A 72,089-nucleotide genomic window follows, 5' to 3' on the forward strand; every position below is an offset into this window, starting at 1 on the left:
GTGACAGTGTGATTGTGAAAGCCTTGTGGACCAGTCCTTTTATACAGTATATGGATGGATCAGTAGAAAAATTGTGACAAAAAACTAAATGAAAAATAGGGTGGGAGGGGTGTAGGATTTGGGTATTCTTTTTTACCTTTATTTTTTATTCTTTTTTTTCACTTTTCTGGTATAAGGAAAATACTCAAAAATAGATTTTGGTGATGAATGCACAACCATATGATAGTACTGTGAACAATTGATTATACATTTTGAATGATTGTATGGGATATGAATACATCTCAATAAAAATATTTTTTTAAAGAAGGAAGAAATAGGTAAAACCAAAGGCTTAAATTAGCAACTGAAGATGTTACAAAATGATCAGCAAACTAACCCAAAACAACTAGAATAAAAGAAATAAAAAAGATTAAAATATAAAGAAATGATCTAGGGAAAAAGCACAAGAAAATAAATAATACCAAAAGTTGGATCTTTGAGAAGAACAAGAAGACTGACAATCAAAGAGAGAGAAGACCTATGTAAACAAAATCAGAAATGAGAGTGGAGTCACTATTATGGATCCAAGGAAAGTTTTAAAAAGTCATAAGAGGATACTTTGAGCAGCTGTGTATCACCAAACTAGATAATCTAGAGGAAATGGACAATTTCCTGTTAAAACAGAGATAACATAGACTGACCAATGAAGAAAGTGAAGACCTCAAAAAACCATTCAATAGCAAAGAGATCCAATCAGTCAACAAAAATCTACCTACAAGGAATAGGCACACTTATTCACTAGTTGGCGGGAATGTAAAATGATAAAAGTCAGTGTGATGATTCCTTGGGATTCTAAGCATAGCATTGCCTTCCTTATGATCCAGCATCCCATTACTAGGTTCCTGTTCAGAGGAAATAGTCAAGGACCTGAACAGACATTTGCATGCAATGTTTGCAGCAGAATTATTCACAATTGCCAAGAGATGGAAACAGCCTAAATGTCCATCAATGGGTGAGTGGATAAACAAAATGTGGTATATATGTATAATGGAATATTATGCAGTTGTAAGACAGAGTAAAGTCATGAAGCCTTTTACAATGTGGATGAAGATTTAGGATAGTATGCTGAGGAAAATTAGCCAGAAACAAAAGGTTTATTTGGTGGAAAATCTTTATTTTCTCTATCACTTGTATGGTCAATTTTTTCGAACTCCATATTTACATGGAACCTTGAATAGGGAGTGAGAACTGGTTTGTTTGTACAGGTTAGTGTGAAGCCCAGATAGAGCCCAGAGTAACTGGCACATTTGATAAAAATGTGTTTAAAAAAACCCCTTGGGGTCTGGGTGAAAATGTGGATATATTAAATATACACACATGGGTAATTTCTTATATTCTTGCAAACATTGGGGAATACCAATTTAGTAGGCCAATCCCTTGATCTTGGGGCTTGCCCTTAGGAAGACTGTTACTGAAAATAAGCAGCTAAGCCTACTTATAATTAGGCCTAAATTTCATCCCCAGAGAACCACTTTTTTGCTTGGATGTGGCATCTCTCTCTAAGACAACTTGGCTGGCAGGCTAGCTGCCCTTGCCAATATGTGGGACACATCCCCAAGGGGTGTGTATCTCCTTGGAATATGGGACATGACTGCTGGGTATGATTTTATTGAGGTATATTCACATAACTTACAATCATCCACAGTGTACAATCAACTATTCATAGTACCATCATATAGTTGTGCATGTATCACCAGAATCAATTTTTGAACATTTTTCTTATTCCAAAAAAACTAAAAATAATAATAAAAGTAAAAAAAGAACAACCAAAACATTCCATCCCTCTACCCCACCCTATTTTTCTTTTAGTTCTTGTCCCCATGTTTCTACTCATCTGTCTATACACTAGACAAAGAGAGAGTGAGCCATGAGGTTTTCACAAGTGCATAGACACACCATGTAAACTATGTAGTTATGTAATCTTCTTCAGGAATCAAGGCTACTTGGTAGCAGAATGACAGTTTCAAGTATTTCCTTCTAGCTATTCCAGTACACTAAAAACTAAAAATGGATATCTTTATAGTGCATAAGAATGCCCTCCAGAGTGACCTCTTGATTCCATTTGAAATCTCACAACCACCTGAAACTTTGTTTTGTTTCTTTTCACTTCCACTTTCAGTAAAGAAACATTTCTCTATCCCATGATGCCATATCCAGGCTCATCCCCAAAAGTCATGTCCCATGTTGCCAGGGAGATTTATGCCCCTGGGAGTCAAGTCTCAAGTAGGGATGAGGGCAGTAAGTTCACCTGTCATGTGGGCTTAGAGAGAGAGAGAGGGTCATACCTGATCAACAAAGAGGTTCTCTGCAGAGTTACATAAGGAAATTATAAGTAGGCTTAGCTTCTCCTTTGTGGCAACAAGCTTCACAAGGGCATGTCCCAAGATTGAGGACTCATCCTACCAAACTGTCAATCCTCAACATTTTTACAAACACCAGTAACAACACAGGTGGGGAGGTCCAATATTTCTGCATTGTTACACAGTTCTCCAGGGTTCCCTGAAAATGTATCCTAATTCTCTGCCCAAATTCCTTTGGGATGTATCGGAATTTCAGACTACACTGTACAAACCTACCAGATCTCACTTCCTATTCAAAGTTTCATGTAATTATGGTGTGTGAATAAACTGAGCATATAAGTTGAACTATTTAGTGTACTACAGAAAATATAGGTCCTGCACCAAATAAACATCTCTTCCTTTGGTCTCATACAGAAGCTGAAATTCTAAAACTCAGTCAAAATTATCCTTTACACTTTGGTCTGATTTGCCTTAGTCTTAACAAGATCCACTTCATTCATATCCCTAATTGAAGACTTGTTCCAGTTTGCTAATGCTGCCATTATGCAAAAATACCAGAAGTGGATTGATTTTTATAAAGGCAGTTTATTTGGTTATGAAGGCCATGTCAAGGTCCAAATTAAGGCATCAACACAAGTATACCTTCATTGAAGGAAGGCCAAAAGCAACCAGATAAACTCTGTTAGCTGGGAAGGCATATGGCTGGCATCTGCTTGCTTCTAGGTTGCATTTCAAAGTGGCTTTTTCATGGACATTTCTCTCTAGGCATCTTGGGGTGTTCTCTTAGTTTCTGGGGCAAATTCTGGACTAGCATAAGTCTACTACCAATGGCAGTTTTGAAATGCCTCTCTTAGCTGCAGCTCTCAAAAATGTCATTCTTAGCTGTTATGAAGTCCTTTTATTTGTGAACTCTTTAATACAACTCCAGTTGTTTAATTAACACCCACCATGAATGGATGGGGTAACACTTCCATGGAAATTATTCAAACAAATATTTCACTCACAAATGATTGAGTCACACCTACATGGAATCATTCAATCAAATGATTCCAACCTACTCAACACTAATAGCTCCTGCCCCACAAGATTGCTTGAAAGAACATACATTTTGGGGGACATAACACATCCAAACCAGTGCAGCTCTGAACTATTTTTCTGCTTTTTGTAACAAATGATGTATGAAGTAATACTGGCATTTGTATCTGCTGAATTCTAGGTCAGTGTTTCAGTCGTCACAAAGATACCCAAAGTTCCAGTAGCCTTGATTCTTGCAGAAGAGTATAGAACCATATAGATTATACATTGTGACCATGTCATTGTGAAAACACTGTGGCTCACATTCCCTTTATCCAGTGTATGAACTGATGAGTAGAAAAATGGTGAAAAAAGTAAATGAATAGTAGAAGGGGTTGTGATGTGTTGGGTGTTCTTTTTTTACTTTAATTTTTATTCTTGTTTTTATTTTTATATTTTTGAAGTAATGAAAATGTTCATAATTGATAGTGGTGATGAATTGACAACTATATGATGAAACTGTGAACAACTGATTTTCCACTTTGGATGATTGTATGGTATGTGACTGTATCTCAGTAAAACTGCAAGATAAAAAAAGAGTCTTATAAGGGGATATTATGGATTCTTAACATTAAAAAATACATAAGAAGTAAACAACTGTGCTGCTATTCTCAATGTACAATGTAAGCAATAAACCCCAATTTATATTTTTATAGTCATCTAAAATTTATGGCAAATATCACTCCCCAAGGATGTACTCATTTCTGATCATTGAAATACATTAAATTTAAAAAAAAATCTACCTAACCATAAAAGCTCCAGGCCAGATGGCCTCACAGGATAATTTTACAAAATTTTCCAAAAATAATTTACATGATTTTTGCTCAAAATCTTTCAAAAATTTAAGAAAAAGGATACTGTCTAACTCATTTCATGAAGACAATATCACTCTAATACCTAAATCAGATAAAGATATTACAAGAAAGGAAACTACAGGCCAATATCCCAAATGAACAGAGAGGCAAAAATACTCAACAAAATATTGCAAATTGAGTCCCAAGGTACATTAAAAGAATTATATACCAGTACCAAGTGGGGTTCATTCCTGTCCTGCAAGCATGGTTCAACATAAGAAAATCAATGTAATATAGCATATGAAAATCTAAAAGGAAAAAAAAACAAAGGTAATCATGATAGTTGCAGAAAAATCATTTTACAAAATTCAGCATCACTTTTTGATAAAAACAGTTCATAATATAGGAATTGAAGGAAACATCCTTAATATGATAAATGGCATATAGGAAAAACACACTTATTTCATAGTACTCAACAGTGAGACACTGAATATCGTCGCTCTATGATCTTGAGTGAAACAACAATTCTCACTGTCAATGGTATAATTCAACATTGGGCTAGAAGATCTAGCCAGAGAAACTCACCAATACAAAGAAATAGAGGTATCCAAATTGGAAAGATGGAGTAAATCTGACATTGTTTGCAGATGATATGTTCTAATATTTGGAAAATCCTGAGAAATACATGACAAAGGAACATAAACTAATAGGAAAGTTCAGCAGACTGGTAGGATACAAGATTAATGCACATAAATCAGTAATGTTCCTATATACAAATAAAGAACTAACTAAAAAGGCAATCAGGAAAAAATTCCACTCACAATAGCAACTAAAAAATCAAGGAAAAATCAAAATTATGGAGGTAAAAATACAGAAAATTACTTAAAGTCTTTTGTGCTTCAATAAAGAGGATGATGTGCTTTTTCCCTTTCAATCTGTTAATGTGGTATATCACATTAATTGATTTTCTTGTATGGAACCACCCTTGCACACCTCAAATAAAACCCACTGGTCATTGTGTATAATTATTTTAATTTGACTCAGTTTGCTAGTATTTTGTTAAGGATTTCTTCATCTATACTCATTAGAGAGTTTGGTCTATAGTTTTTTTTTTTTTTCTTGTAGTATCTTTTTCAGGCTTTGGTATTGGGGTGGTATTGTCATAGAATGAGATAGGTAGTATATACTTTTCTTCAATTTTTGAAGTGATTGAGCAGGACTTCCATTAATTCTTCTTGGAATGCTTGTTAAAATTCACCTGTGAAGCCATATGGTCCTGGGCTTTTCTTTGTTGTGAAGTGTGGTAGTTTGAAGCTGTTGTGTACCCTAGAAAATCAAAGGTATGAGCCCAAGGAAAATTTCTGAACATGATAGAGGACATAATTGAAAAACCTACAGATAACATTGTACTCAATGTGGAGGGACTGAAAGCTTTCTAAGAGCAGGAAAAAGCAGGCTGACTATCACCACTGTTATTCAACATTTTTCTAGAAGTTCTAGCTAAAGCAATTAGGCAAGAAAAAGAAATAATAGAAGTCAGAAAGGAAGTAGTGAAACTGTCACTATTTTCAGATGACCTGGCCTATATACAGGAAGTCTTGAAGAAAACTATGACAAAGATATTGGAGTTAATAAATGAGTTCAGCAAATTGGCAGGATGCAAGACCAACAACAAAAATCAGTGGTGTTTCTATACATGAATAATGAGCTATCCAAGGGGTTAATTGAGAAAAAAATTCATTTACAGTAGCAACAAAAAGAATCAAATATCTAGGAATAAGCTTAGCCAAGGATATAAAGAACCTGTTCACAGAAAACTAGAAAACATTGCTAAAAGAAATCAAAGAAGACCTAAATAAATGGAAAATATACTGTGTTCATTGATTTGAAGGGTTAATGCAATTAAGGTTTCAATTCTACCAAAATTAATCTAAATATTCAATAAATTTCCAATTAAAATTCAAACAGCAGAAGTGGAAAAAATAATTATCAAATGTGTTTTGAAGGGCATGGGGCCTCAAATTGCCAAAAACATCTTGAAAATTGAGAATGAATTGGGAACACCCATGCTTCCTGACCTTAAAACATATTATAAATCTACAGTAGTCAAAACAGCATGATACTGGCATAAAGATAGACCTATTGATCAACGGAATTGAATTGAGAGTTAAAAAGTCTCCCAATTGTATTGAAAATTCTCCCAAGTCCTCTCAACTGGGACAGAAACAGTCTCTTTCATAAATGATGTTGGGAGAATAGGATATACATATACAAAAGGATGCAAAAGGACCCCTATCTCACATCCTGTAAAAATTAACAAGCATTGAAAGAAAAAATAGGTAAAGGAGACCTCCTCAAGACTGGATACTTCTGTGATTCAAAGGACTTTTTCAAAAGGGTGAAAAGGCATCTCATTCAATGAGAGAAAATATTTAGAAAACAAATATCTAATAACTGTTTCATATCCAGAATATGTATAAGAAATCCTACAACTCAACAATGTAGACAATAAACCCAAATAAAAAATGGGCTAATGATATAGATATTTTTTTCCAGTTAGTTAAATGAAACACATGAGAAGATGCTAAGCTTCACTAGATATTAGGGAAAAGCAAATAAAAACATAGTAGGATATCATTTCACTTTGTATTAGGGAAATGCAAATTAAAAACACAATGCCACCCTACTAGAATGGTGACTATTAAATAAACAGGAAACTACAAGAGTTGGAGAGGATGTGGAGAAATAGGAACATTCATTCACTGCTAATGGGAATGTAAGATGGTATAGCCACTGAAATGCTACACGTTTCTGCAAATGTAGAATTGACTTCATAGAGGTACTGCTCTTATAAAATGGATTGCTGTAAGAATTAAATGAGGCAATCCTATCAAAAGCTAAGCAGTACCTTGTTCAATAAAGAGCTATAAATATAACTTTTAAATAATATTTTATAAATGAAGGAATAACTTGTATTATATGCAGGACATTCCTAATTGACTGGAACAGGTGTCATTAAGCTGAGGGATGTACTGGTTATAGTTTCACATCCAAGGAGCCCTGTTATCCACTTTGTTGAAGAGGGAAAAGCAATATTCTGGAGAGAAAATTAGGGACTGTATCTTCACTCCACATTAGTGCATTGGAAATCTAAGGGACTAGTGAGGATGGTCCATCAGTCCTAGACATGGTGAAAACTTCAATTCATAATATGGGAAGGGTGATAGAAGCTGATAACTATACAAGGCAGTAGAATCCATGAGGATGATAAAAGCTGAATTCATCTTATGCAACTTGTTCTCTTGGGAAGAGAGAGAGAGCATGAACCATTCCCATTCTCTTCTGGCCAGTGTCCCAAAGGAAAATGGTGGCTCAGGTGTGTGACAACAAGGAAATGTCCTAATGAGAGACACAGAGAGAAATGCACTAATGAGGGAGAGAGGCAATTATGCTGAAGAGAAGCTAAAGGAAAGCTAGAAATAGCTCCCATTCTGTTGTCCCTCGTCCTGTGCAGTCTTGGGCTAGATGTGACATCACAGTCTCTTTGGAGTCCTAACTCTGGCTGAGGGATTGGCACATGACTCCTTCCTACTGTTTTGTCTGGGGACAGTGCTTCAGTCTCCAGTGCCAACCACACGGGAAGGAATTCTGACTCACACAGACCCTTTCATCTAAGAGTTACCATGAGGTGAGGTATAGAGTAAGGTAGAGGCTACAGGGGAGTGTTGTGGAGTATGGAGACATAATTTTTTCCGAGTCCTTCAGAGTATCAATGTAGCCAAAGCCCAGAGCCAAAGATCACTCTGTTTGCTTGCTTGTTGGACTAATAAATGTATTTTTTAAGTGTACTTAAAATTGTTTCTATGTAAATGTGCAGATATTCAGAAACCCCTGTGAAAACACAGGGAAACAAGGCTAGTGAATTCTCTGCTCCTTTGGATCTTATATCATATTGGAGAAGTCAGAGTACAATGAAATAGGTGCCTGTGATAAAATGTCCTCAGACATATATCATGGCAGAAAGATAAATCCAAGTAATAGATATTCGTGGCCTGTGCAATTTTAAAAAGAATGGTCCGGGAATACTTGTACATGCATGAAGTATGGAACAAAGACTGGGTTATATCCAGTGGATTGTCAAATACCAATAAAACCCAGAACTCCAGAGTTATAAATAAAAGAATGTCATGAAAGAAAAGTGAAAAAAGGGTGTTCTACATCTGCTGTGGGAACACATAAAAATAAATTTGATCACATAAATATGGGACAGGCACACAAATAACAAGTAGATCAGGGTGAGATGCGGCAACCATGAAAAGGTAGGTACTGCAAAACATCTGCTTCATTTGTTGTCCTTGGTTTGGGGAAGACTCAACTCTAATGCTGGCTGCCTATTCACCCAACAACCTTGCTTTTCCTTTTGACTCTCCATTCATTGCACATTTTCCCCATCAGTATATGCTGGCCTTCTTTTTAATCTATTATTGCCTTTAATGAATTGTTTTCCAAAAATTATTGTCCATAAGTAAGATATTAAAAAATTGAGATATAATTCATATACTATAAAATTTGCTATTTTAAAGAGTACAATTTGGTGTGTTTTTTTTTTTAGCATATCCCTAAGATTGTGCAGCCACCACCAGTGTCTAATTCTAGAACATTTTCATCACCCCCAAAAGAAACCCTGAACCCATTAGTAGTTGCTGCCTATTTTCCCCTACTCTCAGCCCCCGACAACTACTAATCTCCTCTCTTTCTCTATAGATTTTTCTATTTTGGCCATTTCATATAAATAGAATCATACCATAAGTGGCCTTTTGTGTCTGGCTTCTTTCACTAAATATACTGTTTCCAAGGTTCACTCATGTTGTAGCATTTATCAGTACTTCATTCCTTTTTATGGCCGAATAATATTTCATTATATGGATATATCACATTTAGTTTATCGATTTGTCAGTTGAAGGACATTTGGGTTGTTTCCACTTTTTGGCTATTATGAATAATGCTGCTATGAATATTAGTGTACAGGTTTTGTTGACATTTTTTCATTTCTCTGGGGCATAAACCCAGGAGTAGAATTGCTGGGTCATATGCTAATTCTATGTTTAACTTTCTGAGGAATTGCCAAACTTTTCCAGAGGCTGCACCATATTACATTCCCAGCAACAGTGTATGAGGGTTCCAATTTCTTCACATCCTCACCAACACTTGTTATTGTACATTAAAAAAAAGTTTAGCTGTCCTAAAGGGGGTAAATCATTGTGGTATTGGTTTACATTTTCCTAATATTCTGCCCCACTGGCACCTTGGCAGGCTGGCTAATATTTGAGTAAGAAATATTTTTATTCATTGAGTTCTGCAATGCATTTTTGTGCACACACAGAGATGCACACCACACATGCACAAAACACACACACTGTCAAAAATAGAATTTCAAGAAATAATTTTGTGTGTACCCATACTATGTGTGTTCCCATCTGAAATATTCTATGAATCTCATTCTATCTTAATTAGGAAAAAATATCATTAATGAGAAGCCTACTCAGACTATGGAATTTTTTCTTCTAGCATGTTCTCCACACCATTTTAACATCTTACTGCCGCTTCTCTTTCACTTACCATTAAAGTTTTCAGTGAATCTATATACTTTTGTTCATTCACAAAATATATTTTTATTCATGTATTTTTAACTCAGGCACAAAGTGAACTAAATATGTACAATATTTCTATACTCCAAAGCTTTTGCAGTGAAGCTAGGTAAAAAGATATGGAGGTTAGTAAAACAAAATCTGTCATAGACCTTTACACCCAAATTAAATACAGGAAAGAAGCTGTGGTCTTCCCATGTGGATGTGAAAAAAGAAGTTTCATCAAACAATTACACCAGACATCTTAATAAGGAGATGGAGTGTTCTTGATGGGAAGGAGTGGCAAATTCCAATTGTAACAGTGGGAGAAAACCTGACAGAGGGAAGCAGGTGTGTGAAGTTGCTGTGCTTGAGTGTATGGCATGCTGGTGAAGGTACCAGTGATGTTCAAGGTCATGAAGGCCATATTCAAGGTCAAGGGAGCCATGGTGTGCTCTGTATGTGTCTATCTCTCTGTGTATACTGTGTATACATGTGCACATGTCTCTGTGTGTGTTTGCATGTGTTTGGCTTGCTCAGAACAGGGTTAGCTTGGCTCACATTTCAAAAAGTATTCTCTATAATACAACTTTACAATGAAATCCTCAACTGGAAATAAGGAGCATATTCATTTCTATGTTTTGGTTATCCTAGAGACAAATTTAATAAAAGAGAAGAGGTTCAGCACTTCAACATGTGGCCAAGGGACTCTGCCCTGAAGTTCCAGCAGCAGCGGAGCTACCTTGTCCTCAAGCCTCCATCTTCCTCTTTCCTGACCATGTCTCAGTCTCTCTCTAGCTCATTCCTGACCACAATGGCTCCTTGTTGAACTCGACATCAGAAAGAAGCCCTCTCAATGGGCCTTTGCCCTGGATATTTTCTGATCTTGTTACACAATACTTCAGGTTTCCACATAAAACCTGACATCTCATCAGAGAAGCCTCTGTTAAAATGTCAGCTTGAAAATGATCATGCTTGAATACTAGAAAAAATGGCACCCATATTTCACTGTCTCATTTTTACCAGCTCCTACTTTAATTTTTCAATGAGTTACATGTTATAGGGTTATTATTTATTAACTGTCTTCTCCATCATCAGATTGTTGCATCCTTTGTGTCTCAACACTGTTTTCCCATTGTGTTGACAGTGTCAGGCATATATTTGACTCTCTTTCTAATTCTCTGAAATCAAGAAGAGACTGCAAATGAGAAAGGAAATCCTGGAAAATTCCACCTATACATTCCGGTATGCTTGGTATAATCACTTTATGAACCATTTGTTTTCACAGACCCAAGGAAGACTATGGCTTCTTTCCTGCACCAGAAGAGATGACACCAGAAATCACCTAATTGATCAGATGCAAGAAAAAATTTATAAAAATTTTCATAAATATAATTGCAATGCCAGTGTGGGATAAAATTAATCATATTCTTTTTCTTTTCCCTCCTAATTTATCAGCCACATGGAATCTGGAAATAATACTCCAACTTCAGAATTTTTCCTTCTGGGATTTTCAGAGGAACCTGAATTGCAGCCCTTCCTCTTTGTTCTGTTCCTGTCCATGTATATGGTCACCTTCATTGGTAACCTGCTCATCATCCTGGCCAGTGTCTATGACTCCCACCTCCACACACCCATGTACTTCTTCCTCTCCAATCTGTCCTTTTCTGACATCTGTTTTATCTCCACCACTGTCCCAAAGATGCTGGTGAATATTCAGACACAGAGCAAAGCCATTTCCTATGGAAGCTGCCTCACCCAGATATCCTTATTTGTACTCTTTGCTGGTTTGGAGGACTTCCTCTTGGCTGTAATGGCCTATGACCGCTACATGGCCATTTGTCACCCCCTGCACTACACAGTCACCATGAACCCCCGGGTCTGTGTACTGCTGGTTCTGGTGTCCTGGTTCATGACTACCTTGAATTCCTTGGTACAAAACTCAATGATATGGCAACTCTCCTTCTGTACACCTTTGGAAATCCCCCACTTTTTCTGTGAACTTAATCAGATGGTCCAACTTGCCTGTTCAGATACCTTCATCAATCACATAGTGATGTACTTTTCAGCTGGGCTGCTGGGTATAGGTCCTCTTGTTGGGGTCCTCTTCTCTTACTATAAGATTGTGTCCTCAATACATGCAATTTCATCAGCTCAGGGAAAGTATAAAGCGTTTTCCACTTGTGTTTCTCATCTCTCAGTGGTCTCCTTATTTTATTGTACAAGCCTAGGGGTGTACTTTAGTTCCATTGATGCACACAACACACACTCAAGTGCACCAGCCTCATTCATGTACACTGTGGTCACACCCATGCTGAATCCATTTATCTACAGTCTGAGGAATAAAGACATAAAAAGGGCTCTAAGAAAATTGTTTGGAAGGAATTCTTAAAAACATGCTTCCTTATAGGGATACAGAATTGCTTTTATTTCAGGACTTATAGACAGATCCAGAAATTGTGATTTTTTGATCAAAACATGTGAGTAGGAAATGTGTCTTTCTACTTATTTCAAAGAGTTTCAATGTGTTTCATATTAGAACATTCTTTTAGTAAGCTTTCTCTGTCTCTTACAACAGTAAAAAATTTCCATATTTCCACTTTTCCATTTTTCTGGAATTTTTCTCAATCATGGATGAGAATGAGTCTGGAAATTCCAACAAATCATGAGAATAATGGATTTATTGGAGAATAGCTTTTTCTCAATTGACATTACAATCATAAGAAAAATTTTCTTTCCTTTTCTTCTTTTTTTTTTTAATGGAAAAAGTCCTGGTGGGTTGCCCTACTAGAATGGTAAAAAGTACCCATGCCATCTGATTCTCTTGTAAAATTTTAATATAAAGGACACTCCAGCTTTTCACTTTTGTGTTTGTCATCCAATTTTATATTTATACCTTGAAATCTTTCTAGTAATGTTGACTTTTATATACTGATGCTTCTTATAGCAGGTTCATCTGGTTTATCCTCTTTATTCAGATCATGTTCTATTCTTGAATTTATTATTCTCTGAACTTATCATGGATGGTCTCTGGCATTTGACAAAAAATTCTCAAATATATGTCTTTCAATGGTATTCAAGAAATCAAATTTGTACAAGTACATGACATGATACAACCACACCATCCCAAAAGGTCCTAAATATGGTGAAGACAAATTTTCAATTATGCATTGCTTTACTAAAGAAAGATTTATTTTTCATTTTATGGGTGTCCTCATTGAAGTATGGAATCTTTGTGCACACATATAGGCATTATGTTCATTGGTGTGCAGGACAGTGTTTTCTGTTCTATGCTATTTTATTGACTCACATTTTGGCTTCTGCTTGACAACTTCCATCAATGCCTACAAACATGATTGTTTCTATTCCTCTAAACAAAATTTCTGTCTGTTTTCCAGATATCATAAATACCAGGAAAGAGGTGAGTGAACAGATTATCTGTGTACTCTATCATCCTTTTATCTCACTTATTGTCAAAATTTTCCTTAATCCTCACATCAAATGATGATTGATAAAATGATTTGTGTTCCTGCCCACAAAATACATCTGGGAATGAAGATATTTGATTCAGTGCCACAAGTTATATCTGCAAAACCATGTAGGTCCCTCCAAACTCTTCTAATTAGCTGGGGGTGGTATATTATTTGTGGTCACTTTTAAGTACAGTGTCTGAAGTAACCTTTAAAAAGTGGTGATCATCAATTATATCTTGAAATATCAGCAGGAATGCAAACAAGGGGAAGCAACAGACTTATCAAAGTATTTTCATATCTGTTAATGTTGACTGCTCTATCCATTAATTATTTCTCCATAAAAAGACATCCCAAAAGTAAATGGCTTAAGTCTATGGTTTGTTTCCCATTCTCTGGAGCTCTTCTGCCTTCTAATGAGTCTCTAGTCAGTTTTGTATTGGTTGGGACTCCTTAAGTCTTCTTGGTTAAACTCTCAACCTCTTGGTGTAACAATATGTTCTAGGTGGGGCTATGGTGGCTTTAACTAGGTAAACTGGCTTCTTGCCGTCCAGCAGTCTAGTGGGACTTGTACACTTGGATGAGGCAGGATTCCATGAGTGAGCATCACAAACACACCAATACTTCCTGAGGTAAACTGTCAATTTTGCCATACTGTATTGCACAAAGAAAATAGAAAATTCTGATTGCCACCTTGACTCAAGGTGGATACAGAGACTCCACATCTTCATGAGGGGAGCTGCATAATCTTACTGCAAAATATTTGGATATAGAAAAAGTTGGAAGACGTGTACAATCTTATCAATCATTCTTTTACAGGTTATACATTTCAACATCATTAAGTTTATTTTGATATTTCAAGTACTGAGACTTAAAGCATGATATTTCCCAATACTTCCATCACTAGTTGAATGAATTTCTTTTTGAAGAAAATGAGAGTTAAAGTATGTGTTTAATGAGAGCCTATGGAAATTCTATTCAAGAGCATCATGGCTCTCCTAGGTATAAAGATTCTCAAACTGCTTCTCACCTACAGCTCCCCATTCTATACTAAGAAGAAATATTATTTTTTTCCCAGATAGCACACAGAGTCCAGTGTTCTCATGTATGGCTTATTGATTACCAAAGCTAAAGAATTCCTCCTTCACTGCTGACCTCTTAATGTCCACACATCTATATTGCCTTTTGTTTGATCAAATTGCAATCTAACATATACATAAAAGTCTCTATTGCTGGTAGCTGGGGTTGTTGGATCCCACTGGGAGATGAGATATTCAAAAAGCAGACAATAGAAAATTAATAATTGGAAAGGATGGCAGTTTTGAGTTGTTAGGTCCATTGGATCAGGACTTGCCTGAACCAAAAATGTGAGGATTAAGCGGAAGTGGGCACCTCAGTACACATACATGGTGTGATGTATTATCTCAGCCAGCATTATAGCAAAGCTTTCATGGTTACTCTTTCTGAAGTTATGCAGGAAATATATTTCTTACTCTTCACAGGTCCCCTATGTAATGTTCTTGATATTTTCCCTATACTGCTAACTCTCCTCTGAAGTCTTATAATTTTAAAGGATTTTCTTCCAGTGTAGCAATCACCAAAGGATGACATTGTGAAACATTTGTCCATTATCATAAAGTAGAATTGGCTATTATCATTTTTAGCACCCCAAGCAAGACTTTTTGAAGAAATACAATTGAAAAACTGATAAAGTATATCAATAATAGTGAATTTAGTTAGGGAAGACAGTTTAAGTAAAAGCAGCCCAAAGAAAAGCATTATCTTACAGAATTAAGGCTTTATTTTTCCACACATTTCAGATTTAGATTAGGCTGTCTATGACTAGTGCAAAAGCTCAGTTATATCACTGAGGACTAGGAATTCATGAACTTTCCTCATTGCTTGGTTTTCATTCTCATGGTTATAGAATGTCAGTTTTAACTCCACAGATGGAATCAATATATCATCCAGGAAGACTGAGATAAAAATAAAGGATATAGTACAAATGGAATGCCAGATGGATCTTTTTGAAAGATTGAAGTATAACATATATCTTTTGACAAATTATATGCTCAGTGAATTTTCAAAAGTTAACAGCTCTATGTACCTGGAATCCAGTCTGTGAAATAGAGCATGAACAGTCCCAGAAGCTCCATGTTTGCTCAAATCTAATCACCAGTCCCTTCCCCAGAGGCACTTCAATCCACATTTCTAACAGAATAGAACCCATTTTGTCTTTTATTTGGTTATGTCTATCTATAAGCTATCTATCTTCCACAAAAATCCACAATTTAATCATTTTAATGCATAGAGTTCAGCATTACTAATTATATTCACAATTTGACTTTGTATAAATGTAACCAAATAATGTATATTCTTTTGTGCCTGGCTGCTTTTGAGCAACATTTTATAATGAGATTTTCTTTTTTTAATTATTAAAGTACAGGTTTATGTAGAAGCACCACCTATCAGCAGTACTACACCACTGAATGCATATTCCAGTGCAACAGCTTCCTTTATATACACCAATGACACACCCATGCTAGAGTCTATAGAATAAAGAAGTAAAGGGAGTTCTGAAAGATACTTCAGTAGGGAAGTCATAAAAGTGTATTTTTTTTCTGGGGAAGAGGATGTGTTTGTGATTGGAAGCCTCAAATTTCAGAGCCAGAAATTGTGATTCTCTGATCTGTTCATGGAATAAGAACCTGACCTGGATTCAGATATGGCATTAAATCTGATGAAACGAACCTTAAATCATACATTGAAAGAAAATAATTGTGTTTGATGATTAACATCTACTCATTGAAGTAAGAAATCTTGCTGTCCCTATGCAATGGGACATATATATTAAGGCGCAAGACTCAGTTGCATGTTTTGCACTCTTTTATTTGATGATATTTGTGACAGGTTCCATTTTTTAAATAAAATTATCTGTGATTTCTATACATTTTTTCTAAACAATAAAGGTTATGTGAGTGAAAAATATCTATGTATTTACTATATCATTCATAGTGTAATCTCATTACCCATAGTTACATTAAAATAACTTTAAAAGCATGCTACTCACACAGAAAAGTATATTATATTCAGCTTGCTGAATTTGTTCAAAACAAATACCTCTGTAATATCAGAACCCTATAAACTTCCATGTCTGCTCTTTTTAACACACCTACTCCATTTTCAGAAAGCTACTCTCCTGATGCTAACTTGTAGCTTAATTTTTTTGATTTTGTATAAATTAAAATAAATTATATATTATATATCATATTACAAAGGCTAATTTTCTGACTTTACCCATATTTTTGGATATTGTTTTAGACCAACCATGGTGACTGGTATCTCATTCTTTGTGTTGATGTTTAAGTTTATATCCCAGTTTATTGTTGATGAGAATTTGGTTAGTTTCCCTTCGTGGGCTAATACCAATAATGTTCCTTTCAACATGATGCTTTATGTCTTCTTGGAATGCTTGTATATGACAGGAGAGAGTGGGGATGCTGGCTCTAAATGGCAAAATAAAGATAGATACTGCTGTAACTGGAGGTCCTAGTTGATGAGAAAGGGAACTCCTATTACTCAAGGTTCTCAAGGGAAACAGAAAGAACATGGTGTCATATTTGGAGCACCCTAAAAGATTTTTGCTCCAGTTGTCCCAAAGAATTAAGCATCAATCCACAGGTGACAGGTCTTGAAATCCAATGAAGACTACCTTGGTGAATTTCTGACGTGTCGGATATGTTGCCCTGTTTTCCTTCCAATCTATCTCTTCTGGACTCACAATGTCTATCTTATCCCTCTACCATCACTAATTTTGTAAGCAAAGATTATGTTTCCTGGGTTCCACAGGTCCACAGATGGAGAGAAATTTTCCCTCAGCATGGACTACACCAATGATTGACTTTGTGAGATTTTGTACTTAGAATTTTCAATGAAAAGAATTAAAAGTATTGAGATATGGTGATGTGGTGGATGTATTTTAAAAAAAAATTTAACAAGCCATTTTACAAAGTCTTGACAAATTTTGATAATAACACATCTAGATCGAACCATGGGGGTGGATACAGGGGTTGTGATGATACTTGAATAACATCCAAGCTGAACTAGAACAAAACAACATTTATGGTATAAATCATTTTTTAAATATAGAGATTTAAGGCAAAAAAGAAGCCCTTTGCTTTCTTTAGATCTCCCAAATATAATGGTATTTTGAAGATATATTTTTAAGGTATATAACTATTATTGTTATGATGTGATGCCTAAGGGAGTAACCTCACTTTAAGTAACCTCTGTTAGAACCCTGACCCTGCCTTTTCACTACCTCTGGAACTTTGAGCTCTTTACCTAATTTAAGTTATTACTTCTTCATCTGTAACAAAGAAAACATATTAATCACATCAAAGAATTACAAAAAATTAAACAAGACACTATGTATAAAAAGCTTACATAAAGTTAACAATAGGTAGTGTTGTCATTTTTATTCAATTAGTTTCAAGTTCTTTTCCAGGGGAAAGGCTTTCTTTAATTCAGTATATTTGTATTTTTCTATTTCAGAATCCACTGTATATTTAACCATTCACCCCATCTATTTGTCACTCCATTCAACAAACATTTTCTGAGAGTTAATTCCATACAAGTTCTGTAATAGATGTTTCAGTTATAAAGACAGATGATATGCAGACAGTCTTGAAATACAAAACTATATGTGAGAATGAGTAGGAAAATTGAATAAAGTAGATGTGGCTGCAAGAAAAGTGACCCAGATGAAGAGTGGGGAAATCTTTGAGTTGATTTCATTCTCATAATATCAGAATGCATCTTTATAAATGAGTTCCTAGGGCTTCATTTCCAAAATTGGCATATATCCCAACAATTCAGAGGATAAACATAAAACACATACTTGAAAATTAATTTTCATATATTTGAATGTTTTTAAAAGGGGAAAGTTTAGATTGTATCCATGTTACAAGAATAAAATTTGTTATAAAATGCATAGAACGGTAAAACACAAGCAGGGATTCAAAATGCTATTGTAATTTGCCAAATCCAGTTGTTAATAATAAGAAAGGCTTATGGGAACTTTTATTTTCTGCATGATTTTTCTGTAAACCTACAACTTCTCCACTTCCAAAAGAGTGAACAGACAACCTTAATAATGTAAGAAATTAGTTGGAAATGATATAACTGATAAGGGCTTAATATCCAGAATACACCAAGAACATTAGCAACTCAACAACAAAATACAATACTAGAAAGAAAAAAAGTGGACAAAGGACTTGAATAGACATTTCCCCATAGAAGACACACAAATTGTCAATAAGCACATGAAAAGATTCTCAATATCATTAGTCATTAGGAATGAAGTACTGATACATTTGACAATGCTGATGAACCTTGTATACATTAGGCTCAGTGAAAGAAGCCAGACCCAAAATGTTAAATATTGTTTGATTTCATTTATATGAATTATCCAGAATAGATAAAGCCATATGGACATGACACAGATTATTATTTGACAGGTTCTTGGGTGAAGGGAGAAAGGAGAGTGACTGGTTAATGTGTTTAGGATTTCCTTTTATGATGATGAAAATGTTTAGAAAATAGATAGAGGTGATGGTTGCACCAGTTTGTGAATATACTAAATTCCACTGAATTGTTCACTTTTAAATGGTTACTTTTATGTTATGTGAATTTTATCTCCATAGAATTTCTTGGTAAAAAATGATGATGTTCTTTTTATTAACACCTAATGATACATGCTTGTATGTGGATAAAACTTGAAGACATCAAGCTGAGAGAAATAATACAGGCAAAAAAGAGAAATGGTGTATGATCATGCTCAAGTGAAATACCTAGAAGATGCAAATCCATAGAGAAAGATAGTAGATTACAGTTCACCATGGAAATTGTGCAAGGGGAATGGAAACTTAATGCTTAAAGATTACAGATTTTCTGTTTGAGATGATGAAAAATTTAGGTGATACATGCTGATTAGAGCACAGTAATGTGAATGTGTTTCTTACCAGGAAATTTTACACTTGGAGGTAATTAGCATGTAAAATTTTGAGCTGTTTTTATGTTTCTACAATAAAACATTTGAAATATATAAATAGTAGGATTGTTTTTGTCCTTACAAATATATATTATAATAGAATATTAACTAATTAAAATGAGCATCATTAAAGGGTGGGGAAATTAAAAGAGAACATTCACTATAAGCCATATGGTACATAAAAATCACTGAATATATTTCTTATAATCAGTAATCATTTTATAAATGAGGGAATAATTTACAGGTGTTAATTTGTGATGCTAGTATAATATCCCTAATTGTTTGTGATAGCATTATCATCTACAAGTGTGTATCACCCATGGTTATATGTCAAAGTAACACAGTTCTTCACTTTTTTGAAAGGAGAATAGCACTGTTCTGATGCACATTAATATGACTGTATCATCAGCTCATGTTAGTGCTTTGGAAAGCCAAGAGATCTAATCAAGACTGATCCTTCAGTGATAAATTTTGGAGTAAATTGTAATTCAATGAATGGGGTATATTGCTAAGAGTTAGAAGTATGAAAGACAGGAGAGTTCATGGAAATGGATTAAAAAGTGTGCATTCCCAAGTCTTTTCAGCTTATGTCTGGGGAACAGAGAATCAGTAGGAAAAATTTTTATTCCAGAAATACCTAGGTCCCTATCTGAGATTCTATAAAGTTTTCAGTCAATAATTTCATTTATCAGAAACTTGAATCCACCAGAGTTTTCCTGTGTTTGTTGGGTCCTAGAACCCAGAGGCAGCGGCCTCCTTAAGAGCAACAAGTAGATGCAGCCCCCTTACCTGTAATGCAAACACCCTTTTTCAATATGAGCAAGTTAGGATGATCACTGCCTAGACACCCCTGAAGATCAAGAAAGTGATAAAATTAAAGAAGGGGTTGAAACAGACAAGATGACAAATACTGAATCTTTATTCAATTTTTTTAGATTCTAGGTTATTAGAATAGCTAGAAGGAAATAACTGAAAGGGTTGAATTGTAACCTATATCATTTTTTGAGATTTGCTCTTTAATTACTCTATAAATTGTACTTTGAGTTATCATCTTTCTGTATATAAGTTACATTTCACAATAAGGAAATTACTGAAATTTTGGAGCTGAAACCCATAATATTCTTTGAAATTTGCTCTCTAGCTATTTGCTAAATCGTACTTTTAAAGTTATTAAGTTTCACAAAGAAAACTTTAAAAAAATGAATGGCCGATGTGAATCAGCAGTGCTGAGCTCATTTGAATAATTAAGAGAGGGGAATGGATGCCCATGTTTTGGAGGTAATGGCAGGGATATAGTAGCTCAAGGAAGAGCAGAATATCTGTATAAGGAGATTTGTAGCTAAATGGGAATAGGTAAATGAGATCTATTTTAGCTTGTGTCTCTGTTGATGGTGGTTTGAAGGAGTTATGCACCCCAGAAAAGATAATATTCTTTTAATCCACTCACATAGGTTAGACCTATTGGGGGTGGGGATTTTAGATTAGGTTATTTTCATTGTGGAGTGTCCCAGTGTGTGTTTTCATCCTCTCACAAGAGAGTTTTATAAGAGAATAAAAGCTCCAGAGAAGCTAAGAGATGAAAACTCAGAGAGGAACACAGAGAAGCCAGAGCTGAGAGGAATGAAACCCAGGAGAGAAAGAACAGCAGATGTCACCATGTGCCTGTCCATGTCAGAGAGGAGTCTGGACTGTCAGCAGCCTTTCTTGAGGAAGAAGGTATCTTTCAGTTGATGACTTAATCTGGACATTTTTAACAGCCTAAGAATGTAAGCTTGTAAGTTAATACATCCCTGTTCTGGTTTGTTAATGCTGCCATTAAGCAAAATAACAGAAATGGATTGGCTTTTATAAAGGGGGTTTATTTGGTGACAAATTTACTGTCCTGAGGCCATACAGTTGTTCAAACTAAGGCACCAACAAGATGATACATTCACTGAAGAATGGCTGATGGCACCCAGAAAATGTCTGTTAGCTGGGAATATTTGCGGCTGGTCTGCTGAACTTTACCCTGGGTTCTGGTCTCAAAATGGCTTTTTCCAAAATGTCTCTGGTTTGTCTCTCTTGTCTTCTCTGGTGCAATCTCTGGGCTAGCATCTCCAAACATCTCTGAGCATCTCCAAGTGTCAGCATCAGTGTCAGCTCTTAGCTTCTCTCCAAAATGTCCCTTTCAGCTGCTCTTGGGCAATATTTCCTCTCTTAGCATCTTTGGAGCAAACTGTGGGCTGGGATCTCAAGGTGTCAGCAAGCATCTCTAAGCATCAGCATCAGCAGTGTCTGGGCCTGGAACTCTCTTAAGTAGTCCAGTGGACAAATCAGAACCTACGTTGAATGCGTGTGGTCAAATATTCATGGAAACATTCAATCAAGAGGTAGCACCTTAATTAACAGACTAATCAGTCTGACTCCACAAGATTGCATTAAAGAATACGGCTTTTTGGAGGACAGAGTATATCCAAACTGGTACAATTCCCATTGTAAAAACCAAGCAATTTTTTGTATATTGCATTTCTTCAGCTTTCCCTACCCAAAGAAATGGGAAATGCCCAATTGAATGGAGGGAGATATTTCCTTGTAACAGAATTTAATGAGACATATACCCTCACATTTAATATTCACATGGAAAAGGTAAATTTTATTTAATGGGTGGAACAGGATATACTACAACTTTTCCCTGGAAATTATTCTTTCATAGTGAAATTGAATATACTGTTTTTTAGCCGTTTGTTTTCCCCACTGGAAATTGTTCTAGTCTGCTTTTGTATACTGGAGTCTGTTCTTCTTCTTCCTTTTATTATTTTTTTAAAATTATTCTTCAAAAAGAGAACTTCAGGAATTTCCCCAACTTTGCTCTTTGGCATTTGGTTTTCCTACACCTATATAGATGTATTTGTAGGAATGTGTGAAAAATCTATCAGTTCTACATATGATGTTGCTCCCACTAATTTTCACTTTGAAAGTTATGTTTCCTTTGAGATAGTAGATCATTTTGTATATTTATTGCCACCTTTTTTCAAATCTCTGTTTTCCTAATGGTGCCTATTGTGGTTAGATGCTGCTGACACTTTGGAGATGTTAGCCCAGATTGTGCCCCATGGGAGCCAAGCACAGAGACATTTTGGAGGAAGCCATTTCAAAACCAGAACCCCAAAGTAGACACCTGCCATGTGCCCTCCCAGCTAACAGTGGTTTTCCAGACACCATTGGCTATTCTTTACTGAAGGTATCTTCTTGCTGAAGATTTTGTTTGGAAACTTTCATGGCCTTAGAAATTTGTAACCTAATAAAAGCCAATCCATTTCTGGTATTTTGCGTAACAGTAGCATTAGCAAACTGGAACACCCAAGAAATGTTTTCTTCATCATATTCTCTCAGGGAATACTTGAGTTAATATTTTTCATTTTTGCTAAAGTCCTTTTAATTCTTTACTCTCTTATTTTTGAGCAGATTTTATGTTTCTTTAAACACAGGGAAGAAATTGGACATATCAAAGTGGAGCACCATGTTTAAATGCCCAAGGGAGGCTTGCCAGCTGAAATTTCAGAGTATTGTTTCTAAATAATTGGGGAATAGAAAAATTGATGTCAGTTTGAAATTTATTAACTCCTGACCTGACTGGTGTGGCTGAGTGTGAAAAGAGCATGGTATGAACTCTGCCCTGTGATGCCAAAAAGTGCATTTGTGTGTGTGTGTGTGTGTGTGTGTGTGTGTATAAACCTGTGTGTTTCGTGAGGTGAAAGCAGTCCAAAGAGCAGCCATATCTGAGCACATATATTCCAAAGGGTGTATCCTATAACAGAGTTTGATGCTGACCTACAAATGACAATACGACTAGTCCCATTTCATTTAGTGTGATAGCTTGGCAAACAAATTAATGGAGCATAAGAGATACAACAGATGGATAAAGGACTGCCTGGGTTTTGAAGTTTCAGCAGCAATGTAGCCACTTCATTCTCAAACCTTCTCTGAAACCATTTTTTATTCAATATCCCTCTTACTCATTCCCTGCCACAGTAGCTTTCATGTACAACTTGAACATCTGAAACAAGTCACTTTATAGGGTCTTTGTGCTGGATGTTCTCTTGATTGGGCACAAACTACTTCTTATATCCTCATTACTACTGCATTCTCTTCTTTGAGGTCTCTCTTCAACTTTCATATTATATATGGGAATTTCTTGAAAAATGAGTGAAAAATCACAACCTCCTTTCACTATCCATTTTTACCTGCTTTTTCTCCTTAAAGCACCTGTAACCAGCTGATTTGTAACATGTTTATGTTTCTTATAAATTTTAACTTAACTTTTAATAATAGCTTCAAATAAAAAGCAAATATATGATATACAAAATACTGGTAAAAGCAAAATAGGTAAATATAAAAGACAGTGTAAACATATTTTTGTAACTTTTCTTCCATCTGATTTAAGACAACTGCATAAAGTAATAATTATAAAACTATGTTGATAAGTATGTTTATGTTTTTATTTGCACATATTCTTTATCCATCTTCACAATGTAGGGATTTTATTCATGAATGCTTGTGGAAAGGCTGGGTATTGGGAATGAGATTCCTAATCAGAGATGGCATTAGAAACACTTTAAAATAACAAATAATAGAGAGATTACATTTTTCACTGTAGTAGACTATTTGTAGCATTTCTGTTTGGCTAGTGGGTCTGTTTGTGTGAAAACTAGCCAAGTGTTTTTTCTAATTCCTATTAGGTAAATCAGCCACATGGAACTTGGAAATGAAACACAAATTTCAGAATTTCTTCTCATAGGATTTGAAGAGGATCAAGAATTGCAACACCTAAACTTTGGGTTGTTCCTCTCCATGTATCTGTTAACCTTAAGTGGTAATCTGGCCATCATCTTGGCCATCATTGCAGACTCCCACCTCCATATGCACATGTACTGCTTCATCTCCAACCTATCCTTTATGGACATCTGTTTCACCACCACCACTGTCCCAAAGGTCCTTGTGAACATCCAACCACAGAGGAGAGTCATAACCTATGAAGACTGCCTCACCCAGTTGTACTTTTTCTTACTCTTTGGAGGGTTGGACAACTTCTTCCTGGTTTTGTTGGCCTATGACCACTTTGTGGCAATCTGTCACCCCCTGCACTACCTGGTCATCATAAGCCCCCACTTCTATGGACTGCTGGTTGAATTCCCTGTCAAAAATATCAGTAGTGTACACACACAGAAATTCCCCACTTCTGTGAACTTAATCAGATGGTTCAACTTTCTTGTTCTGATACCTTCACCAATTACTTAGTGATGTATTTTACAGCTGGGTTGTTGTGTGTGGGTCCCCTTCTGGTATCCTTTTCTATTGCTCTAAGATTGTTTCCTTCAGACATTTAATCTTGTTAGCTCAAGGGAAGCATAAAGCATTTTCCACCTGTGTGTCTTACCTCCCAGTGTTCTCTTTATTATATTGTATGAATTTAGGAGGGTTCTGCTGCTTCAAGTGCACAAGCCCAGGTGATATACACATAGTAATGACCATGCTGAACCCTTTCATCTACAGTCTCCAGAATAAATACATAAAGGGCTCTGAAAAATATTCTTTAATAGGAAAGCCTTAAAATGGTAATTTGTCCTGTGACTGCTAAAGGAACAAGTTGCAGCAGCTCTCAATCCCTCAGGGCTAGAAATTTGGTTTCTTTTCTCAGATCATACATGTAGAGCTGCTATTAGTTGAGGTGGTATCAAATATAATTAAGTAAAATTTTAACTCATACATTTTATTATTATAGCAAATTTTTATTTTTGGTGATGCAAATTTTCTCCTTGAAGTATGCAAGCTTTCTGCCCATATGTAAATTGGTTTATTCATTGGGGTACAGGAATGGATTGCATTTTATGTATTATTTTACTGGATCACATTCCTATTTCTGTTTATATACTTACAGTGCTGCCTATGAATATGACTGCTTGGATTCCTCTGAACAAAATGTGCATTTACAAACTTACATCATAAATTTTAAAGGACAGGCAAATTACAATCCAAGTATTTACTCTTCCATCTATTTACTTACCTCTTTTGTATTCAAAACTCTGTTCTTTATTTATGACCACAGGTGCCCCACATGAGGATTTAACTGAACATGGATCCAGTCAGCCACTTCAGTTATGTCAGAATTGGAAGTGAAGCTATCCAGGAAAAATCTCTGGAAAGTTCTTTTGTCTGATGTTTTGGGCCCCTGTGTACACATGTGAAACTGACAAGTTTTTTTGTGAGATCTATGTGAATAGAACCACTGCCAGTCTGGACTAAAAGGGACAGTAAAGGGAGATACTGAAAGAAAAATTTCTTCAAAGGCATAACAATGGAAGCTGTGGTCTGGACTAAAGACACCTTCTCATGCCAACAGAGTGGAACCATCCATGTGTGTGGAAAGGTTAAGTCTGCTCTGGTGCTTGGAGAGGGGGCAGTTTCCATACCCTTGTTCAGGAAGAGTGTTACTACACCAGTTTCTCAATTGCCTGGGAGACTGTGGAGAGTCTCGTTGCCACCCCAAAGTATGATGAGGGTGGATCCTAGACTTTGGCTGCCAACCCTATGCTTGAGGAGGTATTAACTTTCACCCTAGTATTCAGAACAGAACCCCAGCATTCAGGGAGAGCATGGCCACTGCACAAGTATTTGGAAAGGGTGGGGCTACTGTGCCATAAGCTCTGGAGGACACAATGTCATTCCAAAGATGACTCTCAGCCTTGAAATCTAATGGAGAGTGACTAGCAGGGTTTTGAAATTGTTTGGACCCATGACCCCTATTTTCCTTCTAATTTCTCCCTATGAGGATGGGAATTTTTTTCCTGTGACTGTTTCTACATTTTATATTGGAAGGAAATAACTTGCTCTTTAGGTTTCACAGGTCCACAGACTGAGGGGAATTGTGTCCAAGGACAGAACATACCTATAAATGATTCTGATGAGGCTTTGCATTTAGCATTGTTGCTGAAATGACTTAAGGCTTTTGGTGTATTTTGATGGAATGACTGTATCCTGAATATGGAGAAAAACATGTGTTCTGGGGGCCAGAGTGTGGAGCATGGTTGTTTGAAATTGTATGTACCCAATAAATGCATGTTCTTAAAGATAATCCATTCCTTTGTGTGTGGACCCATTGTAAGTAGGGTCTAGTAACCAAAGTCTACTTAGGTTCATGTGTGACCCACCTCACTCAGGCTGGGTCTTAACACTCTAATAGGAGTCTTTTATACATTGGTTGATACAGAAATACAAAGACACAGAAGCAAGAAAATATCATCAACAAAGCTTGGAACAGAAGGAAGAGAGCAGCAGACACTGCTCTGTCCCTTACCAGGACTGCTGGCAGCTGGTCTTCCAGAAGAAAGCATTGTCTTGATTATGACTGGATTTGTACATTTTTCTCAGCCTCAAAACTGTAAGCATGTAAGCTAATAAATTCCCATTGTTAAAACCAACCCATTATATGTCATCTACTTTCATCAGCCTAGCAAATAAAGCGTATAGTTATCTGCATTTTACTTGAATTACCTGGTGATCAAAAGTGCTGTCTTCAAATAGCTGAAGAGTGCTGAAAGTGTCAGTGGATCATTCTGAATGTCTTAGCTATGTTCACATTCATTATAGCATCAATTAGCTATTATTGCATATGAACATTTGCATAAGTAAATGGTTTAAAATGATGCATTTTTTATTACCTGTGTGTCTAAGGAGTGGAGCAGTTTTGGTCTCTGGAGGCCATAATGAGAGTGTAATTACTTTTGTGTCACCTGGGGAGCCTCTGTTGTTGTTTTCTGGGATCTCTCACATATTGGGCCCTTGGTGGTCTCTAGGATGGTCCCATTGGCCTTGGCTAAGTTTACTGGCCTTCAACCCACATGTAATTTCATCCTCTCGCAGGCCAGCCTGGAGATGTTGCTATGAAAGATTCAGGGTTTCCAAGTACAGCAGCAGAAAAGTGCCAAGGCCTCTTGTGGATTGTCCATTCCAAAATATACTCTTGGCCAACAGAAATAAAATACTTTAAGTACCCCCCAAAATAAAAGATGGATGAAGAGATCACAGAGTCAACTCAGAAAGTCATGGATTCTGAGAAATTTGGTATTTTAATTTGCCAAGGTTGCCATGATGGAAATCTCAGGCTTGGCTTAAACAATAGGAAATTTTTGTCTCAGCTTGGAAGATAGAAATCCAAAATCCTGGGCTTTGCTTTCTCCCAAAGTCTGGAGCATTCTGCTGCCAGCTTGTACCATCCTTAATATTCATTGGCTTGCATTTTGGCCTTTGTCACATGGCTATCTGCCTCATCTCTGGTTTCTTTTGGTTTATCACTTCCATTCACAATGTCTGCATTTCCTCTGCTTATAAGGACTCTAGAAGTATGAACCAAGGCTTGTCCTAATTCAACTTAGCTTCATCTAAAGAGGATCTTCAGGGATCCTGTTTAAAAATTAATCCCTACCTAAACTAATAATAAAATCTTCATGTATCCTATTTAAAAATGATTTCACATACAGAGAACTGGAGGTTAGGACATTAATGTACATTTTGGGATGGTGTGACTCTTTCCCCAGCAGGTGGAAAATTTGGGCCATCTCTGCAAAAGGTATACCCTATGTATAAATTTCAATTCAATAAACTTTTATTGTCAGCCTTTAAGGCCAAAGATTTGAATGATGATGACTTCCACCTCCTCCATCAGCAGCTGAATGAGTGTTTTGATGAAGAATTGAGAATCAAAGCATATTGGAATATATGGAAATTCTCCCTGTAGTTATGGCTCCTTCACATGTAGATATTTTCTCCTGCTCCTCACCTCCATCTGACAGTTCCTATGTTGACAAGAATTAATACCTTCCCAATTCAGTTAGCTCATTTATCCAGGAAACTCATGACTGACTCATTGATTAACAAAGCTGGAGAACTGTTGTTTAACTGATGCTGTGTTGACAATCCAGAGGATTCCAGGTGCTGTGGGAGGAAGTTTGGAGGGAAGTATGGAGTTATTTTCAGTAAATCCACAAATATGGCTATGTGATGGGAAATGCTCCCTAGTAGAACACTTTAACTGTGGAGGGGCCTTTGTGTTTCTGTCTGATTCATACATTCTGGGTCCCAATTTGCTCCCATTTCCCATGCTTAGTTTTAATTCCCCAGTCTTCTCTATTTCCCTAGGAGCAGCTTTCCTTCTCTAGGTCTGATATTTCTTCTGTCTTGCCTTATATCACCAATGTGTCATTCCTTATTATTATATCAGAGGCATACTTATCATATCCTTCACATTAAAAATCAATCTATTCTAATATTATACTCTCACAGAAATATGCATTATAAATTAACACCTTGATTAATTTGTACAAACTGCATACACATGTATAACCATCTCCCTAGCAGCTACCTCACCTATGATTTTCTCTAGATACCTTCCCCACCTTTGGAAAACTACTATTGTGACACTATCACTATAGATTAGTTTTGATGGTTTTTGTTTTTTATACAAATTAAACATAAAAAATGCCCTATATTTTTTCTGACATTTCACATTCATCTATATTTTTGTATGTGTTTGTGGATCAACCATGCTCATTCATATATATTATGCATCACTTTATGTGTCCATTTTATGGCTGATGGGACATTGGTGAGTTTCCATTTTGGTATTATCACCAATCATGTTGCTTAAATATTGATGCATGTCTTTTTTATTTTGTATATAGGATGGGGGAGAGAGAACAAGTTGGTCATTGCTGGCAAAACAAAGGCAAACACTGGGGATAGAGGAAGTTCTAAGTGATGATGAATAGAACCCTTGACATTGAATTTTTGAATGAGCAAAGCACAGAACCAGTGTAGCTAGAGAATGGAAGGCAGTGAATGCAGAATCTCCACTCACAGCTGGAGAATCAAATGGTGTAGGATTCTTAGTAAATGGGCTTCTCCTCTCTTTGCCTTCCTCTCTTTTCTGGAAATGACTGCCTATACTTGCTCACCTACCTCTGTATCTCTGGGCTTCTCAAACTTTCTTGCATTATTGCCCCCTAAGGAATATTTTTAGAAATTTTCCCCCATAACCCTCCACTTCACCAAAGAAATTGTACTAGCTCATGTATTTTGCATGTCTTTTTAAAAAAGTGCTGTGATTGTTTAGAGTGACAGAGGCAATTAAAATATCTAATTGATTTTTTCAACTACCCAAAATGTCTTTTTGCATCTATCCTCCACTATCTCTGAGTAGTTTTGGCCTCTATTATTCCTGGGTCAATTGCTGATGATTTCACTTATATGGAATACCAAGGATACACATATTCATATCAACACTGCATTTCCCTAATGTGTGAGAATATAAAAAATCAGTGATATTAATTGTATTTGCTATGTTATGCTACCACCAACATCCTTCATTACTGAAAGTTTTTTGTCATCCCAAAAAGAAAGTCTGTACCTATGAAGCAATAATCCCACACTGCCTTCCACCATCCTTGGTAACCTGAAATACAATTTTTGACTCTATGAATATGGATATATTTAATATTTCACATAAGTGAAATCCTACAATATTTGCCATATTGCAATCTGGGTCTAACTTAATCTCCCCCTCGTTTTTTTAAACTAAGTCAGATTTTTAAAAATTATTTTCCATAGACCATATCACTTAATTATAAAACAAACAATAAAAAATGAACAAAAGGAAAATATGGATATAAAGTGGAACTTCTGTGCTCCAGGCAGGGAATTCAGGACAGAAGAGACTGAGACTAAAAAGGAAATACTGATTCAGGCTGTTAGTGATCCAGTTCTGTATATGGCTGTTACCAAAGGACTGTGAGTGAGTACGCATGGGGCAGTGCTGAGCAGAATTCAGAAGAAAACTGCAAGGGGTTTGGGTGACTTGGCTTTTCCCAACACTGAGCCAGCCACCTCAGCCCTGAGCCTAGTTCTGTCCTGCCCTCTCAGAGACATAACAATGGGAAATGAGAGAGAGGAGAGGGCTAAGGCCTCAGACAGGTTATGGGGGTGGGGTGGGGTGGCAGATGGCCACTGTTCCATTCACTGTGTGGGGACAGCTGGCAGCCATATGCAGCCTAGGAAATTGGTGTGAAAGTCCCTTTTTCCAGGTTGGTAGAGATTGTACCTATCCCTCCATGGCTTTTACCCCTTGGGACACAGTGTCTGATATCTACAGCTCTCTCTAATATTCTTGCAGATGGGAGGCACCTGAATCTTGCACAGTTGGGCTCTGATCCTGTCTCCTGCTATGGTGCTTGATGTTTCACTAATCCCTCTCCCAGCCTCTTTCCCGGTCCCTCTCTACTCTCATCTCAATTGCCCCTGTCACTCTCTCTTTCTCTCTCTCTCTCTCTCTCCCTGTCCCTCTCTCAGCTGTGCTCTCTGCCTCCATCTGAACAATCTGGCTATTGGTCAGTGGGAGCAAATAAATACAGGGAGCTGCCTTGATCTTATGGAAAAAGTCATCTAGCAGATTGCAGTTGGTTTTCCTGGGCTTCCTATTTCTTCTCACTCTACCGTAGATTTCACATGCTCCTTGTGCTGGCAGTCATATGATGGTGATTAGAAACAGGCCCTTCTCCTACTTTGTCCAGATCCCATATACACTGTGATGGAGCTAACTCCAGCCACCACATTTCAGGTTCCCACTCTGCCCACTGCCCCCATTCTGCCCTTTCCTGCTCCTGCTGTTCTGCCTGGGGGTGGGGGTGAGCAGTGCAGGGGCCCTGTGATGCTGCTCCTCTGTCTTAATTTCAGAGGGACAGTCCACCAAGAGGACCCAGTGATAGTCCAGCTTATCTTGCTCAACATAGTCGGCACAAAGGGATTTGGAATTGGACTGGGGCCATCTGACCCCATGCAGAGCTGTGCCAATGGCAAGGGCTTCCTCTATTCTTAAGTATGCAACAAAGCAATAAGATTTGGTCTTGTCAGTCCAGAAGGCCTCTTCCAACAAGGTTTCTGTAGTCTAATAATTCCTTCATTGGCCTAATGTGAAGGGCCAGACCAATTTGGAGATATGGACAATGTTACTAATCTGGCTCCCAGGGTTGGGAGGTTACTTGAGAAGTTTGGACAATGTCATCAATTTTAATGGAAACTCCAGGCCTCTGCTGGCTAATGGATCATCAGGATAAACTATCTCAAAAAACCTCTTTTGTTTGTTCATGCTCCCCAGGTGAAGGCAAGGCTACTTCTACTAAAACCTGGGGAACTACAAGAGATTCTGCTTCAGGTTCCTTCTCCTCTCCCTCTCCTTCACTCTGCCCATCCTCTTGGCCCTCTGCAGATACTACCTGAGTGACTGTGACATATCTTTGGTCCCTTGTCATGGGTCCAGTCATCACTTTTATGCTCTGCCTCATCATTGGAAATGTGGGAGTCATCAGCATGCCCAGGAGTTTGATGTTGGAGATGAGGTCCTTGAGTGATTCAGTGGAGATACTGATGGGAGGCTTCTTCTGTGTGGTGGTGGTGCTGTCTCCTCAAAGCCATTTCTGACCAGCTTGGAACCCCTCTGTGTCACTATTTCCAGCTGGCACCACCTTTGTAGCTGAGATCAGGGAGATCTTCCTCTTGAATGTTTATGAAGTGAGATCTCTTTCATCTTCTCATCTTTGACACTGCCCTTTGGTCAGTTATCTTTACTGACTTGTTTTGCAATAGGCATGGGAATTTCTGGAACCTCATTTACAGGTCTGGTTTCAGTTGTGCCCATGGCCACTTTCCTCCTTCTCATGTGCAGCCAGTGTGTCACCCTCATTTTGTTGAGTAAAAATAGGTTTAATATACAACAAAGTACAACAGTAAGCAGGAGTTGACCAATTATCTTTAGCAATGAGGAGCTAGAAGAAAACATTTAATGACAAGTCAGTAAAAGCTGTGCAATGCAATTGTGGTAGAAGTAATGAAATTAAAACTTCTTAATAACGTGGATATTGTCTAGTTGAGAAATAGGTGAATGGACTCCCACTACCACAAATAAACTGTGATCAAATATCCAATCTATTTGAGATCTTTCCTACTAAAAAGGATTTACTTTAATAAAAAGAAATTTGTCCTTGATTTTAGGATGCAAAGAATCACAGAACCAGATATTAAAAGAAGTATAACAAAAGAGACAATGGAGCAAGCAGAAAACATACAATAGAAAGAAAAAGAAAAACAGGAAAGTAGAGATGATTGAAACTGCTTCATTTAAGAAATACATATTAAACAGACAACCACCATTTTAAATTACTTTCTAATAGGGGGGATTAGGAAAAAGAGCTAAAATTCAAATATTTCACACTCTATATAAAAGTCACAGAATTTTTCTTATAATGTGATCAAAAGTGCACAAAATATATAATGATGTTTCAGAACTTTTTAGTATAATTTATGTAAGATTCCTGAAATGGCAAATTAGTTACTAATCTAAAAAGGACTCTGAAAAAATATTCTGCTAGATATGCTTAATAGCAATGCTAAAAATTCACTGACAATAAGAAAAAAAGTAAATTGGGAAGAATCAAAATTCAAATCTCTGAGAAATGAAAGACAATAAAAATGGTATCTTGACCCATGGAAGCAAAGCAGCTTTCTGGCTCATAAACTGTATCTTTGAGGACTACAGTTTGTCCCAGCAGGCACTGTAGTCCTCAAAGATAACCTTTCCATTGGTGCTGCACTGCTTAGCAATTGAATATAGAGCCTGGGGGCTCAACCTAAGTTGCATTGATGTCAGGGCCTTCTGCAATTACTGAGGATACATATTCCAGATCTATTACTCTCAAAACTGAGGAAGTGTGATTTCCAGCCACTCAATACAGCACAGATTTCCTTAAAATCATTGAAACCCATTGTTCCTGGCATGTCTCTATCCAGCATTGAAACCACAAACTGACAAACCTTTAAAAAAGTTTTGTGCACTCTGGCAATACTCAACTGGGTCAGACATGTCTGCAATTCATCGTCATATATTTTCCCCTCCTGTCCAGCTACAGCAGCAAAGTAACCATACAGCAGATAGTGAATGTGTCTGGCAGGCCCTCTTGAAGCTCCTTCATGCCCACCAGGGTGGTATCAACTACTGGTGCTAGGGTTCCCTGGGTACACTATGGTGCAGGCTATAATGTTATCCTTAACCCTCATTTTGGAAAATAATGTTTTGGGCAAAGAATTTTTGAGGGACAAAATTTGTCTTTCATCAATTTTATCATCCTGTTGCCTTCTGGTCTCTATAATTCCTGATAAGAAATAAGAACTTACTCAGTAAGACTCCCTTATATTTGATGCATTGCATCTCTCTTGCTTCATTCAGGACACTATCTATCTGTGGCATCTGACATTTAGATTTTAGTATATTCTGTGGGTGAATTTCTTCAAGTTTATCCTATTTGTATTTCATTGAAACTTTGGATGTTTATATTCATATCTTTAGTTAAAGGAATGATGTTTTAAGTCATTGATTATTCATATATTCTTTCTGCCACTTTATTATCTTCTTCTCATTCTGGGACAACCTAATATTTATGTTTCTTCCTTCTTTTTCGTTACTTCTTGACAGACTGGATAATTTCAATTGCCTTATCTTTGGGTTTGCTAATTTTTTCACCATTATACTTTTTAACACATCTAAGGAATTATTTCTCTTACTGTATTTTTCTTCTCCACTATTTCTCTTCTCCGCTATTTCTGTTTCATTCCATATAATAATGTCTATATCATTAAGTTCACAATTTTCTCATATATAATTTTTGTGATTCCATTTAGTTCTTTATCTGTGCTTTTCATTAGTTTTTTGAACATGTGTAAGACAATGGTCTTTAAATACTGTCTTGCATGTCAAATGAAGAGGAAGACAATTGCCTTCCTCACCAATCATTTCTATCATGTTATTTCATTCTTTTGAAAGTGTCATCTTATCCTGCCTCCTTCATTGTCATGTGATTTTTTGTTGAACTATTCATGTTGGATGTTCATATTTGTTAATTCTGGAAATGAGATTCCCCCCTTTCCACAGATGCTATTTCTTTTATTTATTTCACTTTTATATATATATATATATATATATATATATATATATATATATATATGAAAATTTCCTACTTTAACCACTTTAAAGTGTACAATTCTGTCTTAGATTCCCAGCTGCAGAAACAAATAACATAGTCTGGGTTTGCTTAAACAACAGGAATATATACATTCACAATTTTGATACAGAAGTTAAAAATCTGAGCATGAGCAAGGTGATACTTTTTCATTAATGTCTGAGGTATTTCGGGACTGCCTGCTGGTAATCCTTGGTCCTCAGCATTTCTGTCATATGCAAAGCACAAAGCAATGCCTTCTCTTTTCTGACCTGGGTTCCATTGACATCTGGCTTCTCCCCATGACTTTCTCCATGGTTTGCTCTAAGACCTCTGGTAATAGGATTAACACTCATCCTGATTTACTTGGCCACACATTAACTAATAATAATGGGTTCATACACACAGGAATAGATTAAATTTAAGAACATTTTTTACTGGGGTGCATAATCAAGCTGCCACAAATTCAGTAGTATTAATTATATTCACAATATTATTCCACCACCACCAATATCCGTAACCACAACTTTTTCATCACCTTAAAAAGAAAATGCCCACCTTAAGCAATAACATCCTTTTGCCTCCCTCTCAAGAGCATGACAAGCTATGATCTACTATGTGACTCTGAAATTTGCTTCTTATAGGCATATTATGTAAGCAAGATCATATAGTACTTGTCTTTATTTTTCTGGATTATTTCATTCAACCTAATACCTTTAAGGTTCATTCATGTTGTAGCATGCATCAAAATTACATTCTTTCATATGGCTGAATATATTCCATTGTGTTTGTGGTGGTTTGAAACTATTATGCACCCAGAAAACTCCCTATTCTTTTAATCCATTCCTGTTGGTGCAGAAATGTTGTAGGTGGGACTCTTTGATAAAGTTATTTCCACTGAAATGTGATCCACCCCATTCAAATCAGGTCTTAATCAATTACCTGGTGTCCTTTTTTTGACAGGATAAAAAATAGAGAAAAGACCAGACAGCTCAGAGAAGACTGAGAGAAGCTGATAGAGAAGTACACACCCAAAGAAGCTGAAAGAGGAGAAACCATGGTAGCTGAAAGCTGAAAACAATGAAACCCAGGAGAGAAGGACCAGCAGATGTTGGCTAAATGGCAGAAGTGTCAGAGATCCTGGAAGCCTTTCTTTGGAAGGTATCATCCTGTTGATGAGTTAATTTGGGAAATTTTCACAACCTCAAAAATGTAAATTTGTAAGCAAAAAAATCCCCATTTAAAAGTCAATGCTTTAATGGTATATTGCATTCCTGAAGCTTTACCAAGGAGAAGCAGTGTATATACACCATATATTGTTTATTCATTCTGCTGTTGATGTATACTTGGATTGCTTCTATTTTTTGGCTATTGTGAATATAGCTGTGTTCTAGTTTGCTAATGCTGCCAGAATGTAAAACACCAAAGAAGGATTGGCTTTTATACAAGGAAGTTTACTTGGTTACACTGTTACAGTCTTAATGCCATGAAGTGTCCAAGGTAAGGCATCAACAATCAAGTACCTTCACTGGAGGATGGCCAATGGTGTCTGGAAAACCTCTGTTAGCTGGGAAGGACGTGGCTGGCATCTGCTCCAAAGTTCTGGTTTCAAAATGGCTTTCTCCCAGGACATTCCTCTCTAGGCTGCAGTTCCTCAAAAATGTCACTCTTAGTTGCACTTGGGATATTTGTCCTCTCTCAGCTTCTCTGTAGCAAGAGTCTGCTTTCAACGGTCATCTTCAAACTGTCTCTCATCTGCAGCTCCTGGCTTTCTTCAAAGTGTCCCTCTTGGCTGTAACTCCTCTTCAAAATATCACTTACAGCTGCAGCTGCACTGAGTTCCTTCTGTTTGTCAGCCCATTTAAATGGCTCCACTGATCAAGGGCCACCCTGAATGGGTGAGGCCACACCTCCATGGGAATATCTCATCAGAGTTATCACCCACAGTTGGGCGGGGCACATTCCATGGAAACACTCAAAGAATTACAATATAGTTAACACTAATAAGTCTGCCCACACAAGATTACATCAAAGATAATGGCATTTGTGAGACATAATACATTCAAACTAGCACAAGTTGCTAAAAAGATTTGTGTTCAAATATCTGTAGAAGTTCCTGCTTTCAATTCTTTTGTATATATACCAAGAATTGGAATTGATACATTTTTAGTCTTCTTGTTTTGAGAGCTACTTCATTAGTGATTAGTCCAAAATTTTATTGAAATGATATATTCATTGTCATATGTATTTACTGAAGTCTTTTCAATTAAAATTTTATTCAGCAAGTGTTATAATGGAGAATTCATTGAATTCCAGAATTCATTCCAGAAGCCTGCAACAAAAAAAACTTAAAAGAATACACATTTCCCATTCTTTGCAGGTTATTTCTGTGCTTGTGTTCTCATTTAGTTATTTGGAAGTCTTCCAATGGCCTGACAACCCATGTTGAAAGCATAGAGTCTTTCAGGAATTTTATGAGCATATCTTTTTTCCTGCAGAATTCATGATTTCCTCCATAAAGAGGGATTCTCCAGAGGCTCCTCTTACTCCAGTAAGTTGAAGGTTTTGTCTTAGTACTAATGCTATATTGTGTGTTGTGACTAGTAACCCTTGGCCACAGGTAGCTGTAGTTTGTATTCTCATGTTGTCTTATTGTCCCAGTTAACCACTGCTATATGCAGTTCCAGTTCTGGAACAGATGAGACACAGACAAGCATCCTGAACCAATCCTTCAGTTTTCCAATCATTAGATTGTACAAACATACAAGAACACAATATTTGCAAAAGGAATAATCTGATCTCTCTGAACCCAGAACTATAGATCCATAGCCCACACTGGAAGGCTAGTGTGCTGCCCACCAAGAAAGGGAGGGTTTAAGGGAAAGTTCAGTCATGGTGCCATGATGATTTACTACCATTTGTAAGTTGAATTTTCTTGAGTCAGTGCTTGCCCAGGTACTGAAACACTTTAACTGTTTTTCAGAGTCATGAAAATTGATTCTGCTAGTTTTTGCTGGTTTCCAAAGATGTTGGGAAAAAAAACCATGGGGTTTCTTACATTTCCATCTTGCTGACATTACTCCATTACTGTAACTTTTTAAAAGTGCAATTATGTTAAGATGTATAGACATACCATACAATCATCCAAACTGTACAATCAATTTTTGATGGTATCATCACATTGTTGTGCATTCATCACCAAATTTTTTGAACATTTTCATTACTCCAAAAAATAAAAATAAGACTAATAAAATAAAAACAAATGAGAACACCCAAAACATCTCATGCTTTTTTTCACCCCTATTATTCATTTACTTTTTGCCCCTTTTTTTCCACTCATTTGTCCATACACTGGATAAAGGGAGTGTGAGCCACAAGGTTTTCACACACAGTCACACTGTATAAGGTATATAGGTCTTTGATCATCTTCAAGAATCAAGGACACTGGTTTGCAGTACCATACTAGTATGGTAAAAACTAAAATGAAATATCTATATAATACATAAGAATAAATACCAGAGTGACCTCTCATCTTTAGTTGAGATCCCTCAGCCACTGAAACTTTATGTTGTTTAATTTCTATTCTCCCTTTTGGTCAGTAGAGGTACATGTTTGTATATATTATGTTCCCTAGAAAAAGCCATGTTCTTTGATGTAATCTTGTGAGGCAGATGTATTAGTGTTGATTAGGATGGAATCCTTTAATTTAGTGATTCCATGGTGATGTGGAGATGTGACTTAATCAACTGTGAGCAAAACATTTGATTGGATAATTTCCATGGAGATGTTACCCTGCACAATCATGGTAGGTGTTAATTAAATCACTGGAGTCATATAAAAGTGTCCACAGCAGGGAGACCTCAGAGCAGCTAAGAGTGACATTTTGGAGAGCAACAGAGAGTGTCATTTTGGAGCTGCAGCTGAGACAGACAATTTGAAGACGGACATTGAAAGCTGACACTGACATTTTGGAAACTGCCATTTTGAAATGCAACCTGAGAGCAAGCAGACACCAGTCATGTGCCTTCCAGCTAATAGATTTTTGGATCCCAATGTCCTCTGGCATTTTGCAAGTGACAGCATTAGCCAACCAGAACAGATTCTGGTACAAGAAGCGGGGAATTGGTGCCCTGAATTTGCAAATACTAAATATGTTGGAATGGCTTTTTAAATGGATAAGGGGAAGATGCCAGAAGAATCATGGGGAGCTTGATGGAAAAGGCCTAGCTGCTTTGAAGAGACTGCTGGTAAAAATATGGACCCTAAAGATACTTTCAATGAGGACTTGAGCAGAAATGACATATGTTTTGATGCAAACATGAAGTAAGGTAATCCTTGTTTTGAAGTGGCAGGGAATTTGACAAAATTGTGTCCTGGTGTTGTATGGAAGGCACAATTTGAAAGTAACAAGCCAGGATACATGACTGAGTAGATCTGCAGACTATATATTGAGGACATAGCCTGGCTTCTACTTGCAGCTTTTAGTAAATTGTGAGCGGAGAGAGATAAACTTAGAACTGAACTCTTGGGTCCAAAGAAAGCAGAAACTGATAATTTAGAGAATTCTGGGCTCCCAAAAAGTGAGACCGCAGAAGTTACCACCCCACCTGAGGATTTAACCAAACATGGAACCCAACTGCCATTTCAGTACAAGCCAAGATTGTAGATGGAGTTATCCAGAAAGGCCTTGTAGAAAGTCCTGTTGTCTGAGGGTTTTGACCACTGTAAACTGCATGCTAAGCCTACAGAATTTTTGCAAAGTCTGTATACACAGAGCCTATAAAGACTGGAGGGGACACTGAAGGAACAAATTGAAGGAAAAATTTCTTTAAAGACAGAGTCATGGAAATATAGTTGTGGAGTCAAGAAATCTCCGGCAAGAAGGGTGGCATGGACCATGCATGAGGAAAGGGTGAGCTTGCCTCGGAGGCAGAGGGTGAGCTTTCTGCCTCAATGCTCAGGAAGAGTGCTGCCACCCCAGGCCCCAGACAGGGGTTGCACATTCCCTGGTGATTGGGGAGAGCCTGGTGCCACCCCACCATTCAGAGAGGGAAGGGCCTTTGCCCCTGCAGAGGCTGAGTCTGGGTGGCACCCCAATATTTGACAAGGTTGGGGTCAAGAATGTGGTCTCCTCAATGTGTGGATAGGTTGTAGCACTCACCCCAGCATTTGGAGAGAAATGGGCTACTGTGTAAGCCATTGGAAATTGTGGGACTGGCACTATTGCAAGCCCCAATGATACCACATGATTCTATAAATGACTCTCAAACTTTGAAATGTAATAGAATTTGCCCTGTGGGATTTAGGAACTGTTTTGGTCCTGTGAACTATTTATTCTTTCAGTTTCACCTTACAGCAGTGGGAATATGATTGTCACTCCTTTGTACATTGGAAGGAGATGACTTGTTTGAGTTTCACAGTTCCCTTAGGACACACAACAAATGTGATTGATTTTGATGGGACCTTGTACTTTCTTATTGTTACTGAAATGATTGAAGTGATTTAAGTTTTTGTGATATTTTAATGGGATGTTTGTATTTTGTATATGGAAAAAACATATTCTTCTGGTGTCCAGGGTTGGAATGTATCAGTTTGTATATATTATGTCCTCCAGAAAAAGCCATGTTCTTTGATGTAATCCATTTTCGGGTATTTTGCAGCATTAGCAAACCAGAACAGGATGCTTCCTCAATTCCATGATTCCAGGTCCAGGCCCATCCCTGGGAGTCATGTCTCACCTTGTCAGGGAGATTTACACCCCTGGGAGTCATTTCCCACATAGGAGTAAGGGAAGTGTGTTTACCTGACTTGTGGGCTTAGAGAAAGTCTAGCCACATCTGAGCAAGAAAAGAAGGTCTCTGGGGGTGACCCTTAGGTGCCATTATAAGTAGGCTTAGCCTCACTTTCACAGCAACAAGATTCATAAAGGCAAGCCCCAAGATCAGGGACTTGGCCTACTAAAATTGTAGTCCCCAATGCTTTCAAGAATGTCAGGAATTCCCCAAGTGGGACTGTTTAATGTTTCCACATTTTTCCCCAGGCCCTCAAGGAGGTCTGGCAAATTCTTCTTACTTTCTGCCCAAGTTTCTCTGCGATATATTGGTCTTTCATGCTAATCTACAAAAACTAACCAGTTCTCAACCCCTATTCAAGGTTCCATGCAATTATGGTGTTAGAATAAACTGACCAAACAAGTTAAATTATTTATTTTTTCACGAAATAAACATCTCTTCCTTTCTTCTCACACAGAATTTGAAGTTTTAAAACACAGACAATATCATCCTTTTCCCTTTAATCTGTTTTACCTTAGTTCTAATCAAGACCATTTCATTCATGTCTCTAATTGAAGTCTGATCTCTTTTTCTGACCCTAACATTTGTTGTATGGGGTTATGCTGAAAGTCATAGCTGCTGAACTCTGCATCTTAGTCTCAGGTATAACATAACTACAGAAAATTCCCGGTACTGACCAGTTTATACATGAACAGCTCCACATCTCAGAATTTAGAGGTAACCACTACAACTCATGAATAGATGTGATGTTTGTAAGAGATTACACTCTAGCAGCCTTTATCATAAGACTTCCTCCTGATAACCTACACCATCAGATTCAATTCCTAGAGTTTGAACATTGTAGTTAGTCTGTATAAGTGAGGCATTATAATATTTGTCTCTTTAATTCTGGCTTATTTCAATCAACATACTGTCCTGAAGTTCCATTCACCTAGTTGCATACCTCAAAATTTCATTTCTTCTTGCTGTGGTTAGGTATTCTTTTGCATGTATATAACATGGTTCATCATTCTGTTTATTGGTTGATGCACCCTGTGCCAGTTTGAATGTAGTATGTCCCTCAAAACATCATTATCTTTGATGAAATCTTGCATGACAGACATTAGTGTTGATTAGATTGTAATTCTTTGTTTGAGTATTTCCATGGGGATATGACCCACTCAACTGTAGGTGATAACTCTGATTAGATAATTTCCATGGAAATTATTTTCCAGTGTTTGAGTTTATTACTGCTGTCATTATGCAAAATACCACAAATGCATTGGCTTTTATGAAGGTGGCTTATTTGGTTACACGTTAACTGTTCCAACACCACAAAAGGGTCCAAACTAAGGCATCAAGAGAATGCCTTCACTGAAGAAGAGCTGAAGGCATCTGGAATACCTCTGTCAGCTGGGAAGGACTGTGGCTGGCATCTACTAATCCTCTGCTCCTGGGTTATGGTTTCAAAATGCCTTTCTCCAAAAATGTCTCTGGGCTTTTGTCTCTTAGCTCCTTCAGATCTTGTGTATCTAAGCATTGGTGTCCTTTCTTAGCTTCTCTGGAGCAAACTCTGAGCTAGCATCTCCAAATGTCTCCATGAATCTCAAAAACATCAGCAAGAGTCTGTGTCTGTGTCAGCTGTTAGCTTCTCTCTTACATACTCCAGTGAACTAATCAAGACACACACTGAATGGTTGGGGCCACACATCCATGGAAATAATTCAGTTATCATCCACATTTGGGTGAGCCACATCACCATGGAAAAACTCAATCAAAATTTTCCACCCTAAGACTGGGTTACAAAATCATGAAAATTTTGGGGAACATCATTTATCCAAACTGGCACAAACAGGGTGTGGGAAGCACATTCAGTGCTTATCAGTGCACATCTGGAATATTAGGTACACTATTGTGTACCACAGTTTAGAAGTAACAACTACAGGCCAAAGTTTATATGGCAGACATCAACAGAACAAGAAATTATAGATGAAGGAAATCTTATATTTAAAGGAGTATTGGAGACTCATGCAGGTGGAGACAGAAACAAGAAATATCATCCAAGAGTTTAGACAGGTGTTTCCATGAAAGGATGGTTAAACTGACACATTCCATCCAAAGAACTAGTAGGTTATTGATGTTGCAGAGAAACTGGTATTGACTGAGTAAAGAATGAGTTTTCCTACAGTATGATGGATAGTCCAACACTCTTATTCACCAGTCCCCTTATAGCTGATAACACTCCACTTGCTTTAACATGCTTTCACTGAAATGCATAAAATCTCAAATGCTGCCTCAACATATTGGAGCTTAACAGGATCCCAAAGACCTTAAGCTCCCATGCTCTTGCCTGATATGGCTCCAACTGCACAGGAAGTTCACTTTCCCTAATTCAAACCCCATATTAGCTGGGTAAACTGCATTCCACCCAGTCCTCAATCCAATGTGTTTCATTTCATTGCCAGCCCATGGAATTTTTGAAACAAATCAATTATATCATTTCCCAGTAACTGAAGGGCACTGCACCCTCCTGATACTACAGAGCTTTCCTCCAGTACTGCAGCTGGCTCACTCTGCTCCCAAGAGCAACCTCCATACAGATTTTCATGGTGGGGGAGCCCTCCTCTCTAGACCTATTGGTATAACTGACTAATAAACTGCTGTACATCTCATCAGTCCAGTCTCAGGTATTGTGCGCTCAGCATCTCATACTATTTTAGAGAAGGGAGCCCACTTTCAACAATGGGGACAATAGGAGAGCACAACATGCGGAAAGACCATGAAGTCATCATCTCACAACAAAGCCTTTGCATCAAGGCATTACATGTAATCCACATGAAGCTTAATGACAAATAGCTGAGAATTTTTCTAGCTCCAGACTTTATTAATGCAGTTAACTTACTCAGCATTTGTAGAGATGATCTAAGATTCATTCACTCATCTAGAATTTATTGAGCTTTCCTTCACCACACAAAAACAGGAATAAGGTGTCATGGAAATTACTATTTAGATTTATTTTGGGAACATTAATTCTTTGTTTTTCTACTTCATACTCAGAAAATGGTTCTTGTTATATGTATCAATCATGAGAAAAGAGTTTAATGGAGAACTTCATGTTATCTTTAGGAAAATTTTGGGTGTCTGGATATAATTAAAAATATACATTTAAAACACAGGAGAGGACAACGCAGTAAATCACAGATTGGTAAGCTTTTCCTTCAAAGAGCCAGATTGTAAATGTTTTAGGCTTTGCTGACAAGATGGTCTCTGACATTTGTGCAACTTTGTCTTCATAATGGGAAGTCAGAAACAATAGGCAAATTAACAGGTGTTGATATGTTTCAATAAAACTTTATTTTCAAAAAAAGTGGAGGGTTTGATTTGCTCTGCTGGTTATAATTTGTACTTGAAGCTTGTCCTGATGAACTGGTATCTTAAAATGTTCAAAATTGTGGCATGATAAGTAATGTTGATGCCAAAAATAGTTGAGGATAAACGGAAGCATGGACATATCCAAGACCTTTGAGAAGGTCTCTCAATTGTTTCAACCTTGCTACTCATGATATTCATCCAACAAGAATATTAGTTGAAGAAGGCCATCCTGGATGGCAGCCTCCCCAGAGCCCGCTTCATGTCCCTGTTCCTCAAGCTGTAGATGCAGAGGTTCAGCATGGACATGACCACAGTGTATGTCATTGAGACCACCAGACAGGTCCTGGAAGATGGTGTACTGGCAGATCTCAGGTAGACCCCAAGGCCAGTGCCATAGAACAAGGAGAAAACTAGCAGTTGAGACCCACATGTAGAAAAAGACTTATATTTCCCCTCAGCTGAGGAAGTTTCAGAATATAGGGGACAACCTTAGAAAAAGGACATAATATTCCAGTTAAAGGAATCAAAACCAGAATTCAATTTTCAATATACGCCAATATGTAATTGAAGAAGGTGTCAGACAGATGAACTTCTGGACTTCAGAAGGTTCACAATAAAAGTATGGGATTTCTGTGCATGTGCAGAAGGAGAACCTCAACATTGTCACAGTCTGGGTCAGGGAGACAGTGAAACTTAGGCACCAGGACCCCAGAACCAGCAATCCACAGAGCCAAGGATTCATGATGACTATGTAGTACCAGGGGTGACAGATGGCCATGAAGAAGTCATAGGCCATCACAGTCAGGAGTCAATTGTCTAGGCATCCCCAAACAACAAAAAAGTTATCTGGATTAGGCAGACTGCATAGATAATAACTTTATCCTTAATATGGAGGTTTACCAACATTTTTGGATAGTGGTTGAGGCATATTTGAAGTCAATGAAACATGGGTTAGAGAGGAAGAATTACACTGGTGTGTGGAGGTGGGAGTCTGAGATGATTGCCAAGATGAAGAGCAGATTCCCAGTGGAGGTGAATGGTGTAGCCCATCTGGAAGGCAGTGTGGTGGTTCTACAGAAAGCTAAGAATAGGGTTGCCATAGAGTCCTGCAACCCTGTTATTGGGTATAGACTTGGAAGAACTGATAGCAGGGACATGAGTGGACACTGCACACTGATGTTTCTGTCAGCAGTATTCACAATTTGCAATTACGGAGGTGGCCTAAGGGTATATCAACTTATGAACAGAATAGTGAACTGCTGTGTGTATATATATATATCACACAATGGAATATTGAACTGCTACAAGAAGGAAAGAAATTGTGAGGTATGGACATTGAGGATAGAATGTTGAGTGAAATAAACTAGAAATGAAAAGACAAATATTATAATGCCTTGCTAATATGGACCAACTATAATGGCCAAACTCTGAGAATTGAATTTTTTTAATCATTTTATTGAGATATATTCACATACCATGCAGTCATACAAAACAAATCGCACTTTCGATTGTTCGCAGTACTATTACATAGTTGTACATTCATCACCTAAATCAATCCCTGACACCCTTCCTTAGCATGCATACAAAAATAACAAGAATAATAATTAGAGTGAAAAAGAGCAATTGAAGTAAAAAGAACACTGGGTACCTTTGTCTGTTTGTTTCCTTCCCCTATTTTTCTACTCATCCATCCATAAACTAGACAAAGTGGAGTGTGGTCCTTATGGCTTTCCCAATCCCATTGTCACCCCTCATAAGCTACATTTTTATACAACTGTCTTTGAGATTCATGGGTTCTGGGTTGTAGTTTGATAGTTTCAGGTATCCACCACCAGCTACCCCCAATTCTTTAGAACCTAAAAAGGGTTGTCTAAAGTGTGCGTAAGAGTGCCCACCAGAGTGACCTCTCGGCTCCTTTTGGAATCTCTCTGCCACTGAAGGTTATTTCATTTCCTCTTCACATCCCCCTTTTGGTCAAGAATATGTTCTCCATCCCACGATGCCAGGTCTACATTCCTCCCCGGGAGACATATTCCACGTTGCCAGGGAGATTCACTACCCTGGGTGTCTGATCCCACGTAGGGGGGAGGGCAGTGATTTCACCTTTCAAGTTGGCTTAGCCAGAGAGAGAGGGCCACATCTGAGCAACAAAGAGGCATTCGGGAGGAGGCTCTTAGGCACAAACCATAGGGAGGCCTAGCCTCTCCTTTACAGCAACTGTCTTCCCAAGGGTAAAACCTATGGTAGAGGGCTCAACCCATCAAACCCACCAGTCCCCTATGTCTGTGGTCATGTTAGCAACCATTGAGGTGGGGTAGGCGAATACCCCTGCAGAGAATTGAATTTTAAAGCAAAGTCTATCAGGTGAAGGCTTATTGTTAAGGCTCCTTAATTGTAAACTTTTACAGCAGTTACATCTATTCCTGTGTTATAATGGCTGTTTCTAAAATCTGAGATGCTCAGCTGTTTGTGTATACCCTAGTTGGTTCCTGTAACTTCAGGTATCTGTGTGACACAAAAGAGTCAGAATTAGAGTTTTGCAGCTATGACTGTCAGCGTTAATACATATAGCAACTGTCAACAAAGCTCAAAAATGTATCAGATTTCAATAAGAAATATGGATGAAACGGACTTAGTTAGGACTAAGGTAAAATAGACTAAAGGTTTAAGGATGATACAGACTGTGTTTTAAAACTTCAACTTCCATGTGGTACCAAAGGAAGAGATGTTTATTTGGAGCAGAATCTATACTTTGTGTTGCACCCTGTACAATTTACCTTGTATGATTATTTTATTAAAATACCATAATTACATGGAACCTTGAATGTGGGTGAGATCAGCTTTGGTTTGATACATCCCAGAGTAATTTGGGCAGGAAATAAAATGTATTTTGAAAGTCCCCCTTGAGTGACTGGGGGAAAATGTGATAATATTAAACTTCCCCACCTGGGGAATTGAAGATATTCTCACAAGCATTAGGGGATACCAATTAGAATTTAGAAAAGTCTATGTTGGAAATGCAAATGATCTCATACATATGATGTCTGACAACTGAAAACCCTGATAAATATCACACTTAAGTTACAAAAACTAATAAATGAAGTTGGCATGTGAATGTCCTCAAAACATACCACAATATTTAATATGTACTGCAATGAGCAGTTAGTACTAAGAATGGGAAAAGGGTTCCTGTCTGAATACTAACAAGGGAATTTTTCAATTACCAGTAACACTAGTAGATTGTATTCATTGGGAGGATGATTCTTTACTGGCCTAATGAAAAATGCATCATTTTAAGCATTATCTAATTGTATCATCCCACAACCCTGTAACATAAATAGGGTTTATGAATGCATAAATGGATATATACATGAAGGAATGAATGTGTGAGTTCTCACTTGTGAGACAGGGACACTAAGTAATGAGAGAGAGTGGAGACTGATTACTTGAGGCAAAATAAAGAGAAACACAACAGAGAATGGAGGTTCTAGCTGAGGAGGAAGAGAAAACCTCTGACAAAGAGTTTGTGAATGAGCAAGCCTGGAGTTGAGAGAGAATGGAATGCAGTAACAACATATCACCCAGAGCTAGGGACTTAAAAGGTACAGGAATCTTAACACATGGGTCTTTCCCACCTCTTTTTATTCCTCTGTCTTTTGGGAGTTAGTGCTCCCCACAGTCTCCTTTTCCTCCACCCCTTTCTCTTCTAAACAAGAAGTAGACAGTGCAGAGGTGCTTATGTGCCCAGTTACCCCAGTGTGATGTCTCTGGGTGTCACAAGTGATTTAAATCTCATTATTTTTAGAAAGGGCTGTAAATAAAGGGCATCAGGTATTATCTGCAGTCTTCAGCTTCAGCAGTCAAATTCTCATTTCTTGTAGTGTTCCCATAGTCTGTGGGCACTTTACCTTAAGAGGAGCAAGTGGTCCAAAGAAATAGAAATTTTTGTTTTCTCATTAAATCACATGGTGCATGTTTATGCCCAGTGATTGAATCCCAAGTACAAGACATCTTCATCTTTCAGGAGTATTCTTTCACAAATCATTTCCTGTACACAATTCTGCAAGTAAATATTGACAGAGCCAAAGAGCTGCCATTTCTCCAAACCCAGAGGGAATTTGACAGGTGTTGGTTCAAAGGTCTTTGGGACCCAATGCCTTGATTCATTGATATGGAGATGCCTCCTGAACACACCCAGCCTCACCTAGAACATGCAGGAACATCTCACCACCACCACCACTTAGATCTCCTGAATGTGGACCCCAAACAAGGGAAATCATTGCTTCACCAAAGATATCATGTGGTTATCTCCAGCTCCACATGCAGCACCTCCATGACCTGATAGTCCTGTGAAGAGACTACAAATATTATAGAGGGAAAGTTTATTTATCCAACTCATATATGATTGCTGCTTAAAAGTCACACCCCTTGAATTATGCACTGGCAAACCCTTCAATTTCAACTGCAAATAAAAGCAGGATCAGATGTTGACTTAACTGAATCCATCAAAATTATGTTTATATTAGAGGAAACTGTTTTCAAATTTGGGTGGTGCATTTCTAATGCTTTACTACCAGTGAGTCAGAGGGCTCTTGTCACTGAGTTGGGTGCTGCACTGTTACTCAGGTGATGGTTTCCTGCTAATTTATTTATTATGTTTGGGTGTCAGGGCCATGATATAGTGTCCCTGACCCTGTCCCCTTGAGAGGAAGTTCCTGTGGGTGAGATCTTCAGCCCACAGTAAGAAATACTTTAGGAAATTTGAAATTCATGATGGGGTTTCTTGAAGTTTATGGGCTGAAGATGTTGCTCATTATGTCACACAGTGTGCACTTTTCAAGGGAATCATAGAAATCAATGCCTTTTTCTGCATTGATATATGGAAACATCATGCTTCTATTAGGAAAGTAGACTGTTTTAATATTACAGATGCTACAAAACTTGTAACCAATACTTGTGCCAGTGATTGCTTTACAAATGTACTCTCTTCCTTATTAACTCACTCTTCATCTCTGTTCCCAGGAAGACACTGTTAATAGCAGCTTTTCTTCTCCCAAACCTTCATGAACACAAGACTTACCAGAATACCTGGTTTCTCACAACACCATGACTGGATGATTTTGGCTCTGCTGGAATGTCCTACTCTGGATACTGAATGCAGGAAAGGCAGGGAGGTGGTATGCTTTGCTAGTTCTCTGCAGTGGAAGGACATTTTTCTCAACCTCAGTGAGGGTGTTGTTATCCTATGGCTGGTGACCTGCACGTGAGACAATTTACTGTCTCTGGAGATGTAGAGGTTGATTTCTCAGAGCAACTCATTAAACGTAATTTTTTTTAAACCCTATTTGCTCAGTGACTGTGTTCCCTGGAGGCCCAGGGGCAATAAAAAAAAGTAATTATTTTTGCCTAAATTCCCGCTATGGGTTTTCAGTTTTGAATGCATATTCTGTCCCTATCAGTGTTGCCATTCCTCCTGAAAAAGACCTCTCCCTGCTAATATGCCATCACCACTAGGGATCACCACAAGGACCATTCAAGGAGCCCTAATGTTCTGTAAATAACACTGAGTCCCCACACATGACTCAGAGATGGGTATGACCCCTGTCCACACTCAACCCACACAGGATCCTCCCTAAACTTTCATCCTAACATCTAGTGTAAACACTGGCAGACCCTAGAGAAGCTGGTTGGGTATTCCATTTTGGGGGGTTTAAAAGAGGCTCAATTATGGTTAAAAAGAAAGATCTTTCAAAACACATGTCCCCCAGGTCCAGTTATTCAGTCTTTGTATGTGGGATAAACACATATTTAATTCCAACTTACTGAAAATATTTTATCTGTCTATAAACCAGGTAGAATATTCAGAGTATTCTTTTACTTTGGGAGACAACTTTGGATATAATATCAGTTCCTGACAAGAACTTAGAGAATGGGTCAGCAGTCATTTTATGTAATGGGGTAGACAGTAAATATTTTAGGCTTTATAAACACATGTTCTCTTTTCCAACCACTTATCCCTGTGTTGTATGTGAGCACAGCTGTGGATAATAGCACAGACATGAGGTGGTAGTGTAGATTAGTGTCCTGTGTTGATGTAACAAATAATCATAAATTGTGTGCCTTAAAGCAATTGTAATTTATTCTTTCACATTTCTTAATGTCCAAATTCTAAAAAGAGGTGCCTTCAGGGACATGTTCCATCTGAAACCTACTGGATTGAATCTTTCTTCTCCTCTTCTGGATACTGGTGACTGTTGGAGATCATGGACTTGTAGCTGCAACACTCCAATTTCTGCTTCTGTCTTCACCAGGTCTTTTCCTCTTCCTTCTGTCTATCTACCCTATGGTTCCCTTATGAGGACACTTGAGGCTAGATTTAGGATCCACTTGGATAAGCTGGGATAAATATATCAAGAGATCCTTCACTTTATATCTGTAAAGATATTTTTTTTCCAATTAAGTTATCAATTATTGTTCTCAGGGGGAGCAATAGGATGCAGACATATCTTTTAGACCCCATGAAGGCCATACAATGTGTTGGAATAAAACTTTTTGCAACAGTCTTGAAGTGGGAGATGGCCAATGGGCTATAGTTGGCTAACCCCAAACTTAGAGTATGTTCAGACAAAAGAGCTGGAATATCACAGAGGACACTGTAAAATTAAAGACAGAAATCACATGCCTCTTTTTCTCTAGTGACATTCACTTACTGAGTTTCCACAATGGTCACATCCCTCAGGCCCTGCCCTGACTCACCAGCCCAGAATCATTTAATTGTCAGATCCTCCACCTGCTGAAACTCCTCCTCTCAGCATTGCTGCTCCTTTTGCCACCAAGAACTTCACATCTGAGCTCCATAGAGGGTGAGCAGAAACCTAACAAAGTGCTGGCTTTTGGTTTTGAGCTAGTGGCTATGATAGCCAGAAGAGCAATTCACTTACTAATATTCCTGGGTACAGCACTTTGGAGATCCTTGCTGATCATAAGGAGTAACGATCACCTGGATTATGTTATAGCCACACTGAACACCCCAGTGACTGAAGGACAGACTTGGGATCACTGAGCTAAGTTTCCTTATCCAGCGATAAGAATAAAATTAGTGTAGATTTGCAGGTTATCCGTACCTGGCACATGTTAGCATTTGCTAAGTTACCTGCTCTTTCAGACCTGTGGGTACAGGTACACCTTCTCACATTTACTGGTGGGGATGGTTCATTTCCTGCTACAGGAGTTTGGGCAGATCTACTGCAAGCTGTGGGTCAGTTGGGGGCCTCTGCTGCTGTGTCTAGTTCATGGGCTTCCAGGGTCAGCTTTCTTATTGAAATGGGTGAGTCTTGAGAAAGAAATGAAAATGCCTAAGACCCCCTAGGAGCTTGGCTCAGAAATGGCATGAGGCACCTCCATCCACATGCCATTAGAGAAAGCAGAGTACAGGGACCAATACATTATCATGGTAGAAACCACTGTGCATTGTGGAGAATGAATAACCAATTCCAAAATATCTGCATGCTTTATTTACACTTGTTATGCATAATTTATTCCTTTTAGTATAATCACAGACACTTATATTTGGTAAGAAATAAAAAGTCCCTTTTGACATATCCAGTTTCCCTCTCTATGTACTTGCAAATTACTCTCAATGGGAAAACTAAGTATGTTGGCTTCCTAATGCTGTGTAATCAACAATAACAACATGCAGAGGCTTATTTCCTGGTAAGCTTGGTGGATTTTATAGTCTTGGCTGAGGTCTTCTTGTATTTGTAGTCATTTCTGCTCCCCCAGGCATTGCTCACTCATATTTTGATTTCTCAGCTGAGGACCATTGTAGGATGGCCTTGCCTGGGAAGCTGGTTGTCAAGTGTGAGAGGAAGCACACATGCTTCATGAGTTGAAGGTTTTGAAAGGGCACACCATGCTTCCTCTTTTTCTGAAAACAAGTCAAGAGGCCACAACCATTCAGAATTCATGAAAAAATCCCCAGAGTCACAGAGCAAATGGTGTGTGTATAAACAGCAATGAAGTATTGTGTCAGCTTTGAAGATTGAAGACACAGAAAGCATGGAACTGTCACCTAGGGAGTTGAAAACTTATGTGGACCATGAAAAGATTGTATTTTTTAATAGCATCAGCAAACTCTGTGGTTTGTGATAATGAATTTATAATTAATCCACTTGGTGTGGTTGTGAGTTGTTTCCAGCTACTTTGAAGGGCACATATGAAGGCACAGGGAATGTGGAGAATTAAAATTCAGCAGTGCAGAGTTTCTGCCAGGAGGGTACAGTGATGTGAAATGGGACAAGGAAGGTGAGGGTTTAAGGAAAATCCTGATTATCATAGACCATGGGATTTAGCTTGGATGAAAAAAGGAAGGTGTATGTATATATATATATGTGTGTGTGTGTGTATATATATATGTGTATATATATGTATATATGCATATATATATATGGGGTAGAGGAAGGGAAAAAGGAAGGGAGTAAGGGAGGGTATAAACAAAGGAAGGCAGAAATAAGAAAGAAGGGAAGGAAGTATGAAGAAAGGAGGAGGGAAAGAGGAATGAAAGAAGGATGGAAGGAAGATAAGAGGTACATAGAAGGAAAGGAGGAAAATGAAGAATGTTTGAAAGGAGGAAAGAAGAGCATAATAGGGGTGCATTAAAAAGTACTTTAGAGTCCCTGAGGCATGGCCAGATCTTAGAAAAAGTCACTTGGAACTTATCATCTTACTGAGTCCTGACCTCCAGTATATTACTCTCCTTACACAGCCCTCATCAATTGTCTTCCCATCTCTAGATTCTGGTGTCTGTCAGAATGTGGGCTCTTTTTCCTGATTCTATCACTGCCTCCTGGTTTCCTCAACTACTTCTCCAACTCACACACTTTGGCAGGACATCCATCATATCCTCCTAATGCTAATCATGTCAACTTACTGTCAAATCATTCCATTCCCTCTCAGAAGGTATGCTGAATGGATTTCCCAATATTCCTCTTCATGGAGCTGTGCTGTGTATCTGCTGAGATATTACCTCCTTTTATCCATCCATTAGGAAAAGTTGTCCCTTCTGCTTCCCAGGATAAATCTGAATTCTATTGCTTCAGAAACCACTACTTCCACCATATTTGGAAATGGTTAGGCTTTATTGGTCTCCATATCTTGCAACTACCTTTAACAATACACCAACATGTAACTGTCCACATCACTATAGACGCATTAATAGCGAATACTCCTCATTATTTAATTAACTACTGTGTGACATTTCAATTCTGAATATTTCTTTCACAAAGTTCTTTCTCCTTTGATTCAGCGCCCCCACTGACCATGTCCCTCAAACAATATGAAATTTAGTATTATACCATTTCACTTATTAATGTTTATGTTTCATATGGCTTCTGAATATATGCACGCACAAATTCGCAACACACACTCCCATGTACAAACTCAAAAATACACATATGCCTGACAGTCTTGACCTGCGGATTATCCAGTGTGAGAAGAGAGTTTGAGGATTATTACACCTTACACACCTAGGGTGATAAATTCCACTCTTACATCCAACAATTTAGAAGAAAGTGCAACAGACCAGATTCAATATGGAGGATATTAGTGGAACAGGACATTATAAATAGATGAACTTCTCCTATCTATAGAGCAGTGAAGGTTCACAGAGTTGGAAACAGAAACAACAGCTGTCATTGAATGGTGATGAGCAGTTCCATGGGACATGAAAAAAATGGTGCTATTTATTCAAAGACTACACAGGACATAGATATCATAGGGAAGCTGATTTTGACACAGAATGAAGAAAGGTCATTTGTGTTGTCAGCGGTGCATCAATTGACTGGACTGTGCTATCACTTCTCCATTGTAGTTAGAAGGGCACTATCTAACCACAGATTTGTTACCAATAACTTTACCATTCATTCAGTCCTTGCAGGTATGTGCAAGTCCTGTTATTGCTGATAACAATGCCTTTGCTTTAAGACATGCATGATTTTGAGTTTGCCATTTAATAATGAAGCTTTCCTTTCTGGCATTATTCATAATTTTGCTGACATTTAACTTCAAAATACTTAAGCATTTTTCTAGAATCAGAGATTTATTAGTTCAGCTTCTGTATGCAGAATTTGTATAGATTAGTAGAATTTTATTAACATAATGAAATTATTATGATTTCAGAGAGTTTGCTAGGCAGAGAACTTAAGGAGATTAAAAATGAAAGGGTTTCCCCTTTAATGGGATTAATAATTAGCTTATTACATTAAGGATCAATTATGTGTCATTTGTATGTCAAATTTAGATAAAACCTTCCTATTCACATGTATGAACTGTGAGAAGGGATTTTGGTGGTATATTTCACATTATCACTACTTTTCATTGGTGTCATATGAGCTTAAAATCTAGAAGAGAAGAGAACTTAATACTTTAATCCAGAGGTGAAGAAGGTTTTTTTTTGCAAAAGGTCAGAATGAAAATGTTTTGCCTTGCATGCCAGATTATATCTAGGGCAATTACTCAACCCTCATTTTGTAGCAAGTAGGCAGCCAGGCTCAAAACATCAATGAATGAGCATGGGGCTATGACAATAAAACTTTTTATACAAAATAGGCTATGGGCCAGAAATGACCTGTTAGCCAAATTTTCATTAGAAGCCAGTCCAGATTGAATGGTAACCTCATAAATGGTCAAAATGAAAACTAAGTTATAAGTATTCCAAAATTAGAGGAAGCTATACTGATGATTGCATACATAAAAGATACTTGTGAAATGCCTCCCAATGTTTGGAGGTCTGATAATCAGGACAGTACTCATATGGCCACAGCAGTGCATGACAGCTGCCCTTGTAAGAAATTACCAAGTGCTGCCTGAATGTCCCCCTTCCTAAGATTGCAGATGAAGGGTTCCACACAGGGGTGATCACAGTGTATGTTCTAGTTTGCTAATGCTGCCATTATCCAAAATACCAGAAGTGGATGGTCTTTTATAAACGGTGTTTATTTGGTTACAATTTTACCATCCAAAGGCCATGAAAATGTCCAAATTAAGACATCAACATGAGTATACCTTCACTGAAGAAAAGCCATTGGCATCTGGAAAACCTCTGTTAGCTTGGAAGGCATGTGGCTGGCAATGGCTGAACCCAGGTTGTGTTCCAGCTCTCAGCTGCTGTGCATTCTTGGTTCTTTACCCCAGGATGTAGCTCTGTTAGCACCTGGGAGTCCTGACTTAGTATATCACAGGGCAAACTCAGGGTTTCATTTCCCTTAGCTTCTCTGGAGCAAACTCTGGGCTAGCAGAAGTCTGCTTTCAATTGCCATCTCCAAAATGTCTCCCTCAGATACAGCAATGAGCTCCTTCTATCTGAGCTCTTATAGGTCTCCAGTAAACTAACCAAGATTCACACTGAATGGGTAGGGCCATGTCTCCATGATATAATCTAATCAAAAGTTCACACCATAATCAAAATTGTCACTCAATTTTGGGTGAGTCACGTTTTCATGGAACGCTCATTCTAAAGGTTCCAACCTAATCAACACTAACATATGTGCCCCCACAAGATTGCATTAAAGCATATGGCATTTTTGGGAGGCACACTACATCCAAACCAGCACATTCCACCCTCTGGACCATGAAAGGACATGATCTTTCCATATACAAAAATGCATTCATTCCATCACAGTATCATAGAAGCTTAAATCCTTTCAGTAGCGATAGGTATTTACAAAATCCCATCAAAATTAGTCACATGTGTGTTCTTGTCCTAAAGCAAAACTCCATTCTGGCTGTGGACCTGTGAAACCTAGAAAAAGTTATCTGCTTCCCATATACAAAGGGACATTCATAAGATACAAACATTTCCATTCCCATAGGGAGAAATTGAAAGGACTCAGGGTTCACAGGATCACAGCAGTTAGTTACTAAAGTCTGCAGGGCAAACTGCATTAGATTTCAAAGTCTGAGACTCATTTACACATATATTTTATCCTTGAGGTGTGAGAAAGCAGGAGTCCAACCCTTTATAAGGGCCTTTGTGGCAGCCATTTTCTCTGAAAATTCTGGGGTGAGTGCTCCAACATATTCTCACATTGGAGAGACCACCTTCTTAGCCCCACCTTCCTCAAACATTGGGGTGGCACCTGTTTGTACATCACTGAGGCCACCATAATTGTCCTAGAAGTTGGTGTGGTAGTAAAGCTCAGGTATATCACAAGGTCTATACCATAGAACATGGAGAAAACAAAGAGGTGAGGTACACAGTGGAAAAAGCTTTATACTTCCCCTGATTAATGAAATTATCAGAATGGAGGAGAGAAACTTGGAATAAGAGAACAATGCTCCAGTGAATGCAAACAGGCAAGAGCCAGTTGTAATATTCATCACTGGGTTACTGATGAGTGTTTTGGAGAAGGTGAGCTATATTACTTCCAGGCATTCACAGAAATATTGAGGGATTTCAATGACTGCACAAACAGATGCCACAAGACAACAAATTTTCAAGAATGTTGACATGCCAGGTAATGAGAAGGAACAGGGAACAGAGCTGGTGGTTCAGTGTCACTCTGTAGTACAAGTGGTGACAATGGCCACAATGCCATCATAGGTCAAGCACATTGTTCAAATGGGAAAAAAATGTGAAAAATTACATCTGGCTTATGCATTTAATATAGGAAATGCTGGATATCCCACAGCATGTTAGGATCAATGTGGAGATGAAACAGATGTCACAAATGACAGTTAGGATAGAAATAAACCCATGGATGTGTGCAGTTGGGATTCTGAGATGATGGCCAGGATGATGGGCAGGTTCCCCTTGAACATGGCCAGGTACACAGAACAGCCCAAAGAGAATGGACCACATCTCTGGTTTCTCAGAAAGTCCCATGAGGATAAATATTGGAAGCTCTGTTGGTTTCCTGATTCCATGTAAAAGAAGTGTCTGCCAAGAATGATGTAGAAGCAGTGCCAAAATAAGCATCTATAATCAAGTTTGATCCATGTTGTAGCACGTATCAGAAATTTATTTTTGTCTTTGTATTATTCCATTGTATTAATACACCATAATTCATTAATCTATTCATTATTGTTTAGACTCTTTGTTTTCATCTCTGGATATTAAACATATTCATAGAAACAGAAATCATATTAGGCTATGAGATTGGGGGAGGGAGAATGTAGAGTTATTACTTAATAAGTAAGAGCTTCTGATTTTAGTGATGAAAGGTTTTAGTATAGGGGTGAAGATAGTAGCACAGCATTGCAAAAATAATTGAAGTCACAGAATTATACACCTAAATATAGTTAAAATATCAAATTTTACATGATATATATGTTACCATAATAAAATAACTAAATTTAAAAAGTAAAAGTAAAACAAACCTAAAAACCATCTAAGGAAGATTTCACTTGAACCCAATATATTATTGAGATATTTGTAGGATGTTTAGCAGCATCCATTGTCTGTTTCCACTGGATATTATTGGTATCCCTCCCTTGCCAATTGATAAAACACAAATATCTACTGGCATTTTTGTAATGCTCCAGGAGCTAGATTCCCCATCAATGAGAACAACTGGCTGAGTGACTGGAAACAACTTTACAGTTCCCAACAATGTCCCAGCACTGACTCAGTTGTACATTAAGTAGTTACTTAATACTTCAATCCTACATATTTATGCAAATGTAGAATTGGCTTTATATAGCAGTATTGCTCTTATAGAATGGATATTTATAAGTAAATAAGACAATCCCTATCAAAATATTAAACACTGTTTATGTTACCTAATGTGATAAAATGTATCTATTTTAATTAACAAAACATAGAGGGCTAAATGGCATGCCTTGTCTTGCATTACAAGCAGGACATTCCAAATGGATGAGAAAAAAACATCAATAAGTCAAACCAAGAAGGACTACTAATTGTTTCACATCCCAGGAGCACCATTCACCTTGCTGAAGAAAAATCAACACTCTGTAGAGAAAAACAGGGAGTGTATCCTCACTCCACATAAGTACATTGGAAATCCAAGGGACTAGTGAGGAAGGCTTCATCAGTTCTAGACATCATGAAAACTTTAATTCAAAAGTTGGGAAAGGTGATAAAATCTGAGACCTAGCGAAGGCTGTAGAATCCATAAGAAGTAGGAGTGACGTGCTGGATTCACCTGTTGCAATCTGGTATCTTGGGAATAGAGAGTGAGCAGGGATCATTTTCATTCTCCCAAACCAGTGTCTCAAGTGGAAATGATGTATCAGGGGTGAAGCAACAAGGAAATGTGCTAATGAGGAACAGAGGGAAATGTGCTGAAGAGCAGCTAAAAGAAGGCTGAAAATAAAACTTCCTCTGCTGTCCCTCATCCTGTGCATACCTGGGTTAAATGGGAGATGGTTGTTTCTTTGAGAACCTAAGTCTGGCTTGGGTACTGATGTCTCACTACACCCAACTGTCTTGTTTGTGGACAACCCTTAAATCTCTACTCCAAACACCCAAGAGGGAATTCAGACATTTACAAGGAGATCTTCCTCTCAGAGGTATCATCCAGGTGAGCTGTAAAACCCAGTAGAGGCTTCAGGGAAATGTCAGGGAGAATGGACTCCAAGATTTTTATCTGAGGTTGTCTGTGAGTCAATGCAGCACAACCCAGAGATGAGAGAACACCCAGCTTGGTTTTCTGGCTAATATATTAATGTATTCATTTACAACGTATTTAAAATGTGTTTCTATAGAAATGCACAGATATTTATAAATCTCTGTGGAAACATTCATGTGAACAAGGCTAATGTGGTCTCTGATCATTAGATTTTACAATATACTGGAGTAGTTAGAGTTCAATGAACTAAGTGCATGTGAAAAAATATCTTCAGGGATACATCATAGGAAGTAATATGAATTTGAGTGGTAGATAGTCATTGTTTGCACAGTTTTTGTAGAGAATGGTCTGGGAATTAATTCCTTTGCATTTTGTATGAGGTACAGAATGAGGACTAGTTTGTATCCATTGTATTGTTAAAAAAACAGATCAAAACCCAAAGCCCAAGGAAAATAAAGAAAGAATGAAAGGAGGGTGAAAAAGGAACCTGCTTCATCTGCTCTGGAGACTATATAAAAGTCAGTGCATTCTAATAAATATGGGACAGGCACAGGAATAACAGGTAGATCATAGCTTGAATTGAAGCCCATGACAAAACTTGTGCCCCAAGAACCTCTACTCCATCTGTGTCCCTACAGTGGAAGGAGTCCAAGCTCCCATGCTGACTTGCTGTTCTCCCTGCAAACTTGCCTTTCTCTTTGTACTTTCAAAAGACCTTTTTCCCCATTAGTAAGGTTTGGCATTACTTTTAAACATGTCTTGCTTTTAGTGAAGTGGTTTCCAAAAATTATTGCCCAGAATAAGGAAGACATTTGTTACATTGTGATCCACAAAAGCACTTTTGTGCACACACACACACACACATGCACAACACTCATACACACAAAACACACACACACAAGATGCACACATGACATGTATACAGCACACACCCAAACAAGTACTTCAGAAAATAATTTTGCATGTATTTGCACTATGTGTGTCCCCCTCTGATATATTCTATTGGTCTCTACCATTGTATCCAAATTAGGAAGAAATATATTTTGTCTCATTAATGAGAAAGCATCTCAGAATATGGAATTTATGCTTCTAGCATCTTCTCTACACATTTTCAGCATATTCCTGCTGCTTCTCCTTCATTCACCAATGAAATTACAGTGAACCACTTTATTTTGTTCATTTAAACAAGATGTATTGATTCATCTACTATTTAATTCAGGTACCAAGTAGACTAAGTATGTTGAACATTGTTATATCCCCAAGGGCATTTACAGGACAGCAGGGAAAAAAGATACGGAACACAATAAAAGTCAAAGGCTGTCATGAACCTTCCATCCAAATTAAGTACAGGAAAGAAGATTTCATCTTCCTGTGGGGATGAAATGCAAAAACCTAATAATAATAAGAGGATGTATGGGAAAAACACAGCCATTGCAAATTATGGACTGTAGTTAACAGTAATATCTTAATATTCTGTCATAAACTAGAAAATTTACTACAACAATACTATGAATCAACAATAGGGGGATAAGGGTATGGGAGGATTTGGGTCTTACTTTTTATTCTTATTTCTGTTCTGGAGTAATGAAAATATTCTAAAATAAGTCATGGGGATGCATGCACTGTGATGATACTGTATGCCAATAACTGTATACTTTGGATGGGATATATGGTGTGAGAATATATCTCAATAAAATTTAAACAAAATAAAAAGAAAAATAAAAAACATCAAAGTTTCCCAAACAAATTACTCTGGGCATTCCTGAATGAGGAAGTCGTGTTCTCTTTATGGGAGGCAGTGACAAAATACAATCTCACCAGGAGAAAATCTGACAGCGGGAAACAGGTGGGAAATGATGAGCTTTGAGTCTATGACATGCTGGTGAAGGTGCCAGTCAAGTCCAGGGTCATGGAGACCAAAGTCCAGGTCGTGGAATATATTTGTGTGAGTCTTTTTGTGTCTGCTGTGTGCTTTGTGTACATGTCTATGTATTTGTGTGTTTTTGGTGTGCTCAGAGTAAGGGTACCTTTGCTTATATTCCAAAATGTGTGCTTTATAATAAAAATTCCATATTGTAAATCCATAACTGGAAAATAAAGAGTGTAATCATTTCTATTGCAGGAATCCTTGGAGACCAAGTTAATAAAGGAGAAGAGGTAAAACATGTGGCTAAGGGACACCTTCTGTCCTGAATTTCCAGAAGCAACAAGGCCTCATTCTCAAACCTTCTGACATGTCTCATCAATTCAATCTTTCTCTCTCCTGACCAATGGCTCCTTGTTGACCCTGAAAATTTGAAACAATCCCTCTCCTTTACCCTGTTCTTGGACATTCTCTCATTGGGTCACACAACACTCCAGATTTCTTCAAGTTTCCTGACGTCTCACTGGTGAGGCCTTTGTGAAACTATCACCTTGTTGGCTAATCTCCTTAAACACTAGCAAAAATGGCAACCCCACTTCACTGGCAACTCTTTACCAGATCCTGTTTTCATTTTCAAAGAAAGTTACATGTTGACAGATTATAGGATTCTTTTATATTTATTTGCATTCTTCTCCATCATAAGATTGTGGGAAATTTTGTGTCAGTGCTGTGTTCCCTTTGCCCAGACAGTGCCTGGCATATATTTTGACTCACTTTGTAATTAGCCATTAAAAAAATCCAAGTATGGGACAAGAAATATCAATCAGAATTGGCACTAGAAGTCCTCTAACTTTAGTGACCAGATGCAAAAACAAAATATAGAAATAAATTTCCTGAATGTAAAATGTAAATTATAGCCTTCACACTAGAGTTGTAATGCCTATTTGGCATATTAGCCATTTTCTTTTTCTCTTTCCTCCTAGTTATATCAGCCACATGGAATCTAGAAATAAAACTATAATTTCAGAATTACTTCTTCTGGGGTTTTCAGAGGGACCAGAATTGCAGCCCTTCCTCTTTGGGCTCTTCCTATCCATGTACCTGGTCACTGTCTGTGGGAACCTGCTCATCATCCTGGCCACCATCACTGACTCCCACCTCCACACACCCATGTACTTATTCCTCTCCAACCTGTCTTTTTCTGACGTCTGTTTTATCTCCACCACCATCCCAAAGATGCTTGTGAATTTACAGACACAGAGAAAAATCATTTCTTATGCAGGCTGTCTTGCCCAGATGTACTTTTTCTTACTCTTTGCAGTTTTGGAGAACTTTCTTTTGACCGTGATGGCCTATGATCGCTTTGTAGCCATCTGTCACCCCCTCCACTACAAGGTCATTATGAATCCTCAGCTCTGTGTCAAGCTGGTTATGGGGTCCTGGACCGTGAGTGCCCTGCATTCCTTGGTACACAGCTTAATGATGTTGCAGCTCTCCTTTTGTACACACTTAGAAATCCCACACTTTTTCTGTGAACTTAATCAGATGGTCCATCTTGCTTGTTCTGACAACTTCATCAATAACACAGTGATTTATTTTGCAACTGGATTGCTGGGTGTGTGTCCACTTGCTGGAATACTTTTCTCTTACTCTAAGATTGTTTCCTCCATACTTGCAATCTCATCAGCTCAGGGTAAATATAAAGCATTTTCCACGTGTGCATCTCACCTCTCAGTGGTCTCCTTATTTTATTGTACAAGCCTAGGAGTGTACTTTAGTTCTGTTGGTGCACATAACACAGGTTCAAATGCAGCAGCCTCAGTGATGTATGCCATAGTCACCCCTATGATGAACCCATTTATCTACAGTCTGAGGAACAGAGATATAAAAGGGGCTCTAAAAAAAGTCTTTGAATGGAAGTACTAAAAATCTCTTTAATTCTGAAGATGTGGAAGTGCTTTTGATTTCAGAATTCAAAGACGCATCCAGAAGTTAACATGGGAATAGGAAATGTCTTTTATTTATTTCACATATCTTCAATGTGTTTGACTTTTAGCAACTTCCTTTATTAAGCTTTCTCTCTCTCATATAGTAAACATTTCTTCCCTTTGTACTTTTTCCCACTTTCCCTGTTTTTCTCAATCTTGAATGAGAAACAACTTGGCAAGTACAGCACATTACAAGAAGAATGGATTTCTTGAAGATATTTTTTCACAATTTACATTTAAAATCACAAGCAAGTATTTCCTTTTATAATGAAAGAGTTGTGGTGGACTGTCCTACCCCTGTGGAAATTTTACCCATGTTGTCAACACTATTTATAAAATCTTAATGTTCATCTTAATGCAGATTCTCACCTTTGTGTCTCATTCCATAATTTATCTTTGCTTTAAAAGATCTTTGTAGTAATGCCAACTTTTACATACTGGTGCTGTATATAGCTGCTCATCTGGTTTTATACACCTTGTTAAGATCTTGTTCTCTTCTTCATCTCACTGTCCACAATGCTTATGTTGGATGATCTCTGGTTTAGGACACTACAGGAAAAACTGTTGGCCCAGTATATACCTTTCAGCATGAGTCTAGGAGGAGACTAATTTTACAAATATATGACATGATGTGACCATACCATCATAGAAGATCATAAAAATGGTGAAGGAAATTTTTTGATTATTCATTACTTTACTAAAATAGGATTTCTTTTTATGATATGGGTGTTGTTACTGAAGTATGAAATTTTGGTGCAGAGATGTAAAGGATAATGTTCATTAGCATGTGAAACTCTGTTTTATGTTCTATGTTATTTTATTGGCTCATATTCCTACTACTGCTTGGCAACCCCCAGTGACACCTAGGCATGTGATTGCTTCTATTTCAGAAAACTGTCTGCCATTTTTCTGAATATCATAAATCTATGAAAGGACAGGTGAGTGAAACAATTTAGTATTTATCATCCCTTTGTCTCACTTATTGTGAAAACTTTCTTAAATTTTCACAAAGGAGGGTTGATACATGTGTTTCGATTACTGCCCACAAAATAATTCTGGAAGTGGAGAGACCTGATTCAGGGTCTCCAGTTATACCTGTACAGATATGGATGTCCTTTTAAATTCTCCTTGCTATCTGGGAAAGAACCTGATTTGTGGTCACTTTTAAGTACAATTATCCAATTGGTGATCATCAATAATTTCTTTGAATATCTGAAGGGGTGCAAACAATTGGAATCAGAAGACATCTCAGTCCCCTCCTATCTGTTAATGTTGGCTGTTGTGTCAGTGAGCAATTGCTCCGTAACATTACACCCCAAAGTAAATGTCTTATGATGCTGATTTCATTACTTTATAGGAATCTATGGTTTAGAGTTCTTTTGATATCTTGCGTATCCTCATGAGTCTGTTGTCAATTTTAGTGACTGGGGTGGCTTTAATCTTGTTTAAGCTCCCTAAATCTTAGTGGCACAATTTGCTGTAGAATGGTCTACCATGATTTTAACAGGGACAACTGGCCTTTCCTTCAAATATCCTCTCCAATTATCCAAAAGGATAGCTTGGATTTGTCACATGACTGAAACAGGATTCCAAGAGTGAGCATCAGAAAAAAAAAATGAATAAACAAGGCCTCCTGAGATAAACTGTCAAATCTGCCATGCAAAATTGTACAATGCACATAAAACATCCTCATTCTCACCCTGGTTCAAAGGTGGATAAATAGACTCAACCTCCTCATGAGTGGAGCTGCATAGTCACCTTCCAAAAATATGGGTGCAGAGTAGGTTGGAACCCTGTTGCTATCTTAGCAGTCTACAAAAGTTATACATTTCAATATAATGAAGTTTTATTGTTATATTTTAAAGAATAAGCCCTGACGGATTTCTGTTGTAAACAATGCTCTCATCATTTGCATAAATTTCTTGGAGGGGAATGTAAAAGTTAAACTGAATATTCAATGAGAAGCTATGGGTATTCTACTCTAAAATGTCAAGAGTCTCTCAGATGTTAATATTCTATACCTGCTGCTCATCTCCAGCTCACCATTCCTAGGTAGAAATGAAAAATACTATTTCTTTCCTGATCACATACTGACTCCAGGGATCACATGTCTGGCTCATTGATGGCCAGAGCTAAAGACTTCTTGTTCACTGTTTACATCTTAATGTCCATTTTGCCTTTTGTTTGGTCAACTTGCTATCTAACATATACATGAAGGTTTCTATTCTATCACTGGTAGCTGTGGGTATTGGAATTACTGTCAGATGAGACACCTGAAATTCAAATACACAAAGGAGAAATAGCAATTGGAAAAGACAGGGAGTTTTGGGTACTAGGACATTTTCCTACCAAGATTTGTCCCATTCCTAAATGGGATGATTGAGCAGAGATGGGGGTCACAACTAATATAATGCTATCAGCAGAGAAGTCGTGAAGTGATGTTGTAGTATCTTAGCAAGGTTTATATGCATTTGTGCATGGGTTTCATGGCCACTATTTCTGAAGTTTTGTAGAAAATATGTTTCTTACTCTTCATGAATCCCCTTATGCCATATTTTTGGATTTTTCCCTATATTGCTAACTCTTCTCTAAAGTCTTATAATTTTAAAGGAATTTTTCCAGTGTAGCAGTCATCCAAGAATGAAATTCTTAAACATTTTAGTATTGACATAAAGTAGACATGAGTATAATCATTTTAGATGGTTATAAATGGTGTAACTGAAAAACTTTAAACTATTTCAAAATAGTGAATTTAGATAAAGATGTATGTTAGCTGGAGGTGTGGAATTTAGTTAGTCTTCTAGAACAGCTAGTAAATAGCCAGAAACTACCTGGAACAACTGATTGTGTGATCTGTGACCAGAGACACATCATATATCAGTGTGGAATGGATGTAAGGGCAAAGATCACAGCATAGAACTGTAAGAATAGTCCACAAAGAGCTGAGCCTGGTGCCCCTTTCCTACTGTCAGGGTAGGCTGTGTTGAAAAACTTTCCAATGGATAAAAAAAGAATGTCTACTAGGAGCAAGGAAAGGTAGCTCAACCAAGCCCCAGTTGTGGTGTTAAAACAACAAATTTGTATGAAAGAATACAAGCTATGAGCACAGACAAATCCAGAGCAAGCAGGAAAGGAACCATGATGTGTTGCCCAGTGAAGAGGACATGGAGTTGATGGAAATAAAGAAATAAAACAAAATAAAGTAAAATAAAATAAAATAAAATAAAATACTTTTGCAGTCAGCCAAACTCAGAATACTGCAATGGGTTTTTACCCCCCAAAATGGGGCACAAAGAGCTGGCTACCAACACTGGTTTTTGATGGATGAAGCTTGGAGGCTGTGGACAGACATTGAAAAGGGTTCTTTTTTCTGTCTGTTTTTCTTGTTTTAAACAATTCCAAGTAGCTCATTAAAGAAAGCCTCAGGCATTATCAATTGTCAGTGCTAACCCAGTTTGCTATGGAGGCATAGCAAACTTCTCCATAAAAAAAAAATTAGAGGAAGGACAGAAAGAGCCCAGAACAGTGGCTCCTGTGAGTGAATGGTCAGAAAGGGACCTTGGATGAAAAAGTGGAAAAGTTGTGTCTAAAAGGATGGAGTCAGTTTATGCAACCAAGAACACTACCGGGGGCTGGTGGCTGGAGCTGGCCACCAAGCATGGGGAGGGTGGGCTATACATTCCTGTCATACCCATTTCAGCAGTTTCCTGGGGAAATAACCCTTCACAGTCCCATGGCTGGGAGCTTGCATGAGAGAACTCAAGATTCAGCAGACTTGTGGTGACTGCATTTACTCTTCCTCCATGTAAACCCATGGTGTGCAAAGGCAAGAGATGGGGAGAGGCAAAGGTAATGAATGGAATCACCAGGAGTCACTCCCCAACACCAAAAGCTCATGGGTGCACCGCAGACAGGGACTGCAGTGCATTTGAGCTGGAGGCTGATACATGCAGCCCAGCAGACTGACAGTGGTCCATCAGGAGCCCCAGAAATCACTGGACCCACTGTGTCCTTGAGTGCATTATCTGCTGAACTGCACGGGACACACCCCACACCTACAAGGCTAGCAGTCCCCAGTGCATATGGAGAACTGTGTGATGCTGGATTTCCACCTGGACTGTATAGTCCCTACAGTGCATTGGCAAAGTTGAGGGAAATCTGGTTTGGGGGTAAGAGGTGGCTTAAGAGAGCTGACTGCTGGGATAACAGGGAATGTGCACTTCAGAGAACTGTAACTCTACCAAATTATAGATAAATGTTCAAATAATCAGTCATATCCCAAAATAACCTTATCAAGATAAGTAAATGCCCCAAAGCCAATAGAAAATCACAAAACATATGAAGACACAAGTAGATACGTACAAGACAAATGAACAAGTTAAAAAGCCAGAGAATACAGAGAATCTGGAGCAATTAATCAAAGAAGGATATACAGGTCTCCAAACAACTTCAATGGGGTGGCTAAAATCATAAAAGTCAGGAAGTCTTTAGAAGAGCTTAAATAAGTATTTGAAAGCAAAAATAGCAGGTCTTATGGAAATAAACAGTTCTGTAGATCAAATTAAAAATATACTAGAGACTCACAACAGCAGATTTGTAGAGGCAGAAGAAAGAATAAATGAATTAGAGTCCATGGTAATCACAAATGTACAGAAAAATGGTGAAGAAAATTGAAAAATTTGAAATGGTTCTAAGTGAAATTATGGGAGACATGAAACACACAAATATTAAGAATCACTGGTATCCCAGAAGAGTAAGGGCCAGGAAGAGTGTTTGAAGACGTAGTTGGGGAAAACTTCCCAACACTTATAAATGACATAGATATGCAAATTAAAGAAGTACCCCCAAAACACCAATAGAATAAACCAAAACAAATGACTCTGAAATATATACTAATCATATTCTCAGTTATTGCAAAGAAAGAGAAAATCTTGAAAGCAGCAAGAGAGAACTGATTCACTACATACTAGGGAAACCACATAAGACCAAGAACTTACAACTTAGCAGGCACCATGAAAGTGAGAAGGTAGAGGTATCACATATTTAATATTCCAAAAGAGAAAAATTGCCAGCCAAGAGTTCTTTATCCAGCAAAGCTCACCTTCAAAATTTAGGGAGAGTTTAAAATATTCACAGGACAGCAAATGCTGAGATAATTTGTTAACTAGAGACCTGCCCTGCAAGAAATACTAAAGGGAGATCTCCCTGCTGAGAATAAAGAAAAGAGGGAGATCTCTCAAAAAGAGCACAGAACTAAAGAGTATTAATAAGGGTAACTTAGAGGAAAGAAGTTTGAGAGGGAAAAATAGATCTAAGAAAAAAATCCAAAGGATAATATGGCTGATTCAAGAATTGCCTTCACAGTAATAACTTTGAAAAATAGATCTGACAACTGAAAAAGAAAGGATAAGATAGCTGGTTCACAGTAATAACTTTGAATGTGAATGGATGAATCCCCCCAATTAATATCCCATTTAATAGATACAGACTGGCAGAATGGATTAAAGTTAGCAAGTGACTCATTTCAGACTCAGTGACACAAAGAGATTGAAAGTGAAGGATTGAAGAAATATTCCATGCAAACTGCAACCAAAAGAAAGCAGTGGGAGTTATATTAATATCAAACAAAACAGACTTTAAGTGAAAGGATATTATAAGAGACAAGGATACGATGTTAATAAAAGGGACAATTCACCAAGAAGAAATAACAATCACAAATGCTTATGTACCCAATAAGAAGAGCCAAAGTACATGAGACACAAATTGACAAAACTGAAGGGAGAAATACCAATTTCTAAAATCATAATGGGAGACTTCAATACATTACTCTCTTTTATAGATAGAAAAACTAGACAGAGGGCCAATAAGGAAATTGAGAATGTTAATGATGTGATAGCTGATTTGGACTTACTACACATATGTAGACTATTACCTCCCAAATTTCCAGGAAATACATTCTTCTCTAGTGCTCATGGAATGTTCTCCAGGATAGATCATAGGCTGGGGCACAAAACAAGACTTAATAAATTTAAAAAGTTTGAAATTATTCAAAGCACATTCTCTGACCATAACAGAATGCAACTTCAAATCAATAAACACCAAAGAATAAGATCTTTCACAATTATGTTGAGGTTAAGCAATACAATCCTAAACAACCAGTGGTTCAAAAAGGAAATTCCAAGAGAAATCAGTAAATATCTAGAGACAAATGAAAACAAGAACACAATATATCAAAACCTATGGGATGCAGTGAGGACAGTGCTGATAGGGAAATTTTTAGCTCTAAAGACACATATCAAGAAGGAAGAAAGCTGAAACCAAAGACATAACTGAACAACTGAAGAGGCTAGAGAATGACCAGCAAACTAACCCTAAAATGGTAGAAGAAAGGAAATGAAAGATTAAATCAGAAATAATGGCATTTGAAAAAACTCAGCATCCTTTTTTTTTGATAAAATCAATTCAAAAGGAAAGAATTGAAGGAAACTTCTTAAAAATCATAAAGTGCATATATGAAAACACACAGCCAGCATAGTACCCAATGGTGACTGACAGACTGACAGCCTTCCCCCTACAACTGGGAATGAGACAAGGATGCACAGTGTCACCACTATTATAGAACAGCATACTAGATGTTCTAGCTAGAGCAATTCACCAAAACAAAGAAATAAATTGTATCCAAACTGGAAAGGAAGAAATAAAATTCTCATTATTTGCAGATGGTATGATCTTTTGTTTGGAAAACCCTGAGAAAACAATGACAAAGTTACTTTAGCTAAAAAAAAAAACAAGTTCAGCAGAGTGTCAGGATACAAGATTAATAGGCATAAGTCAATAATATTCCTATACACCAATAACAATGTACTGAAGGATCAATCAACATAAAGACTCCATTCACAATAGCAACCAAAATATCAAGTACCTTGAAATAAACTTAACTAATGTGTAAAACCCCTATGCAGAAAATTTCAAAATATTACTAATTAGGTGACAGACTTGGAAAAGCTAGTTATCAAATTTATTTGCAAGGGAAAGTGGGACTGAATTACCAAGATCATTAGAAAAAATGTGAAAAAAGTGGGAGGACTTAAACTTCCTGATGTTAAAGCCTACTATAAAGTCACAGTGCTCAAAACAGCATGATACTGTCACAGAGATTGACATAATGATCAAGGAAATTTAATCAAGATTTAATAAATAGACCCTCAGATCTATGGAAACTTGTTTTTTATAAGGTTGCCAAAGCAACTGAACTGGGGCAGAAAAGTCTCTTCAACAAATGGGGCTGGGGGAACAGGATAACCATATCTAAAAGAATGAAAGCGGATACCTCTCACAAACTCTATACAAAAATTAACACAAAGTGTACCACAGACCTCAATATAATAGACAGTACCATAAAACTTCTAGAAAAAAATATAGGGAAACTTCTGCAAGACCTGGTAGTAGGAGGTATATTTTTAGGTCTTATATCCAAATCACAAGCAACAAATGAAAAATAGATAAATGGGGACTCATAAAAATCAAAAGTTTCTGCATTGCAAAGGACTTTCCCAAAAGGTGAAAAGGCAGCCAATTCAATGGGAGAAAATACTTGGAAATCATATATGTGACAAGAAATTGATATCCAGCATATATAAAGAAATTTTACAACTTAACAATAGTACAAACAGCCTCTGCTGCTTTGGATGTATTATGTCCCCCAAAATGCACATTCTTTGATGCAACCTTGTGTGGGCAGATGTATTAATGATGATTAGGTTTGAATCTTTGGATTAAGTTGTTTCCATGGAGATGTGACCCACCCAACCGTAGGTGATAAATCTGATTGAATTATTTCCATGGAGCTGTGGCCCCATATAGTCATTGTGGATCTTGATTTAATCACTGGAGTCCTTTAAAATTGCTGGCAAAGACCCACATGCTAGCTGGCTTAGCTCAGAGATGCTTGGAGTTCTGGACTCCCATTGTTGCAGCTGAGACAGACATTTTGAAGACAGCTGTTGAAAGCTGACACTGACATATTGGAGAATTCCATGTTGAAATGCAACCCAGGAGCAAGCAGATGCCAGCCATGTGCCTTCCCAGCTAATAGAGATTTTCTGGACACCAATGACTTTTCTCCACTGAAGGCACCCTATTATTGATGCCTTACCTTTGACACTTAATGGCCTTAAGACTGTAACTTTGTAACCAAATAACCCCCCTTTATAAAAGCTAATCCATTTTCTGGTATTGTGTATATGGCATCATTAGCAAACCAGAACAGATTTTGATACTAAACATGGGGTGCTGCTGCTTCTGAGTTTGCAAATACCAAGCATGTTGGAATGGCTTTTTAAATTGATAATATGAAGATTCTGGAAGAACTTTGAGGAACTTGATAGTAAATTCCCAGACTGCTTTGGAGAGACTGTTCATAGAAATATGGGCTCTAAAGATACTTCTGATGAATTCTTAAACAAAAATGATGAATGTTTAATTGCAAACTTGGAGCAAGGAGTCCCTTGTTTTAAAGTGGAAGAGAATTTGCAAAAATTATGTTTTGATACTGGATGGAAGATTGAATTTGAAAGTGATGAGCTGGGATAGTTGAGGAGATCCCCAGATTACATGTGGAGGAGATAGCCTGACTTCTCCTTGCAGGTTGTAGTAAAATATGACAGGACACAGTTAAGTTCAGAAATGAACTCTTGGATACAAGGAAACCAGAAATTGATGGTTTGGAAGATTGTGGTCTTCCAGAAAGTGAGACTACAAAAAATGGTGCCAGAAGTGAGGATTTAACTAAACATGGAACCAAACCACCATTACAGTACAAGCCAGGATTGGAGATGGAGTTATCCGGAAAAGATTTGTGGAAAGTCCTATTGTCTAATGGTTTTGAACCCTGTGTGCTTAATGCCAAATCAATGAGATTTTTGAGAGATGGAACCATGGCCAGTCTGGACTGGAGGGAACAGAGAAGCAACAAATTGAAGAAAAAATTTCTTCAAAGACAGAGCCATGGAGATTGAGATCTGGTGTCAAGAGGTCTTGGGCAGGGACAGTAGAGAGGCCTGTGAAACTGAAAAGAATGAGTTGGCCTGGAGGTTGAGGGCAGGTGTTCCACCTCAATGCTCCGGAAGAGAGCTGCAACCCCAGGCCCATGAGAGGCTGTAGTATATTCCCAGGGATTAGGGAGAGCCTGGCCAACACCACACTGTTCTAAAGGGGTTGAGCCTGTGCCCTGGAGATGTAAGAGGTTCTGGGTGCCACCCCAATGTTTGAGGAGGGGGGCTAAGAAGGTGGTTTCCTTAATGTGTGGATATGTTGGAGAACCCACCCTAGCATTTGGAGAGAAAAGGTCTACTGTGAAAAGGTCAGACTCCTGCTCTCTCAAACCCAAAGGATTAAACTTCATTCTGTGAATGATTTCAGACTTTGAAATCTAATGTAGTTTGCCATGCAGGTTTTAGGAACTGTTTTGGTCCTGTTAACCCAGTTTTCCTTTCAGTTTCTAGCTATGGCAATGGGAAGGTTTATCTTATGACTGCCCTCCTTTGTGTATTGGCAGCAGATAACTTGTTCTAAATTTCATAGGTCCAAATCTAGAGGGGGATTTTGCCTTAGGACAGACCACACCTGTAACTGATTTTCATGAGACCTTGTACTTACCTACTGTAACTGAAATGATTTAAGTTTTTGTGATATTACAATGGGGTGAATGTATTTTGTATATGGAAAAATCATGTCATTTTTTGGTCCAGGATGTGGAATGTGCTGGTTTGGATGTATTATGTCCCCCAAAATGTTCTCGAATGCAGTCTTGTGTGGGCAGACATAATAATGTTGATTAGGTCAGAATCTTCACATTAAGTTGTCTCCATGGTGTTGCGGCCCACATAGCTGTAGGTGATAACTGAATTATTTCTATGGAGCTCTGGTACCACCCATACAGAGCTGGTCTTGATTTAATCACTGGAGTTCTTTAAAACCACTGGTATATACCCAGATATTGGCTGGCTTAGCTCAGAGATGCTTGGAGTTGTGGATCCCTGGAGTTGGCTGCAGCTAAGACTGATATTTTGAAGACA

The 72,089-nt window shown here is 37.7% G+C and overlaps 2 protein-coding genes and 3 pseudogenes across 2 annotated transcripts; 3 read left to right on the plus strand and 2 right to left on the minus strand.

The window, feature by feature from the left end:
* The first annotated feature begins 11,296 nt into the window (after positions 1–11,296).
* On the plus strand, positions 11,297–12,226 carry LOC119525594 (olfactory receptor 7A17-like). The gene has a single exon (XM_037824375.1). It carries the CDS (start codon positions 11,297–11,299, stop codon positions 12,224–12,226), a length of 930 nt encoding a protein of 309 aa, XP_037680303.1.
* Positions 12,227–24,087: 11,861 nt separating this feature from the next.
* On the plus strand, positions 24,088–24,946 carry LOC119525566 (annotated as a pseudogene).
* Positions 24,947–30,628: 5,682 nt separating this feature from the next.
* Positions 30,629–32,083, minus strand: LOC119525672 (annotated as a pseudogene).
* An 11,703-nt stretch (positions 32,084–43,786) lies between these two features.
* On the minus strand, positions 43,787–44,517 carry LOC119525567 (annotated as a pseudogene).
* Positions 44,518–61,021: 16,504 nt separating this feature from the next.
* On the plus strand, positions 61,022–61,951 carry LOC119525568 (olfactory receptor 7A10-like). Its single transcript, XM_037824334.1, has one exon. It carries the CDS (start codon positions 61,022–61,024, stop codon positions 61,949–61,951), a length of 930 nt encoding a protein of 309 aa, XP_037680262.1.
* Positions 61,952–72,089: the final 10,138 nt, after the last annotated feature.

The sequence above is a fragment of the Choloepus didactylus genome, assembly GCF_015220235.1.
Source record: "Choloepus didactylus isolate mChoDid1 chromosome 25 unlocalized genomic scaffold, mChoDid1.pri SUPER_25_unloc2, whole genome shotgun sequence".
NCBI lineage: Eukaryota > Metazoa > Chordata > Mammalia > Pilosa > Megalonychidae > Choloepus > Choloepus didactylus.

Excerpts from the sequence above, each read along its gene's own strand:
- LOC119525594 (XM_037824375.1), top strand. The coding sequence starts at position 11,297 with ATGGAATCTGGAAATAATACTCCAACTTCAGAATTTTTCCTTCTGGGA.
- LOC119525568 (XM_037824334.1), top strand. The coding sequence starts at position 61,022 with ATGGAATCTAGAAATAAAACTATAATTTCAGAATTACTTCTTCTGGGG.